Source organism: Cervus elaphus, chromosome 5 (assembly GCF_910594005.1).
Source record: "Cervus elaphus chromosome 5, mCerEla1.1, whole genome shotgun sequence".
In the NCBI taxonomy this organism is placed as follows: domain Eukaryota; kingdom Metazoa; phylum Chordata; class Mammalia; order Artiodactyla; family Cervidae; genus Cervus; species Cervus elaphus.
Window position 1 is genome coordinate 48,724,617 of NC_057819.1, and position 72,089 is coordinate 48,796,705.

Sequence of the window (72,089 nt, forward strand, 5' to 3'; positions counted from 1 at the left end):
AGATTTTGACTAGTGTCTCCTAAATAGGCTGTGAACTACAGTGAAGTGCAGAAGAAACTACAAAGACCCTAGGAATCATGTGGATTAATTTAGGTTTCTCCTCTTCCTCTTACTTACTTCTCTTCTACTTGGAATATGTCACCTATCTACAAAAATAATTTACCTGAATTTATGGTTGTATTCTGGGCAGATTAATTAGGATAGTCTTTTTAATGTTTGGAAGTAATGCAACTTCACACACACAAATGCCTATGCACACAGATACACTTGTGTATTGTTGTCATCAATAATCTCAGTTAGGAGCCAGATTTCAAATCCAGTTCCCTTTTTCCTTTATCCATAATGTGATCCACTCAGCAACACTGAGAACTGCTGTAACACCACGTTTCAGCCACCACCTAGATAAGAGGAACCTGGCAATGCTTACTAAAATGCGATACTCAAGTCTTATTTCCAGTTAATTTAACTTAAAATTCTGGAATAGACTTCTGAGTTGGTATGGTTAAAGGATAACCTTAAATGATGCTGCTGTTCCCTGTTGTTTTTGAATCATTGACTTTCTAATCATTTTCAGATATTTCTAAAATAACTTCTGTGACTTAGTGTTATACTTCTTCACCTCATTATTTTCCCAAGCATCTTTTATTTGCCAAAAAATCTTATTGATATACAATCTTGACTGTCACTCCACTGCTAAATTTCTTTAATGAGCCTTCTCCTCTGAAGTATAAAGTGCAAACACTCTGTCATGAAACAATATTCTTATATGTGAATGCTCCTTTTTCTACCTATAAATCCCATCGCCTATATTTTTTTTCTTCTTTATGTCCCTCCCCCTTCCTGATGTCATTCTGCCTGTCATAAATCACCCTTCCTGAAATGCATACCCCAGAACTCAAACTTCAGGCTTTATTTATTTATTTATTTTACTTCAGGCTTTAAGTAATAAATTTTCTGGAACTCCCAAACGTAGGTGATTCTCACAAATTGTGTGCTTTACAAGTGATTGTCCTCTACTGTCCACAACAGAAAATCCAATCCATCTTTCAAATCTCATATGAAGATCTCTATAACTAGATATCCTTATTTGACTTCCAGAATGATCTCTGCACACATTCCCCAACACTTTTGCTCTTTTTAAGTCCATTAAGTATTGTTAGTATTGTTGTATAGTGAGTGAGTGTGTGTGTGTGTGTGTGTGTGTGTGTGTGTGTGTACATGGCCTGTAAGATCAGAGTGTTCAGTGATGTTGGAAATGGTGCATCTCCATTTGATTACTTTGTGTATAGTCCCATAATTGACACAGTGAAAATGTAATAAATATTCGTTGGAAGAATGAATGGTGCAATTAGTACAAGTAAAACTGAAATAAAGTCAGAGCTCAGAAAACTTACAAAGTAGTGAATGAGATGATTATATCTATGAGATGATATATCTATTATACATAGATAAATATGAAATAGAATGTAATGAACTTCATCATCTTAATGGTATGTACAAAATATTATGGGAGCACGGAAACAGGTCAGATAACCTTTTTTCATCTCTGTTTTCAACTGGATTCAAAGATTTCTTTTGTAAAGTGATTAATTGTAATATCTCTTTATTCCATGGATAGCTTCTTTCTGAGTAGAACATGGTACAAATCAGCTGTCATTAAAATGTATTTTTAAAATACTGACATCAGGGTTATCTCAGTCACAGAACTGGCTATTTCCAAAAAAGAATTATCTTTTCCTTCTTCTCTCACCAATATTTACTTTGTATTGTAATAATATGTTTCCTTGATCTAATGGTCTGCATTACTCTTATTCCAAATGTTAGCCTCTCCTGCCTGACTACCACATAATCACACCAGAACTAATCTCACATTTCCCCTAAAGGAGAAGCACTGTATAAATCTGATTTTCTTCTGAGGCCCATGTAGCTTTTAATTAACAAGATTTACCTACCATCTACTCTCTGTTGAACAAGAAGTGGATATAAAAGTAATTAAAGAGACAACTTTTGAACAATTTGAGTATATACCCGTACATGCATTTCAAAAGGAATAAAAGTACTTCCAGACTGATGTGGTTAATTCACTAATTCTTTCCAATTTGGATATGTCTTTGATTCATATAGAAATTTCCTTTTTCTTTTCTTTACTCAACCAAACTACCAGTTTCCAGTGCAATCCTTATGTCATCTCTTAATCTCATATCAAATAAATGTCATGTTCCAACATCAGGTTGAATGCTACAGAAATAACTGTGTGTTCATATTTACTCAGCATAAATAAATGGGAAACATTAATTTATTTAAATAAGCTATATTATAATTTCATTTTATATATTCACCTAGCAGACTTTTATTTTTCTTAATTGGGTGATATGCTTTGTTAAAGATGAATCATTCAAAGAATAAATCATTCATTTATCAGAAAGTTACACATGACTCTTTTTAAGTATTCCCAAGCAAGATAAATCTATCAAAAATCTAAAGTAGGAACATAGTAGACATTTTTCTATTGGTTAATATATAAAAAGAAAAATCATCATATTAAATTTAATGTACTTATTGAGAAGCAACAAGAAACATTTGACTTTACAGAAAGTATCTTCAAGTATTTGCTTAGAACTTTCTCTTTTTTTATCAAAGATACTGGTCAATACTTTATAGCTTTCTGAGCTTATGCATTCTGATCAAACTTTGGAATATAAAAGATTAAACTTCTCAGCTAATTACATGCCTGAAGGCACATTAACAATGCAAGTGTCAATGCTCTGTTAAAAATTCATTTTGCATTTTTAACACAGGCCTGATAGCAAAACTTTGAAGGCAACAAAGTGGAAAGAGTTACATTCTTTTTTTAAAAGATAGTCTAGGAACCTTGAAAAATTGGAACTTCATTATTTCATATTATAGAGGTAGTACGAAATCAAAATGAATTTTTACATACTTAAAAATTTCACGGATCATTGAACTTTAGTGAGTGGACCATAAGAATCTTTTGGACACACCTTTTCATTTTTCTGTTGAGATTATTAAAGAATAGGAAGATTTTGCCTTGTAGGGGAGTAGACAGAAATATAGGTCTAATCCCCAGAAATATTAACTCTTAAACCAGCATACTTTCTGTAGTATTGTCGCCTCTTAACACAGAAGAACCTATTTTATAAGATGTTTAAAATATGTGCTGCCTATTATGGGCTGAATTGGGTCCCCTCCAAAAGTATGTTGAAGCCCTAACCCCCTGTAGCACAAAATGTGACTGGATTTGGAGACAAAGCATTTAAATGGGTGATTACATTAAAAGGAGGCCTTCAGGATGGGTATGTGCATGCCAAGTTGCTTCAGTTGTTTCCAACTGTTTGCAGTCCTACAAACTGTAGCCTGCCAGGCTCCTCTGTCCATGGGGATTCTCCAGGCAGGAATACTGGAATGGGTTGCCATGACCTCCAAGGAATCTTCCCAACCCAGGGATAGGACCCACTTCTCTAATGTCTCCTGCATTGGCAGATGGCTTCTTTACTACTAGGGCTGCCTGGGAAGCCCCTTAGGAAAGGATCTAATCCCAACTCACTGGTGTCCTTATTAAAAAAAGAGGAAATTTGGACACACAAAGAGATACTTGAGGTGCATGCATACAGGGCAGAGACCTTGTGAAGGCACAGAAGGTGGCCATCTGCAAGCCGAGGAAGCAGCCTCAGAAGAAACCAAACCTACTGACACCTTGATCTTGTACTTCCAGCCTCTAGAACTGTGAGGAAATACATTTCTGCTGTTTAAACTGCTGAGCCTGTAGTACTTTTCTGGGGCAGCCTTAGCAAACTAATTCACTGCTTAACGTGTATAAAATATAATGTGCATTTTGTGACAGAATTCTAGATGCTAATTTTTTTAAGTTTAATCTCTCAACAGAACCCTGAATATGCCTCAAAACATTCAATCTGATGTAAAAAGACTTTAATGTCTTAGATAAGGAGAAGTAATTTCCAGTTTACACTGAATAATGCTTTACATGAAACCAGCAAATTAAAACCAAGTTGGGTATGTGGGGCAGATCAGATAAAACTTGAAAATTACGAGGAGAGTTGAGTATACATCATAATTGACTGCATTAAAAAAAAGGATACTTTATTATAAAGATTAAAATGATAAACTGAATTCTACCTATTTTATAGATTTTAGAATATCAAAAATATGTTGTTTATCCAACTTTTTAAGTTAGAAACAGTAATCTGTATTTCTAATTTTCATATTGACATGGTATGGACACAATATTAACTAATCTTAATTTTTTTTCAAATAAAAATTCTTAAGGAATGTGGAATTTTTGTTTTTAAAAAATTATGGAAGGAGCTAATATTGTCTTAAAGGCAGAAACCTAGAATTATATTAGCTTTTAATTAGTAGTATGATTATAAGTACATGGCTTCCTTTTTCTGAGACTCAATTGCCATATATCTAAAAAAAAAGATTATTCTAAATGACCTCAATATTTTTTTGTCCCAAAGTTCATTCTGTGCTGAATGAATTATTTCTTTATTAGAAAAGCTGATATTTCTGGCTAGTTGAACATAAATATATCCATTAGTCTACCTTAGGGGGGAAAAAAAGAGTCTTAAGAGAAAAAAAGAAACTCTTTAAATCCTATACTCTAATCTTCTTATGACTCAGAAAGAGAAAAAGTAAGAAAAATTGGCAGATGATTAATTCTTCAAGACCTTTGCACCAATAATTCTCTCAAGGCATTTCCCAGGTTTTGCTGTGATGGCCAAAGTGCACCTCAATGCTGTCTAATCAGACTGCAGTGCACGAAACTCAGAAACGGATTTTGCACCTTTCCCCCGTACAGTTTCCTACAGATGGGACAGAGCAAGTGAGGGCAGACTTATAAACAGTTGTTGTAGAAAATCACTAAGAGATAAACAAAAAGCAAATGCTTTCTTAACAGTTGTTCCTTATGCACTTAACTTCTCTCAGCTGAAGTCTTGGGTCAAAATACTCCTAGTCATAAAGAGCTGTTGGTACAGCAGAAAGAGGGTGAAGGAGAACATAACTGATTCTGAGTGGACATGATTTGAAATGACAAGAAACTTGACCTAAAATGTAGGAGCTATGTCTTGACTTTGCAAGTAATTTAATAACGATGAGCTCTTAAATCAATAGGAGCAACAATTTAATATGTGTAAGATAAGTAGTTCATTCAATTACTCAATAAACATTTGTTGAGGACACAGAGGTGCCACATACTTGTGCTATTTTTCTGAGATTAGAAAAGTGAAAGAAAGCTGCAACTCAATAATGGAGACTGAGAAGTAAATTGATAATTGCAACCCTGGGAAGGACTGTTATGACAGAGGTAGGCATGTTATTCTGTGGGGGTAAGTGAGGAGCATCTAATCCACCCTGGAGGAAAATTATATTAGAAGATTCCAGTGTCATTGGCTTTTGTGCTGAGTCTAGAAGTATCTGCATGGCCTATCTATGCAGAAGTATTAAGAGAAAGCAGATTAGTGTGCACAAAAGGATTGCAATAACAATAACTGCCAGGAAAGATTGAATATGATGCTGCTGTTAATATCTGGTCCTCTAAGTTTCCATTTAAATCTTAAAACAAAGAAACAAAAAATGCAGAGATGTGTAATCCAAACACACCTGGGCAAAAGAAAGGAGTGAAGGTATTATAGAAAGGTCTTCCTCACTCACTTGTCTAGAAAAAATTCATTTTCTAGTACTGGGCACTTCTGAGGGAGAGTGCCTAGACTGTGTCAAATCTTATTTTATGTTCTCTGTTTCCTTCAAACACCATACACTGTATTTTAAATGTTGTGGTGAGATAAACTCTATAAATAAATAAGTCATTATACAATTCTCCCAGTTTTCACTGATGTTCTAGCAACCCTCCAGCTGCCCTATGCAATAGATGCCAGTTCAGTTCAGTTCAGTCACTCAGTCGTGTCTGACTCTTTGCAACCCCATGAATCGCAGCACGCCAGGCCTCCCTGTCTACCACAAACTCCTGGAGTTTACTCAAAACTCATGCCCATCGAGTCAGTGATGCCTTCCATCCATCTCATCCTCTGTTGTCCCCTTCTCCTCCTGCCCCCAATCCCTCCCAGCATCAGGGTCTTTTCAAATGAGTCAACTCTTTGAATGAGGTGGCCAAAGTAATGGAGTTTCAGCTTCAGCATCAATCCTTCTAATGAACACCGAGGACTGATCTTCAGGATGGACTGGTTGGATCTCCTTGCAGTCCAAGGCACTCTCAAGAGTCTTCTCCAACACCACAGTTCAAAAGCATCAATTTTTCGGCGCTCAGCTTTCTTCACAGGCCAACTCTCACATCCATGCATGACCACTGGAAAAACCATAACCTTGACCAGACAGACCTTTGTTGGCAAAGTAATGTCTTTGCTTTTTAACATGCTATCTAGGTTGGTCATAGCTTTCCTTCCAAGGAGTAAGCGTCTTTTAATTTCATGGCTTCAGTCACCATCTGCAGTGATTTTGGAGCCCAGAAAAATAAAGTCTGACACTGTTTCCATTGTCTCCCCATCTTTTTCCCATGATGTTCTCAAATTTTCTTGCTTCAATTTTCCCATTTTAGTACCAGATGTGACCAGTCCACCCTCTGGGTAAGGGCACAAAGACAATACAGTTCTCTAGGCTGCACAGGGTAGTATTTTGGCTGTGAAGTGAGTGACGCATTCAATTTAAGTCACTATATTTACTTTAAAGAATAAATAACAACAGCTCAAGGAAAAAAGTTCTTTGAAAGCAATGGAAATTCCAACAGAGCACATGTAGGAAGGGCTTCCCTGGTGGCTCAGATGACAAAGAATCTTCCTGCAATGCAGGAGACCTGGACTCAATTTGAGGGTCAGAAAGATCCTCTGGAGAAGGGAATGGCTACCCTCTCCAGTTTTCTTGCCTGGAGAATTCCATGGACAAAGGAGCCTGGCAGGCCACGGTCCACGGGGTCTCACAGGGTCAGACACAACTGAACTAACACTTTCACACGTGGGAAATGAAACTAGTGCTGCTCCAACCCTATTAGTTTTGGCCATCACTTATGACTTTAGAAGATTCTGGACTTGGAGAATATACCTACCCTGACTACAGGAAACACTGTTTGTTTAAAAATGAAGAAAAGCATTACTGGACAGTTTTCCAGCTGAGGCAACATATTTTAACAAGGAATCTAAATTGGGATAACTAGAGAGCAGTTGTTTTGTTCAGATTCTCAGCAGGGGGACTGAACAGATAGATGAGGGAGATTTTTCTTGCCTGCCTTTGTGCATTAGGTCATCTAAACAAATGCTTATTTCACATGAAAGAGAAAGATCAATGGCAAATCTAATAGATGTGGGAGAAGAGTACCCTCTCTTTCTCTGTGTGTGTGTGTGTGTGTGTGTGTATGTGTGTGTGTGTAGGAAGGAGGGACAGTTGGACACATTATTAGCCAACTGTCTTCTTCCACAATGTGTTATATATCCAAGTAATCTTATAAAAGATTTCTCTGATCCAAGCCCTAAGTTAGAGTTCAATTCAAATTCCTCTAAAAGTATTCATGCTTAATTTTATCATAAGCATTTTAAACAGTTTCCATGTAATGCTATTATTTTTTCCTTTATATAGTATAAAATACTAAAATTATCTTTTATCCTTAATTCCGTTCACATATTTGACCACATTGATTATTATATGGTGATCATCTAGTAAGTATCTAATTTTGATGTCACAAGTAAACTAATACTATTTTTCCTTAAAAATCAAAGTTTTACTGACTCAATATTAATATATACACATGTAATAAGAAATAAGGGTTATTTTAAGCAAGTAAAAATATATTTGATGGGTTTGAATATATATAATGGCCCCACTGTGACTATAGCAAGTATGTTATCTTAAGCTCAGAATTATGTTCCTCTTCTGAGGTTAATTTTGTCTCCTTAAACAGATGGTGATTGCAGCCATGAAATTAAAAGACGTTTACTCCTTGGAAAAAGAGTTATGACCAACCTAGACAGCATATTAAAAAGCAGAGACATTACTTTGCCAACAAACATCCATCTAGTCAAGGCTATGGTTTTTCCAGTGGTCATGTATGGATATGAGAGTTGGACTGTGAAGAAAGCTGAGCACCGAAAAATTGATGCTTTTGAACTGTGGTGTTGGAGAAGACTCTTGAGTCCCTTGGACTGCAAGGAGATCCAACCAGTCCATCCTAAAGGAGATCAGTCCTGGGTGTTCACTGGAAGGATTGATGCTGAAGCTGAAACTCCAATACTCCAGTCACCTCATGCGAAGAGTTGACTCAAGGGAAAAGACCCTGATGCTGGGAGGGATTAAGGGCAGGAGAAGAAGGGGATGACAGAGGATGAGATGGCTTGATGGCATCACTGACTCGATGGACATGAGTTTGAGTAAACTCTGGGAATTTGTGATGGACAGGGAGGCCTGGCACGCTGTGTTTCATGGGGTCGCAAAACGTCAGACACAACTGAGTGACTGAACTGAACTGAAACAGAAAAATAATGTATGTATCATAGTAAGCTTTTGATGTCTTTGGAACAAGCCTGTTTTCTCAAATACTAACTCCCTTGCTTTACAAGAAATTACTCAATATGTACATTTGAGAGTAACACTGACCTTTTTCACAGCAGCACTATACTACCACATCTTATTTAAATCATTACAACCCTTTGCCTTTCTCTGATTCTTATATCTTAAAAGAACTCCATCCTCTAATTTGAAGCTATGTCTTTTTGTTTAAGAAATTGTCTGAAGCAGTCATCTACATGAACTTTTCAGTAGGTTTGCAACTTCCAGTCTTTCAACTGTCTGTGTTTCTGCTACTTGGGGGAAAAAAAAGAGTAATAAATTTGACTAGAAATAATTTCCAATGTAAGCATAATTTCCTGAATTTTCAAGAGATTAGAACAAATTGTTTCACATATTATCCAGAAATGTAATTTAGTGTTTATATAGTTCATTATTTAGTGAGTTACCATTTTGTTGTCACAAAAATATCATATAAGAAATGGCATAAATGCAGCAGAATTTTATTGGTCTCTTATGGAAAACATCATGGTGGCATTTGGTATCATGGTAGATGCTTCTATATCACCAGTCACACAAGAACCCTGTTTCCTTCCAACTTGTTGCTCTCCTATCCCTGGAGATACTGTTTTCCTCAGGTAAACAGGTGATGCTGCTGTCACTATGATGTTCACATCCCAAGCTATAGGAAAGGGAGAAGTAGAAGGCAAACAATATCCTTATAAATATACACTCAAGGAATATGTATATCATGGTCGTTTTCATTCTGTTTGCAATTAGTAGCATGCTCACACCTAACTACAAAGAGACTCAGAAATATACTCTCTAATGTCATAGCCCTTTGTGACCTCATTTTAACTCAATAACATGCAAGACCATATTTCCAAATAAGGTCACATTCATAGGGACTAAGGTTTAGAGCTTGATCTTATCTTTTCAGGAGACATTATTCTATCCACTACAAAGAATAAATTTATTTACAATGAACGTCCTCAATTTTTTTCCTCCGTTTTTTTCTCCCATCCTTATAAACCTATCTGCAGCACATCTATCCTTAATATTTTTATTAATTTAATAAAACTCAGTATATATTTGCCCCACTAAGTTTCATTAAAAAACCTAGATCTAAGTTGACATGCATCTAAAACCAGATTTAGCCATCCTCATCCTCTCTCTTCCCCCATTGACCATCTCTATGTACTCAGGCTTTGCCTTTAATTCCATCTCATCTTGAACATAAACAAATAAATGAAAACCCTGGTCTCAAAATACACTTTAGCTAAGAATTGTTTTTCTTTCTCCTTTCATTCTTATCCTTCCAAGGATTCCACATGTCATTTCCATTTTCCCAAATTCCCATTTATCACTTGGTCTAATCCACTGGGACTTTTACCTTGCCATTTCACTGAAGCTACACCACCTTTATGGCAGAAAGTGAAGAGGAATTGAAAAGCCTCTTGATGAAAGTGAAAGAGGAGAGCGAAAAGTTGGCCTAAAGCTTAACATTCAGAAAACTAAGATCATGGCATCTGGTCCCATTACCTCATGGGAAATAGATGGGGAGACAGTGGAAACAGTGTCAGACTTTATTTTTCTGGGCTCCAAAATCACTGCAGATGCTGACTGCAGCCATGAAATTAAAAGACACTTACTCCCTGGAAGGAAAGTTATGACCAACCTAGATAGCATATTAAAAAGCAGAGACATTACTTTGCCAGCAAAGGTCCATCTAGTCAAGGCTATGGTTTTTCCAGTGGTCATGTATGGATGTGAGAGTTGGCCTGTGAAGAAAGCTGAGCGCCGAAAAATTGATGCTTTTGAACTGTGGTGTTGGAGAAGACCCTTGAGAGTCCCCTGAACTGCAAGGATATCCAACCAGTCCACCCTAAAGGAAATCAGTCCTGGGTGTTCATTGGAAGGACTGATGCTGAAGCTGAAACTCTAATATTTTGGCCACCTCATGTGAAGAGTTGACTCATTGGAAAAGACTCTGATGCTGGGAGGGCTTGGGGGCAGGAGGAGAAGGGGATGACAGAGGATGAGATGGCTGGATGGCATCACCGACTCAATGGGCATGAGTTTTGAGTAAACTCCGGGAGTTTGTGATGGACAGGGCGGCCTGGTGTGCTGCAATTCATGGGGTCGCAAAGAGCCAGACACGACTGAGCAACTTTACTTATTTACATAAGTTTTATCTATAATTTATTATAAGGATTTTTCCTTACATAATAATGGAAACATACAGTCTATGTGAGACTGCTGGTTTTGTATCTGATGCCGGAGGCTGACATCTGAAAGACAAGCAATAAGAAGGGGGGAGGTAAAATGAAGAAGAAAACAAAGACAAGCAGGAACCTGAGCCTTAACTGGAAACCATGTTTCCAGGTTTCCAGGAACCTGAGTCTGAACTGCACCATGGTTCTGGTGCACCATGAGGATGCAGCAGAACCCAGTATCCTCTCTAATGATCTCTGAATCTCCAACTGGGAGATGGGTGGCCTTGCAGGAGAAGCTATCACCCTTCATCATGTGGCTAAATTCACACCTGGCATAGAGAAGGTAACATAGGAGCTTCAGCAGGAGTTGGAATTATTCCATTTCCACCTACTAACCCAGGCCCACCAGGTGAGCCAACAGATGTCAACATGCATGATCTGCCACAACTCACTCACTGCAAAGTTTTTGAGCACAAGAAGAAGCTCAGGGCTGGTGCACTGGGATGACCCTGAGGGAAGTGATGGGGAGAGAGATAGGAGCGGGGTTCAGGATGGGGAACACATGTACACCCATGACTGATTCATGTCAATGTATGGCAAAAACCACTACAATATTGTAAGGTAATTAGCCTCCAATTAAAATAAATAAATAAACATTTTTTTTAAAGTTTAAACAGCAGGAAAAAAAAGAAGAAGAAGGCAGCTACTGCTTCATGTATTCCTTCAAAACTTTATGCAAAATACCTCTTATGCCAACCAAGAAGGAGCCAGGGAAGGAAGCTCTGAGAAATACGAATCCATCTTAGCTCAGCTGACTTACTACAAATCCACCACAAATTCATCAGTGTATTAATAACATAGAAAACTGGAAGCTTTTCAACTTAACTTACACTCTTCTTCCACATTCAAGCTCTCAATAAATCCTACCCTTTCATCTTACCAAATACATATCATTCAGCACTGTGAATGGATTCTTAACTATTCTTTTACCTCAGTTCATATACTAATTACATGTTACTGATATAAAAGAAAAACATTCCTTGATCTTTTTAATGAAGACTTTATTATCTTGCAAATACATCCTCCACAGATTTATCTTTCATAAAAATTTCCAACTCTACATAATATACAGTGTCACAAAGGATAAACTCTAAAGCGGATGATACCAGTTCTCCCATATTATAATCTTTGCCCACCCACCCAATACTCTGCCCTCCAGCCATACCAAACATCATGAGATTTAAATATATGGTCATTATTTTATGGTCAGTATATTTTTACTGTACTTGTCATTTCAGATATGGATTGAGTAGTTAGTTGTTAACACTGAAAATCAGTGTTAAAGGCTGATCACACATTAAAAGGATGGGATAAAATGTAAAGAAGTTCTTTAAATCTGATCACTCATTTTGATTATGCTTGAAGTCAAACTACTGAAGTCATACTTCTTAAAAAGTTATATAAAATTGACAGTTTAAAGAGAAGATCTGCAATATTGCTTGGGAGACAACTCTGAAGCCTTTGAAAATTATTATTGACTGAAATATTTAGTCTCAACATGATCAAGGGAAGTACCATGCTGCAAAGGAGAGAAGATGGTTTGAAAGAGAGCAAATTAGGAGAAATATGGAGTTAGCATTCCCTCTAGAATCCAGACTCAACAAATAATATTAATACCTTAGTCTACTGTGTTTTGTTTGATTTATATCTCCATTAATGTTTGTTTGCTTTCTTTTAATTATTATTATTTTCAATTTTGTGTAATATGTTTAATATATGTTAATTACATATACATGTAATGTACCTAGTAAATGTATATATAATTTATATAATATTAAATGTATATAATTATTAAACATACATTAAATATATGTTATGTCTATATAAAACAAGTTTAGCTCGCAAGAGAAGATGGCCTGGGATTAATTTTTTCTCGCTTATCTATTATCAAATTGTTATAGCCAGACTATCAGGTCCTTTATTTTCCAGGAGTCTTTGACAGCTGTGATTTGTAATCAAAATCCTAGAGAAAAAAAAAAGGTACATATAGTCACTGTGGGAAATAGTTTATATTAATGAGCTCTATCCTGGTAGCTATGCACTTAAGAAGTTTTTCCCATAATGACTGAGCTTGACTTTAGCCAATGGAATCAATCCATAGGATAGTCACAGAGAATTTTAAAATATTTATATATTGAGGTTTCTCTTCTTGGAGACTAAGAAACTAAGGAAGCCCAAGCTAGCCTATAGGAAAGCCTTGTGTAGGAAAATTGAGGCAATGTGACTGACAGATTCCGGTAACTGACAATCATCCAGGACCAACTAGTCCCCAACCAAAGTGTCAACAGACAGCAAAAGCGTGAGGGAGAATGACTGACACCACATAAAGTAGAACAGTTTCAGTGCCTAAGTTGGTAACTTATATAGAGTAAAGTGAAAGTGAAGTCGCTCAGTCATGTCTGACTCTTTGCGACCCCATAGACTGTAGCCTACCGGGCTCCTCCTTCTATGGGACTTTCCAGGCAAGAATACTGGAGTGGGGTGCCATTTCCTTCTCCAGGAGATCTTCCCAACCCAGGGACTGAACCCAGGTCTCCTGCATTGTAGGCAGATGCTTACCATCTCAGCCACCGGTGAAGGCAAAATGGATGGATGGATTAAATAATCTACAAACAGAAACTGATTACAGATGTATGCAAACCCCATATTTTAATTCATGTACTGACTGAAAGTCACTCAGTTGTGTCTGAGTCTTTTCCACCCCATAGACTACACAGCCCATGGAATTCTCTAGGCCAGAATACTGGAGTGGGTAGCCTAACCCTCTCCAGAGGATCTTCCCAATCCTGGAATTGAAACAGGGTCTCCTGAGTTGCAGGAGGATTCTTTACCAACTGAGCTATAGACAGGGCAACAAGCATATAAATGGTTGCTTTTTCAAGCCACAGAATTCTTTTTGGCAGCAGTATATGATAAACACAGAAACTGGCTCTGGACTTGGGGTCCTACTGAAACAAAAATATAAAACATGAGATAATCTCTTCAATATTAGGGGCAAGTACTAACCAAAAATGTTTTAGAAGGCAGTTTGTAATTTCTAGGTAAAACCAGAAAGAAGGTATGAGACTAATTTTAGAGGCTGATATAAAGAAGACTCATATAGAGGCAAAAAATTGGTAAGCAGTATCACCTGACAGCAACCAGGAAGATTAAAATAATAATAATAATAACCCAAATATTGTGGATTGGCTAAGTAAATTTCTAGGAAAAATGTTGAATATTTTAGTTATGAATTTCTGGCTGCGCACAATATAGTAACTGATTTAAGAATTCTTTTTAAAAAGTAAGTATTCACTGCATAAAGAAAATTTAAAGGAAATCTAACTCAGTACATAGTGGGTTGGAGTATAAAATTGTGTGAATCCCTTCCCCAGCTTCTCCACTAGGCAGGGTGTTCTTTAATAAGAAACAACCTGAGGAACACACACAGGACTGTGAAATAGACCCTTGGAGGACACAAACAGAACCTTGTGCACCAGGACGCAGGAGAAAGGAGCAGTGCCGCCACAAGAGACTGACCCAGACTGGCCTGTGAGTGTGCAGGAGTCTCCAGCAGAGGCGTGGGTCGGTGGTGGCCTGCTGCAGGGCTGGGCACTAAGTGTATCAGCACACGCATGGGATCATTTGAAGGAGGTCACTGTTATCTTCATTACCTCCACCATAATTTGGCCCCAGGTAGATAATAGGGAGGGAACACAGCTCCACCCGTCGACAAAAAATTGAATTAAAGATTTGCTGAACACGGCCCCGCCCATCAGAACAAGACCCAGTTTCCCCCTCAGTCAGTCTCTCCCCTCAGGAAGCTTCCATAAGCCTCTTATCCTTCTCCATCAGAGGGCAGACAGACTGAAAACCACAATCACAGAAAATGAACCAAGCTAACCACATAGACCACAGCAGCCTTGTCTAACTCAATGAAACTGTGAGCCATGCTCTGTAGGGCCACCCAAGATGAATGGGTCATGCTGGAGAGTTCTGAAAAAATGTGGTCCACTGGAGAAGGGACTGGCAAACCACTTCAGTATTCTTGCCCTGAGAACCCCATGAACAGTATGAAAAGGCAAAAAGTTAGGACACTGAAAGATGAACTCCCCAGGTCGAATATGCTACTGGAAATCAGTGGAGAAATAACTCCAGAGAGAATGAAGAGACAGAACCAAAGAAAAAACAGCACCCAGCTGTGGATATGACTGGTGATAGAAGCAAGGTCCGATTCAATAAAGATCAATACTGCATAGAAACCTGGAATGTTAGGTCCGTGAATCAAGGCAAATTGGAAGTGGTCAAACAGAAGATAGCAAGAGTGAACATCGACATTTTAGGAACCAGCAAACAAATGGACTGGAATGGGTGAATTTAACTCAGATGACCATTATGTCTACTACTGGGGGCAAGAATCCCCAGAAGAAATGGAGTAGCCATCACAGTCAACAAAAGAGTCCGAAATGCAATACTTGGACGCAATCTCAAAAACGACAGAATGATCTCTATTCTTTTTAAAGGAAAACCATTCAATATGGTACTCCAAGTCTACGCCCCAACCAGTAATGCTGGAGAAGGTGAATTTGAATGGTTCTATGAAGGCCTACAAGACCTTCTAGTACTAACACTAATAAAACATGTCCTTTTCATTATAGGGGACTGGAATGCAAAAGTAGGAAGTCAAGAAACACCTGGAGTAACAGGCAAATTTGGCCTTGGGGTACAGAATGAAGCAGGGCAAAGGCTAATAGAATTTTGCCAAGAGAACGCACTGGTCATAACAAACACCCTCTTCCAACAACATGAGAGAAGACTCTTCACATGGGCGTCACCAGATGGCCAACACGGAAATCAGATTGATTATATTCTTTGCAGCCAAAGATGGAGAAGCTCTATACAGTCAGCAAAAACAAGATTGGGAGCTGACTATGGCTCAGATCATGAACTCCTTATTGCCAAATTCAGGCTTAAATTGAAGAAAGTAGGGAAAACTACTAGACCATTCAGATATGACCTAAATAAAATCCCTTACAATTATACAGTGGAAGTGACAAACAGATTTAAGGGACTAAATCTGATAGACAGGAGTGTCTGAAGAACTGTGGATGTAGGTTCATGACATTGTATAGGAGACAGGGATCAAAACCATCCCCAAGAAAAAGAAATGCAAAAAAACAAAATGGCTGTCTGAGGAGGCCTTACAAATAGCTGTGAAAAGAAGAGAAGTGAAAAGCAAAGGAGAAAAGGAAAGATATACTCATTTGTATGTAAAGTTCCAACGCATAGCAGGGAGATAAGAAAGCCTTCTTCAGCAACCAATGCAAAGAAATAGAGGAAAACAATAGAATGGGAAAGACTAGAGATCTCTTCAAGAAAATTAGAGATACCAGGGGAACATTTCAGGCAAAGATGAGCACAATAAAGGACAGAAATAGTATGGACCTAGCAGAAGCAGAAGATATTAAGAAGCAATGTCAAGAATACACAGAACTGTACAAAAAAGATCTTAATGACCCAGATAATTACGATGGTGTGATCACTAATCTAGAGCCAGAAATCCTGGAATGTGAAGTCAAGTGAGCCTTAGGAAGCATCACTATGAACAAAGCTAGTGGAGGTGATGTAATTCTAGTTGAGCTATATCGAATCCTAAAAGATGATGCTGGGAGTTGGTGATGGACAGGGAGGCCTGGCATGCTGTATTCCATGGGGTCACAAAGAGTCGGACACGACTGAGCGACTGAAGTGAATTGAACTTGTCACTGTAAATGCTTTCATAGGAAGAGGGAAATTTTGGGGTTAGTGTTTGAAGATCCTTTTGTTTATACAAAAGTGTTTATAAGAATCTAAATATCAGCCCCTCAGCAGCCTGACAAACCCAAACTAGATAAATAATTGCCTTAAAAATAATCACGACCTTGGCTTTGAATCATGGAGTAAATACCAATGAAATCCATGGGTAATAGCACAAAGTTTAACATAACTTCATTTTAAAAGAGTACATAAAGACTGAACTGTGAAAAACTGAGATGATGCAAAGTGAAAAAGTCCTCTGCTTTTACAACATTCTATGATTAGGAAACATTGTAAAAGTTGTTCACAGGCAAACACAAGCCATTACTTATGGAAAAAGGGATAATCTCTCAAAGGGCAGAACCAACAGCTCAGATGACAGATCCAAGCACCATGGAGTATAAATGAATAGGGAGTTTCACCAAAGAACTGGAGTTGGGCCCTAATCAAAAAATTTTTTCTGTTCCTAGAGTTGTTGTTTGGTTGCTAAGTTGTGTCTGACTCTTTGGAAGCTCAGGAACTGCAGCATGCGAGGCTTCCCTGTCCTTCCCTATCTCCCAGAGTTTGCTGAAACACATGTCCATTGAGTCAGCGATGCCATTCAGCCATCATACCCTTTGTTGCTCCCTTCTCCTCTTCCCTCAATCTTTTCCAGCATCAGGGTCTTTTCCACTGAGTCAACCCTTCTCATCAGGTAGCCAAAGGATTGGAGCTTCAGCTTCATCATCAGTCCTTCTATTGAATATTCAGGGTTGATTTCCTTTAGGATTGATTGGTTTGATCCCCTTGCTATTCAAGGGACTCTCAAGAATTTTTTTCCAACATCACAGTTCAAAAGCATCATGTCTTTGGCACCCAGCCTTCCTAGAATGGGAGGCTAAAATATGTGTCCAACTGAATTTTTTTCCTTTAAATTCATTACTTTATTGAAGAATAATTGCTTTACAGAATTCTGTTATTTTCTGTCAAATCTCAACATGAATCAGCCATAGTTTTATATATATATACCTCCCGTTTTGAACTTCCCTCCCATCTCCCTCCCCATTCCACCCCTCCAGGTTGATACAGAGCCCCTGTTTGAGTTCCCTGAGCCATACAGCAAATTCCCGTTGGCTATCTATTTTACACATGGTAATGTAAGTTTCCATGTTACTCTTTCCATACATCTCACCCTCTCCTCCCCTCTCCACATGTCCGTAAGTCTATTCTCTATGTCTGCTTCTCCACTGCTGCCCTGTAAATAAATTCTTCAGTACCATTTTTTTAGATTCTGTGTATGTGCATTAGAATATGATATTTATCTTTCTCTTTCTGACTCACTTCACTGTGTATAATAGAACTGACTCAAATGTGTTCCTTTTTATGGCTGAGTAATATTCCATTGTGTATGTGTATCAAAACTTCTTTATCCATTCATCTGTCAATGAACATCTAGGTTGCTTCCATGTTCTAGCTATTGTAAATAGTGCTGCAGTGAAAAATGGGATACATGTGTCTCTTTCAATTTTGGTTTCCTGAGGGCATATCTCTAGGAGTGGGATTGCTGGGTTATATGGTGGTTTTATTCCTAGTTTTTTTTAGGAATCTCCATACCGTCTTCCATAGTGACTGTATCAATTTACATTCCCGCCAACAGTGCAAGAGTGTTCCCTTTTCTCTACACCCTCTCCATTATTTATTATCTGTAGACTTTTTGATGGCCATTCTTACCAGTGTGAGGTGATATCTCATTGTGGTTTTGATTTGCCTTTCTCTAATGAGTGATGTTGAGTACCTTTTCATGTGTTCATTAGCCATCTGTATGTCTTCTTTGGAGAAAGTCTGTTTACTTCTTTTTCCCACTTTTTGATTGGGTTGTTTGTTTTTCTGGTATTGAGTTGTATGAACTGCTTGTATATTTTGGAAATTAATCCTTTGTCAGTTGTTTAATTTGCTATTATTTTCTCCCATTCTGATGGCTGTCTTTTCACTTTGTTTGTAGTTTCCTTTGCTCTACAAAAGCTTTTAAGTTTATTCAGATCCCACTTGTTTACTTTTGTCTTTATCCATTACTCTAGGAGGTGGGTCATAGAAGATCTTGCTTTGATCTAAGTCGTTGAGTGGTCTGCCTATGTTTTCCTCTATGAGTTTTATAGTTTCTGGCCTTACATTTAGGTCTTTAATGTATTTTGAGTTTATCTTTGTGTATGGTGTTAGGAAATGTTCTAATTTCATTCTTTTACACATAGCTATCCAGTTTTCCCCAGCATCATTTATTGAAGAGGATGTCTTTGCCCCATTGTATATTCTTGCCTCCTTTGTCAAAAAGATACCCATAGGTGCATGGGTTTATTTCTGGGCTTTCTATCTTGCTCCATTGACCTATATTTCTGGTTTTTTGCCAGTATCATACTGTCTTGATGACTGTAGCTTTGTAGTAAAATCTGAAGTCAGGAAGGTTGATTCCTCCAGCTCCATTCTTCTTTCTCAAGACTGCTTTGACCATTCAGTGTCTTTTGTGTTTCCATATGAATTGTGAAAATTTTTGTTCTAGTTCTGTGAAAAATGCCATTGGTAATATGATAGGGATCATATTGACTCTGTAGATTTGCATTTGGGAGTATAGTTTCATTTACACAATGTTGATTCTTCCTACCCAGGAGCATGGAATATCTCTCCATCTGTTCATGTCATCTTTAATTTCTTTCATCAGTGTCTTATAATTTTCTTTGTACAGTTCTTTTGTCTCCTTAGGTAAGTTTATTCCTAGATATTTAATTCTTTTTGTTGCAATGGTGAATGGTAATTTCTCTTTTTGAGTTTTCATTGTTAGTATATGGAAATGTAAGTGATTTCTGTGTATTGATTTTGTTTCCTGCAACTTTGCTAAATTCACTGATTAGCTCTCATAACTTTATGATACTATCTTTAGAGTTTTCCATGTACAGTGTTATGTCATCTGCAAACAGTGAGAGCTTTACTCCTTCTTTTCCAATCTTGATTCCTTTTCTTTTTCTTCTCTGATTGCTGAAGATAAGACTTTCAGAACTATGTTGAATAATAGTGGTGAAAGTGGACACCCTTGTCTTGTTCCTGGTCTCGGGGAATACTTTCAGTTTTTCACCATTGACAATAATGTTTGCTGTAGGCTTATCATATATGTCCTTTACTATGTTGAGGTAGGTTCCTTCTATGCCCATATTTTGAAGAATTTTAATCATAAATGGGTGGTGAATTTTGTCAAAGTCTTTTTCAGCATCTATTGAGATTATCATATTGTTTTTATCTTTCAATTTGTTAACACGGTATATCACATTGATTGATTTTTGTATATTGAAGAATCCTTGCATTCCTGGAGTAAACCCAACTTGACTATGGTGTATGAGCTTTTTGATGTGTTGCTGAATTCTGTTTGCTAAAATTGTGTTGAGGATTTTTGCATCTATGTTCATCAGTGATACTGGGCTGTAGTTTTCTTTCTTTGTGTTGTCTTTGTCTGGTTTTGACATCAGGGTCATGGTGGCCTTGTAGAATGAGTTTAGAAGTGTTCTTTCCTTTGCAATTTTTTGAAAGAGTTTTAGAAGGCTAGGCACTAACTCTTCTCTAAATCTTTGATAGAATTCTCCTGTGAAGCTATCTGGTCTTGGGCTTTTGTTTTTTGGGAGATTTTTGATCACAGCTTCAATTTCAGTGCTTGTAATTGGGTTCATAATTTCTATTTCCTCCTGGTTCAGTCTCGGAAGATTGAACTTTTCTAAGAATCTATGCATTTCTTCCAGGTTATCCATTTTTTTGCCATATAGTTGTTCATTGTAGTCTCACAATGCTTTGTATTTCTGCAATGTCTGTTGTAACCTCCTTTGTCATTTGTAATTTTGTTGATTTGATTCTTCTTTTTTTTCTTGATGAGTCTGGCTAAAGGTTTGTCAATTTTGCTTGTCTTCTCAAAGAACCAGTTTTCAATTTTATTAATCTCCACTATTGTTTTTTTTTTTTTTTTTTTTTCATTTCTTTTTCATTTCTTTCTGCTCAGATCTTTATGATTTCTTTCCTTCTACTAATTTTTGGGGGGGTTTGTTCCCCTTTTTCCAGTTGTTTTAGGTGTAAAATTAGGTTGTCTCTTTGATGTTTTTCTTGTTTCTTGAAGTAGGATTGTATTGCTATAAATTTCCCTCTTAGAACTTCTTTTGCTGCATCCCATAGGTTTTGAGTTGTCATGTTTTCATTGTCTTTTGTTTCTAGAAATTTTTTGAATTTTTCTTTTGATTTCTTCAGTAACCTGTTGGTTATTTTAAAACATGTTGCTTATTCTCCATGTGATTGTGTTTCTTACAGTTTTTTTGCTGTAGTTGATATCTAGTCTCTAGCATTGTGGTCAGAGAAGATGCTTGTACAATTTCAATTTTCTTAAATTGTTTTCAAGGTTTTTGATCATCTTTACTATCATTATTCTGAATTCTTTTTCAGATAGATTGCCTATTTCCACTTCTTTTATGTGGACTTCTGTGTTTCTAGTTTGTTCTTTCATTTGTGCAGCATTTCCCTGCCTTTTCATTATTTTTCTTTAACTTATTGTGTTTGAAGTCTCTTTTTCCCAAGCTTCAAGCAAAGTTGAATTCTTTCTTTGAAGAAGGTTGAATTCTTTCTTCCCTTTGGTTTCTGCCCTCATAAGTTGGTCCAGTGGTTTGGGTGAGCTTCATAAAGGGTGAGATTTGTGCTGAGTTTTTGTTTGCTTGTTTTTCCTCTGATGGGCAAGGCTGAGTGATGTGGTAATCCTGTCTGTTGATAATTGGGTCTGTATTTTTGTTTTGTTTGTTGTTTAGATGAGGTGTCCTGCACAGGGTGCTACTGGTGGTTGGGTGATGCTGGGTCTTGTATTCAAGTGGTTTCCTTTGTGTGAGTTCTCACTATTTCACACTCCCTAGGGTTAGTTCTCTGGTAGTCTAGGCTCTTGGAGTCAGTGCTCCAACTCCATAGCCTCAGGGCTTGATCTTGAGTTTTGCATGGGTCTATATATTCTTTTCCACTGGTCATGTACTCCTGTCCACTCTCAGCTGTTGTTCTGCATGCACTTCTGTGTCTGAAGGTGTATTCCTGATGTATCCATGGAGAGAGATGTACTCCACATCCACCTACTCTTTTGCCATATTGTTCTCTCCTGGCTGAATTTTTAAATTGCTATGATCATGTTCCTATGTGTTTTCCATAACTTTCAGTTTTAAAATAGAAAAATAAAAAGCAATTATCTTGTCCTCATCTTAACTTTGCCTGAAACAAGCATCTTTTTGTTTTAATTCTAAAGATTGTGTATAAAGAGGAGAAATACTCAAGGAGTTATATTAAGAAATTTCATCTGCATCCTAATATAGTCCAAATCCCAAGATCATGGAATTTAGACTATATGCCTTACTATTTGAGGTTTAGGATATCTTGGAAGGGGCTAAGTGAAGTAAGGATATGAATTGTTAGAGTCACATTGTATTGTAGGTTATTACACTACTATCCAGCCATGAAAATGGCTTCTCTCATAGCTCAGTGGGTAAAGAATATGTCTGAAAAGCAGGAGACCCAGGTTCAATTCCTGGGTTGGGAAGATCACTTGGAGAAGGAAATGGCAACTCACTCCAGTATTCTTGCCTGGAGAATACCATGGACAGAGGAGCCTGGCAGGCTGCAGTCCATGGGGTCAACAAGAGTCAGACATGACTTAGTGACTAAACCACCACCATTAAAATTATCTCTCATGGTTATCCTGACCATTATGCAGACTCTTCCCATAGTGAATCGAAGCTTGGTCATTTAGCTTGTTTTGACCAAAGGGACACTGGAAAATGTGACAGAGGTAGAGAGACTTGATTACCTCATGCACTGACACTTGTCCTTTTGTAACTCAGTGACCACATAAGGAATCCTAACTTAGTTGCTGGAGAGGCCATGTGCAGACTATATTGATACTTCAGTTGGCAATCTTAGTCAAATAACACACACAAATATAAGAAATTCTAGACCAGACAGCATTCAAACAACCTGCCATCTGACTGCAAATGTTTGTGCACATTACTTGGAGCAAAGATAAGCCATCTCTATTGACCTCCGCCCAAATTCTCAACCCACAGAATTATGATAAAGAAAAAAAAAACAAGTTTTCTTTTTAGGTCACTAAGTGTGGGAATGGTTCATTAGGCAATAATATATAAATGATACAACTAATAAAGAAACCTTATTAGTGTCCTAATATAAAGTATTGGCTTACTGTAATGGTCAAACAAATGAAAATTTTATGCACTTTTTTATAATATATTTTATGAGCATTTTAACATATTTACTTTAAAAACATAGTGAAATATGCCTAATATCCATACATTAGCAAGAAGATATTCCATATATATTTATACCTACACAACAGAGTAAAATGAATTATATGAGAACAATTCATTTCCATAATGTATATCTAGTATGTTTGTTAAAATGATGATCAGTACATTAGAATAAGTGTATGTTTATCATCCTAAGAAATTTAAGTGTTTTCATAAGGAAAAAATGAGGCTATCTATCATCTATCTCCAAAATGTACAGTGTTGGTGTGTATTATTAGTGAAAAAAGACACAAATAGATTTTAAGTAAATTTTAAAAAGCTAAGCAAATTCAGATCTATTTTGTCTTATCACAGTGCCTATAACATTCAGTAGGCTTTCAATATTTTAGTTATCATTATTATTAAGGATATTATTATACTAGCAAAATCTCCACAAGCACTATGAACTATATGTCAATTTTGTCTATATTTAACTGCAATTCTATTCCAAAGATAACTGACTGTACTATTTGTTTTACTTATTCTTGGGCAATCAGAATACCTGTCTGGTGATGAAATTTTTACATAAAAATTTCTGTAAAAACCACTCTGCAAAGCATATAAAATTCATTGAAAATAACAACTTCATATGGGTGCTTTCATTATAATTAATTTGCAACTCAGAAATGCTTTAAAGACGGCTTTCTAGAGATAAATCTTGAAGCATGGCAAGCTTACAATACAGTTTTCTATGCTCATCAAATATGAATTGAGCAGATTATTATGATGGTAGTTTTAAAATATAGCACACCTGTGTGAAGCACTATTATACTTGTCTAGATCTAATTTGCATAATGTCAATCATTTAGCATTCAATAGAATGCCTTTATTTTAAATTAAAATAATGTTTTTTAACTTCAAAATAAGTAAGATTATGATTAAACTTGTATTTCCTGATCTGTAAAGTATTTTTTATTCTTTATAAAAGTCACTTATGTGCATAATTGTTTCACACATTTAAGGTTAGGGATGTGATTATAAAAGGAGACTTACTTGAAATGTAGGTAACACAATGCTGTGTTTTGTATAAAGAGGTCAAATTCTGACAGGGTAAAAACGAATACAATAGCAGTTTCTCCTCCCAATTTAATATGCACAAACTTTAAAATATCAAGCTTATGCTGTCATGCAATCATTGTCTCTTAGTGGAGAGCCCCCATGTCCCTTTATATTGATTTTGTTTCCATTCAAATTATGTTAAACTTTTGCCATATTGTCCATGAGTCATGCCAATCGTGGGCACAGGATAGCAAGATAAGTTAATAGTCACAGAAGATAATATGAGTGAAATATAGCTCATATCATAAAAGCATTGTTGCTAAATTCAAAGAAAGGCTTGGATATTCACATAATATATGTCCTATTTGAAGATATTGGTCACAAAGCAAATTCATGAAGTAGGCCCTAATTTTTTAAAAGCTGATAACCCAAACTACTAAGAAGCATTTGGATTATTAGCAAATTTTAGGAAAGACAAGAAAAAGAAAGTATATGGTCGCATTTACAGAATTTCCTCTCTTGGTGATGCCTAACAAACTGTTTCCACTGGTTCATTCCTTCAGTCCTCAATTGTGTTTTCATCTCCCAATGGTTTGCCTCATGCTGAGAATGAATGAATAAGACATAGTGCCCATCTCTATTGCAGGCAACTCTATTATAATAACAGTCCAAAATAAGTAGAGCTCATGAATGGGTGCTATGGATACACAGAGGAAGGGATTCTCTCTCTGATTTTGAGATCAGGTGAGCTTTCCAGAGAAGGCGGTGCTTGGACTTAGGTTTTGAATAATTAGTAAAACATTTGTGAATGAAAGTAAAGTAGCCTAGGTAGGCGTGAGAGTAATGTGTGTGTATTCATGAAGTTATCCAGTTGACAGTGATGAGGGCTTCCTCTATGTGAAGCTAAAGGTGTTCAAAGAGATGAAAGAAAGTTTTTAATAGTGATGCTACTCTTGCATATCTTTTGCAGTTTTGACTTTGATATAGAAAATATTCATATTATTTTGTTAACTGATCTCATAAAATGAATAAACAATGTCAGCAAAAGAAAGAAATTATGAAAATTGGTATGAGATAGAGCAAAGGATTTGATAATGGAGTGTATGAATGAATCTAAAGGTTAAGTGGAAAATGAAGATATCATGGGGGTTGCACTTTGTCTGAAAGTGTGATTCTGCTCTTGCTCATGTGTATTACCACAGAGATTTTAATGGCTTTAATACTCTATGTTTCTTGATCAAATCAAAATCCAGATAAAAGCATTCATACTGCCTACTATTTTATAGTCTTTCACTTTTCACTCAAGGGCCCTTTTGCCATTTAGTTGGTATTCATGATTATTTCCCATAAGCTGTAGTATCTTTCCATAAAGTAGGCTGCCATACCTAAGGAGTTACATTTATCTTCCTTGCTATACAAACATATTCTGTCTCAATCTTCTCTTTCTGACTGATTCAGGCACTTTACTGGCATTCAGGGAGTGACAAATCCAGCTAAGGAGCATCACTTACAGAGAGCTTCTTTAATAAACTTTTTTCTCTATGTATTTCATATTCTATATAATAAGGGTAACATATCTGGGCTCATGTAAATATATTGAGTAGTTTGATAAATTTTATAAGGTTCAAAAGCGTGCAAAACTAAACAATAAGTAGATGAATCATTTATACATGATAAATGCTCTTTAAGACAGAGAGTTGGGAAAATTCAGAATAATGATGACCTTTTTCATGGAAGGAGGTGATAATTTCAATATTATTGAACATATTCTTTTTCTAAAATTTGGTAATGAGTTATTGGTATTCATTTTCATTTTAATTATGATGATTCAAAAACTACATTTATGTTAAATACTTTCTCCTGATTCTTTCCATTTAACATCATTTTAAAGCTTTGGCTTGGGGATAAAGAGGACTAACTCTAGTCTCAAGTGGACCATTGACAAATCCTGTGATGTATAGTCTCTGACTATAGCATTATGTATAAACTAGGCATCTAAGCTGTATACATTCAACTGTCTTTTCCACATACTATGGCTTTTAATATATAATAGAAAAATCACTGTATTAATAAAGAGAACTACAAAAAAAAAGCACAATATTTCACAATAAGGATTCTGAAGTCAGAGAGACAAGATTTAAGCCATTTTATCTTTTATCTTTGTGACAATAAACAAGTAACATAATTATGCAAGACCTAGCTTCCTATCTGACACTAATGAATAATGAACATTTATTATTATGCATATCTGGTATATGCTGAGGTCTCAATAAATATATATTATGCTATATGTATATATTCTTTTTCCATTTAAATATCATAAGGCAATGAAATATGTGCTGCTACAGTCTCCCTGTGAAAATAAAAGCTTAGAATGTTAAGCTTCCATAGGAGGAGCATTCAAACACAAGTCTTTCTTTCTGCAGAGATCTTAATTAATATAAAAATTTCTCCCCAATAATAATAAAGTGTTTAGAAACATGGTGTGAAATACAGCTCTCAATAAATAGTAGATATTATATTTGCCAGTTATCTTGATTATAATTGACATCAGAGTAGCATTGTCAGCAGTGCAGCCCCAGTACAGATGTTCATCAAAGGAGTAATCATAGGAGTATGATATCATCCTGTTTGTTTCACCCACTCACATAATACTGTGATTTTGGCCAAATAAACAATAATACTCTGAGATAAGAAATTAGAAACAAGGTGAGCAGAAAAGAAACTACGAATTAAAGTTGCTGTATATGTTAATTGTTTTGTCTTCCCAGAATGAACTTTCCCCATTTTGGAGGTAAGATTGTTCCTATGTTTTGATGGAGTTTTACCTACTGACCCCTGGTTTTGGCTCTGTGTGCTCCTGACAGGCGGGGCTCTTCAGACAGGGTAGCAGGTTTTCAAAGTCACTGGACAGTTGAATCAATCTGTATTATCATCAGAGTCATAAGTTTCACTTTGGAAGATAAGTAGGTGCAGGTATCCATCATTTTATTGTGCTTCACTTTATTGCACTTTGCAGATATTCTGTTTTTCAAAAATTGAAGATTTGTGGCAACTCTATGTAAAGCAAATCTATTGGCTATTTTTACAGCAGCATTTTCTCATTTTGTCTCTTTATCATAGTTTGGTAATTCCCCCAATATTTTAAACCCTTTTATTATGTTATGGTGATCTGTGATCAGTGATATCTGACATTACTATTGAAATTGGTTTGAGACAAGCCACACCCATATGAGATGGTGAACTTAATAAATGTTGTGCATATTCTGAGTGTTTCACTGACTAGCTGTCCCCCACTTTCTCTCCCTCTCCTCAGGCCTCCCTATTTCCTAAGACACAACAATATTGAAATTAGGTCGGTTAATAACCCTGCAATGGACTCTAAGTGTTCAAGTAAGAATAGTTACATGTCTATCACTTTAAATGAAATACTAGAAATGATTAAGCATAGAAAGTCTTGTTGAAAGCTGAGATAGGCTGAAAGCTTGGCCTTTTGTACCAGTTAGCCAAGCTGTGAATCCAGAGGAAAAAATCTTAAAGGAAACTTGAAATGCTATTCCTGTAAACATACAAATGGTAAGAAAGCTAAATTGTGGACTTGGAGAAAGTTTTAGTGACCTGGATAGAAGATAAAACCAATTACAATATTCCCTTAAATCAAACTTAATCCAGAGTCAATGCTGTGAAGGCTGAGAGAGGTCAAGAACCTACAAAAGAAAAGTTTAAAGCTAGCAGAGTTTGATTCACAAGATTTAAGGACAGAAGACATCTTTATAAAAGTGCAACGGGAAGCAGCAAGTGGATATGGTGAAGCTTCAGCAAGTTATCCAAAAGATTTAACTGAGATAAGTAATTTCATTAAACAACAGATTTTTCAATGTAGACAAAACAACCTTCTATTGGAAGAAGGCACCACTAGAAATTTCATAGGTAGAAAGGAGAGGTCAATGACTGACTTCAAAGCTTCAAAGGACAGGCTGACTCTCTTGTTAGAGGCTAATGCAGCTGATGAAGCCAGCTTGCCTCGAAGTTCACTTGCCTCAAAATTCTAGGACTCTTAAGAATTAGGCTAAATCTCTGCTGGTGCCCTATCGCTTGAACAACAAAGCCTGGATGACGGCACATCTGTTTATAACATGGTTTAATGAATATTTTCAGCCCATGTTTAGGCCTGCTGCTCAGGAAAGAAATTTACTCCTTTCAAAATATAACTGCTGGTTGACAGTGCACCTGGTCACCGAAGAATCCTGATGGAGATGTTCAAAGGGATTAATGCTGCTTTTGTCACTGCTACTAATACAACATCCATACTGCAGCCCATAAATCAAGGAGGCATTTCAATTTTCAACTCTTAGTACTTAACAAATATATTTCATAAAGCTATACCTCCCATAGACAGTGGTTTCTCTCACGGATCTGGGCAGTCAATTGAAAATCTTCCAAAAAGGATTAAGCATTCTAGATGCCATTAAGAACATTTGTGATTCATGGAAAGAGGTCTAAATATCAACATTAACAAGAGTGTGGAAGAAGATGATTCCAGTCCTTCTGGATAATGTTTAGGGCTTCAAGATATAGTGGAGGAAGTAACTGCAGATAGGGTGGAAATAGCAAAAGAATTTAAATTTTAACTGGAGCCTGAAGATGTGACTGAATTGCTTCACTCTCATGATCAAACTTTAAAGGATGAGGAGTTGCTTCCTACTGATGAGCAAAGAAAATAATTTCTTGAGATGGAATCTAATGAAGATGCTGTAAAGATTGTTGAAATGACACAAAAAGATTTAATATATTACATAAAGTTAGTTGGTAAAGTAGCAGGAGAGTTTGAGAATCTTGTAAAACATTCTACTGTGGGTAAAATGCTACCAAACAGCATTGCATGATACAGAGGAATCATTTGTGAAAGGAAAAGTCAATCAATGTGGCAAATTTCATTATTATGTTTTTTTTTAAGGAACCGCCAAAGCCATCCCTACTTTCAACAACAACCACCCTGATCAGTCAGCAGCTATACATGAGGCAAGATCCTCCACTAGAAAAAAAATGCAAATGATGGTTAGCATTTTGTAACAATAAAGTATTTTTAAAATTAAGGTATGTATATTGGTTTTTTAGACATAAAGCTATTGTACACTTAACAGATTTCAGTGTAGTATAAACATAAATTTTACATGTATTGGGAAACCAAAAAATCTGTGTGACACACTTTATTGCAATATTTGCTTTATTCTGTTCCCGGTTCTGGGACAGAGCCTGCAATATCTCTGAGGTATGCCTGTATAGATAATTGATAGATGAGAGAGAGATAGATTATAGATAGACAGTACTTAGGAATTGCTGAGTCTTTTGATTTATGTTAGTGTCTCTAAGATTGTCCATACAGGCAGAAGACCTAGATAAATATTTCTCCAAAGAAGGCATACAGGTGACCAATATGAAAAAATACTCAGCATCACTAATTATTAGAGAAATTCAAATCAAAGCTACAATGAAGTATCACCTCACACCAGTCAGAATGGCCTTCATCAAAAACTCACAAACAATGAATCCTGGAGAGGTTGTGGAGAAAAGAGAATCCTCTACACTGTTGGTGGGAATGTACATTGATACAGCCAATTCTTAGGAGAAGGGAATGGCTACCCACTCCAGTATTCTGGCCTGGACAATTCCATGGACTATATAGTACATGGGGTTGCAAGACTCAGACACAATTGAGTGACTTTCACACACACATAGCCAATAATATGGAGAACAGTTTGGAGGTTCCTCAAAAAAAAATAAAACTACCATATAATCCAGCAACCCTACCCCTGGGCATATACTCAGAGAAAACCATTTCCAAAAGATACATGTACACCAGTGTTTATTGCAGCACTATTTACAATTGCCAGGATATGGAAGCAACCTAAATGTCCATCAGTAGAAGATTGGACAAAGAAGATGTGGAATATGTGGTATAATATTAGTCATAAAAAGGAATGAAATTGGATCATTTGCAGAGACGTGAATAGACCTAGAGACTCATACAAGTGAAGAAAGTCAAAAAGAGAAAAACAATTATCATATAATATTGCTTATATGTGGAATCTAGAAAACACTACAGATGAACTTACTTGCAAAGCAGAAATAAAGACACAGAGGCAGAGAACAGATGTATGGATACTGGTGGGTAATGGGGGTGAGATGAGTTGGGAGAATAGGATTGATGTATATACAGTACTGTGTATGAAATAGATAACTAGTGAGAGCCTACTGTTAGCACAAGGAACTCTACTCAATGCTCTGTGCTGACCTAAACGGGACAGAAATTTAAAAAAATAGGGGATGGAGATACACATGCTTTAAGAATACATATATATATTATTATTATTATTATATGTATTAAATAGGCCTCCCTGGTGGCTCAGCAGTAAAGATCCACCTGCAATGCAGCAGACATGGGTTCAATCCCTGGGTCAGGACGACCCCCTGAAGGAGGGCAAGACGACCCACTCCAGTATTCTTGCCTGGAGAATCCCATGGACCAAAGAGCCTGGCAGGCTGTAGTCCATAGGGTCACAAACAGTCAGACATGACCGAAGTGACAGAGGACACACATACACACACACACACAGATCTATACACCTATATAGCTGGTTCACTTTGCTATACAGCAGAAACTAACACAATATTGTAAGACAACTGTATTTCAATAAAAAATTAATAAAAGTCCATACAATTAAAAGACTGAATCAAAGAACTGGGCTTTAAGAATAATTATATTTAACTACAAATTATGATAATAAGGATAAATAGCCATCAAATGGACCACACCTCTCAGGAATACTACAGAACTAAACTCCTACCACCAAGACTGATCAATTTTATTTAATAATCAGAGTTTAGGGTTTACAATACCAGCTTTAGAAGTGTGAACTCACAAAGTTGCTCATATTTATGAAGAATGAAAATTGCAATTAGAAATAACATATACTATCTCATATATGAAACATAATAAATTTGTTGTTTTGCCAACCTTAAATGATCTTGTGGAAATCACCTATCTTTACTTGCTTTCTTTTATCCATATATACATTCAAAAATAAAAGGTAGCTTTAAAATACAACTACAATAAATAAGCTGGATAAAACTACTTTTTATACAGTTATTTGGGGGCCAATCTCTATCTTTTCTTTAATTCAGTAGTGATATATGGAAATTTCGGAAATGAAATGTTAATTTTTTCACTAATTGATTCTGTTCAGGAGAGATTTCTCGGAGACATAAAATATCAAACTCTGTTATTTGAAATACAAAAATACAATAAAAATAAACAGTAAGTGTCATGTTTTGCTGAGAGGTAGAGATGGTGTGCTGAGCAGTGTGGGCACAGGCCTGTATTTACTTTTTAATTGTGTGAACCTTGGCTGTAAGTGCCCACAGTGAAGGGCACCCTTGACTCCTGCTAGCTTTCCTTCATTCATGGTTGGCTTATTATATTTCTTTTATACATGGCTATTGGCAGCAGCAGACATAATATTTTAACATGCATTGAGCCTGCTTCAAGCATTTTAATTGGTTTAAAACTGTTGGTAGCATCTTTTACTGTATTAATTTATTGCTTTAGCTTCAGTCAACTGAAACCTTTGCCAGATGGTAGTGCAACCACTGCATACAGAACAGGAGACTGAAGGTATTTATAGGATGCAAATGCCTCTTTTTCATTAAGTATTCATGAACTTTCTCTTAATGATTATATTGAAAAAGTACCATGAAGGTTGAGATTCATCCCTTGTGAAAATTAATAATCTAATTTTGCAAAATGACAGTTTTGTTTGAATATGATGGAAGACATAGCTTTTGAGCAGATACTAACAATTGTGAAGAAAGAGTATCTGTTCAATGGTTTTGTTTTGTTAAGATTCAGTGAAATTCAAAAGTAGCAGACTTAAGAGTAAATGCCCCTCATGGCATGAAATAAGAGAGCATAGTGTTTGTTTATGCCATAAGTTTAAAGCATTACATGTTTATTCATTCAGTTACAGAAAACACACTCTATAGGAGTTGTGTAATAGCCACTGTTTCTCACAATAGCATTAACTTCAAATTGTTTCAATAAAAACAGTAAGTTATTATAAACAGTGCTGCGATGAACATTGGGGTGCACGTGTCTCTTTCAGATCTGGTTTCCTCAGTGTGTATGCCCAGAAGTGGGATTGCTGGGTCATATGGCAGTTCTATTTCCAGTTTTTTAAGAAATCTCCACACTGTTTTCCATAGCGGCTGTACTAGTTTGCATTCCCACCAACAGTGTAAGAGGGTTCCCTTTTCTCCACACCCTCTCCAGCATTTATTGCTTGTAGACTTTTGGATAGCAGCCATCCTGACTGGCGTGTAATGGTACCTCATTGTGGTTTTGATTTGCATTTCTCTGATAATGAGTGATGTTGAGCATGTTTTCATGTGTTTGTTAGCCATCTGTATGTCTTCTTTGGAGAAATGTCTGTTTAGTTCTTTGGCCCATTTTTTGATAAGTGCTCGGGCCTGGTGCACTGGGAAGACCCAGAGGAATCGGGTGGAGAGGGAGGTGGGAGGGGGGATCGGGATGGGGAATACGTGTAAATCTATGGCTGATTCATATCAATGTATGACAAAAAAAATAAATTAAAAAAAAAAAAAAAACCAGTAAGTTATTCTCAGGTAAAATATGACACTCTAAAGTGTCACACACACAAATACACACAGCACCAAAATAATGTTAAAAATTATTTTTAATTTCAAAAAAAAATTATTTTTGATTTCAATCAGTCAAAATGTTGTAGCGTTTAGAATCTGTTGCTCAGGACTACATGTAAGGTAGCGCTTAAGGGAAACAGACTGTGTACATTTGAATACCTTTCCTCTGAAAACAAATCTAGCTATCAAAAAGGCAAAATAAGTTTACAAAAGTGGTCTATATACATATTTCTAAGTTGTACCCAGATGACCAGAATCTAAATACTCATGGCTAAAATTCTACATAAATATTGCAAACATTTGTGCACCCATTAGTTTTTACTGTCTAACCATATGGGTCCTTGTGATATGGCCCACTTATTGTATACAGGGCAGTGCTGCTGAGATCTTTGCCCAGAGGCAGATCTTATCTCAATATACGTGCTTTTAGGTCCTTGCACCTATAGGACCTGCCACGTCAGGGGGGAAATTAAGACAAAATCTTTACAACAAAATTAATTTTCAAGGGCCATTCTTTGCAGCCTAAGCTGGAGAAGCTCTTTACAGTCAGCAAAAACAAGACCAGGAGCTGATTGTGGCTCTGATCATGAGCTCCTTATTGCCAAATTCAGACTTAAATTGAAGAAAGTAGGGAAAACCACTAGGCCATTCAGGTATTACATAAATCAAATCCATTACAATTACATAGTGGAGGAGACAAATAGATTCAAGGGGTTAGATTTGATAGAGTGCCTGAAGAACTATGGACAGAAGTTCATAACTTTGTACAGGAGGCGGTAATCAAAATCATCCCTAAGAAAAAGAAATGCAAAAAGGCAAAACGGTTGTTGGAGGAAGCTTTACAAATAGCTAAGGAAGGAAGAGAAAGGAAAGGCAAAGAAGAGAAGGAAAGATATATCCATCTAAATGCAGTTCCAAAGAAGAGCACTGAGAGATAAGAAAGCCTCCCTAAGTGAGCAATGCAAAGAAATAGAGGAAAACAAAAAATGGAAAAGACTAGATATCTCATCAAGATAACTCGAGATATCAAGGGGACATTTCATGCAAAGATGGGCACAATAAAGGACAGAAATAGTATAAATTTAACACAAGCAGAAGATATTAAAGAGATGGCAAGGATACACAGAAGAAGTATACAAAAAAGATTTTAACAACCCAGATAACCACGATGATGTGATCACTCACTTAGAGCCAGACATCTTGGAGTGCAAAATCAAGTGGGCTTTAGGAAATATTACTACTAACAAAGCTAGTGGAGATGATGGAATTCCAGCTGAACTATTTCAAATTCTAAAAGATGATACTGTTAAATTGCTGCACTCAATGTGCCAACAAATTTGGAAAACACAGCAGTGGCCACAGGAATGGGAAAAGTCAGTTTTCATTCCAATCTCAAAGAAGGGCAATACAAAAGAATGTTTAAAGTACTGCTCAACTGCATTCATTTCACATGCCAGCAAAGTAGTGCACAAAATTCTCCAAGCTAGGCTTCAACTCTATGTGAACTGAGAACTTCCAGATGTTCAAGCTGGATATTGAAAAGGCAGAGGAACCAGAGGTCAAATTTCCAACACTTGTTGGATCATAGTAAAAAACAAGAGCATTCCAGAAAAATATCTACTTCTGCTTCATTGACTACACTAAAGTCTTTGACTGTGTGGATCACAAACAACTGTGGAAAATTTTTCAAGAGATGGTAATATCAGACCACCATACCTGCTTCTTGAGGGACCTGTTCGCAGGTCAAGAAGCAACAGTTAGAATTGGACATGGAACAACAGACTGGTTCCAAATAGGAAAAGGAGTACGTCAAGGCTGTATATTGTCACCCTGCTTATTTAACTTACATGTAGAGTACATCATGAGAAACGCTGGGCTGGAAGAAGCACAAGCTGGAATCAAGATTGCCAGGAGAAATATCAATAACTTCAGATAGGCAGATGACACCATCTTTATGGCAGAGATTGAAGAGGAACTAAAGAGCCTCTTGATGAAAGTGAAAGAAGAGAGTGAAAAAGCCGGCTTAACACTCAATATTCAAAAAACGAAGATCAGGGCATTCAGTCTCATCAGTTCATGGCAAATAGATGGGGAAACAAGGGAAACAGTGAAAGACTTTACTTTCTCAGGTTCCAAAATCACTGCATATGGTGACTGCAGCCATTAAATTAAAAGAGGCTTGCTCCTTGGAAGAAAATCTATGACAAATCTACATAGCATATTGAAAAGCAGGAGAAGGGGACGACAGAGGATGAGATGATTGGATGGCATTACTGACTCAATGGACATGAATTTGAGCAAGCTCCAGGAGATGATGAAGGACAGGGAAGCCTGGCATGCTGCACTCCATGGGGTCACAAATAGGTGGACACGATTGAATGACTGAACAACAGAAGAAACAAGAAAATGTATACTCTATAACCATGGATGGTATTTCACTTAAAAAAGAATAGCAAGTATTATACATAAATTGCATTAAAACTGGAATACAGATTTATGGATTAGAATTTATGTTATTTAAAAAAAGAGGAAGAGGGAAAGAGAGAGAGTATAAGATGGACAAAGAAGGATCTATCTGACAGAAGATGTTTTACAGAATTTTTAATTGTTACAGGGTTATAATTTCAAGCTAAACTTGATCTTTTACCTAGAGAGTTCACTTATCATTGGTCAAGCATGACATGTTTTAAAGAAAAAAAATTTGTCTGGCTTTATCTTAATACTCAACAGACCTAGTCATTGTTCTTATCAGTGTTACTTGTATGTCTTCAAATCCCAAATTATTTACAAAGCAAAGAAAAAAATACAGCTATTTATTCATGCATTTTCCTTTTATCTTCTGTTTCTACTTATCTGCCAACAATGACATCTGATAAGCTTCTGAAACTCTTTCATTAAATAAAACATTTGAAATATTTTTAAAGTTCTTATAAACTATAAAGTATGTAAAATCTTTTGCTTTCCTTCTAACTCTCATTGTTTTAAAGCTTCCCAATTTGTTTCATTTTTGTAAGATCCTGTTGGGCTACTTTAGAATTACAATCCTATAATTCACAAAGTCTAAGTTTCACAAAATCATTTTGTCTTGTAATCAACTCATTGAGTCATGGTTTTCATAAAATAAAGTTCATAGATTTTAAGTGTACAGATCCATGTGTATTGACAAATATAAGCCTTTATTTAGCTACCACCTCAATCAAGATATTAACAGTATCTTTTGAAAAACAAAGTTTTTAGTTTTGATGAGACCCAGTACCTTATACCTGTTTCTTTTAATGTTAGTGTTTCTTGTATCCTAAGATTGGTGAGTGTGCACTCAGTCATGTCTGACTTTTTTTGCAGTTCCATGGACTGTAGCCTGGTGGTCTCCTCTGTCCATGGAATTTCCCAGGCAAGAATGTTGGAGTTGTCTCCACTTCTCCTCCAAGGATCTTCCTGACCCAGGAATTAAATCCAAGTCTCTTGAGTCTGCTGCATTGGCAGGTGAATTCTGTACCACTGGCACTACCTGGGAAGACCTGTGTCCTAAGATATTGCCTTATTTTTTTTCTGAAATTTCCATACATAATATATATTCCCAACATAATAAATTTGAACTTAATTTTTTGAGTGATATGAGATACTGGTCCATCTTTCCTCTTTTTTTTTTTAAACTTATGTTGGATATTCAGGTTGCCTATTACCACTTGATGGAAAGTCTAATCTCTCCCCATTAAATTAGCTTAGCACATTTGTTTTAAAAAATTACCAACGTATGTGAGTTTATTCTGGATCCCCTTCTATTCCATTAGTTGATTTGTCAGTCCCTTCACCACTAGTGTGTGCTAAGTCACTTCAATCATGCCTAACTCTTTGCAAACCTATGGACTCTAGCCCTCTAGGCTCTGTCCATGGGATTCTTTAGGCAAAAATAGTACACTGTACCTTTTTAGAAAGTCTCGAAACCCAGTAGAAAAATTCTACTCTATTTTTCAAAAATTTTCAGCTATCCTGTTCCTACATTTTTTAGAAGAAATTTGTCAACTTCCAGAAAAGAAAAGCCTTGATGAGAACTTTGGGACATGGAAGGAAACAATCTGTTCCTGGGGCAGGCTAACTAAAAAAATTTAGAGAGGTTCAATTTCACAGGTTCGGGTCATTAAAAACAATATATATATATATATATATATATATATATATATATACACACACACACACACGTACATGTATATATATACATATATATATACCCACAAACACATATATATATGTGTGTGTGTGTGTGTAATCAAACAGATGTCACTACTCTCACTGTGCCTTTTCATTGAAACCTGTCAAAAATAAATTGTGTCTCTGAAATTTCTCTAAGTCAAATGTCTCTTTACCCTTATGGTTGCTCTGATCTCTTTTGTGCCTTCTGAATTTTCTTCCTCTTTGGATCCCACACATTCATTCTTGTTTCATCTTTATTACAAAAAATGAATACCTTATTTTTGGGTTTACCACCTAAGCCCCATTTTACATTAATGACCCCAATCCCTTATCTTTTTAAATGTTAAATTTGATTCTTAAACCCTACTCTAGCTCCATGATATTTTCTAATATGATTGATTATTTACATATTTTATAATAAGCATTACAAAGCAATTTCTGTTTCTGTATCTATCCAAAATATATGTCCTTATTTTTTATTGCAAACTGTTTTTACCTAAATATCTTAGTGAAAGAATATTTGGAGTCAGGAAGGAATATGATATCTTATTGAAATTCATGTGCTTATTTTTGAAACCCTGATGAGCTGAACATTTCTTTTTCACTTTATGTTAGGTTCACTCTTCATCTGTTCTAAGAGTCTCAGTGTACTATTTCATATGAAATATCAAATATTCATAAACAAAAGTAACATGCTCTTCACAAAATCCTGACAGCACCAGCAACTGAGATGCACAGTATTTTCAATCGTATCATTTTCTTTTCTCTTTTTCACCTATATCTTCCCAGTGTTCAGAGAGAAAACCCCATCATCCAAGCAAATGCTCAAGAATTAGTGATATAATACTGCAACCAAATTAGACCAATAATCAGTCCCAAGTTTATGCCTCACTTTGTCTCTGTTTGAGAAACGGATACAAAATATCCATCAAAGACCATTACAACATTCACTCCTAAACTCTGTCCTTATAAAAACAACATGCAGTTATTTAGGCATAATTAATTACACATTCATTTTTAGGAATGATATGGTGTTCTGATTACTCAGGATTTGAAACTTTCAGATTTTTAAAGCAACCAGAACCAATCTAATTGCTACATATCATTTCACATATAACAGCACTGAATGAATAGTGGCTCAATAAGCACAAGCTTTGGAATTTGCTCCATTGTATTAAGTGTAAACGCTCTCTTCAAACATCTTCAGCTATGAGGATCCAAACTGAACATGAAGGCAATATCCACATGGGGGCAGATACATGAGAAAAAGATTCCAGATCAAACTGTGTCTGTCTTCTGAACTACATCTAGCGCTTTCAGTTGAACAACTCAATAAATTCTCTTGTTTAAGATGATCTACTTGGATTTCCTGTTAGTTGTAACTAAAAGCAATCTAATTGATGATAAATAGTAAGTCAAAACACACATAGTATTGCTTAGTCATCTCTCTCTCCTATAGGACAAAACATAACCAGCTTACAAATAAGACTGAATTTAGCCTCAAGTAAAAGGAACATTTCATGTATGGAAAGGCAAGGAATAGCTGAAAGCACATTCAATAAGCTGGAGAAAGTTTTTGGAAAGTCAGTAGAAGATCTCAAATGTCTAATAATGATGAACCTAAGTACCTACATCTGCCATCTCATTCATCAATAAATACTAATTGTGTGCCAACCACATGCAGGATTTTTAGTAGGGCCTGGATATTGGGTTGCAAAGAGGCCCTACCTTTCAGAATTCAACATCTAATTTCATCTCTTTTAAGAAGCAACATCTTGAAACCTCCCTGGTAGTTCAGTTGTTAAGACTTCATGCTCCCAATGCAGGGAGTCTGGGTTTGATCCCTGGTCAGGAAACAGATCCCACATCCTGCAACTAAAGGTACAGTGTGCAGCAACTAAAATCCAGCACAACCAAAAATAAATAAAAATTTTTTAAAAAAGGAAGCAGAATCTTTGTGTAAAGAGTGACAAATGGAAGGTATAATTTAATTGCAAATTCACATTTTTAAAAGCTCATTTATGGGCATTCCCTTGATAATTCAAAAGTTTTTAATGATCATGTTGTAATGTCCATTTCCATGTTGAAATTCATATCAATTAAAATTCTGAATATTATTAGCAATATTATGTTAATTTAGAATATATCTTCAATTTTTTAAAGTTGCCAAGTTTGTTATTTTAATAGTTTCTTTTGAAAAAGGAAATGATACTGCAAACAGAAAAATGTTGCTATGCATAGGAACCTAATATTTTGATTCTTTATGTAATTTCCATATTGCCATGTTAAACTGTATCATTTAACATTGTGCAATGGAAATCATATCATGGTGTAATTATATAAACTAGTGGGAAACATGCTGGAGTATGTTTAGAATTCAAAAGAACAGTTGGAAAAATATGTGTCTTAGACTGAATTTTTTTTTTTTATTTTTAATGGGAGGATAACAACTTTATAACATTGTGATGGTTTTTGCTATACATCAACATGAATCAGCCATGGGTATACATAGGTGCCTCCCTCTTAAACCTCCCCCCACCTCCCTCACCATCCTACCCTTCTAGGTTTTCACAGAGAACTGGCTTTAGGTTCCCTGTGTCATATAGCAAATTCCCACTGGCTATCTACTTTACATATCGTAATGTATATGTTTCCATGCTACTTTCCCAAATCGTCCCACCTTCTCTCTCCTCTGCTGTGTCCAAATGTCTGCTCTCTGTGTCTGCATGTCCACTGCTGCCCTGTAGATGGGTTCATCAGTACCATCTTTCATATATACAGATTCCATATATATGTGTTAATACACAATATTTGTCTTTCTTCTTCTAACTCATTTACTTTGTATAATAGGCTCTAGGTTTGTCCAACTCATTAGAACAACTCAAATTCATTCCTCTTCATAGCTGAGTAATATTCCATTGTGGGTGTACATCTAGGTTACTTCCATGCCCTAGTTATTATAAATCATACTGCAATGAACATTGGGGTACATATGTCTTCTTCAATTATGGCTTCCTCAGGGTATATGCCCAGTAGTGGGATTTTTATCTAGCATTATCACTAAAATTTTTATCTAGCATTATCACTAGCATTATCATTGAAAAAAATAGCTTTTTTATTAAACATTTTTGTTAACCTTAAAACTGAAGGGAAATTACGTTAAAAACATTTTTTCAACATTTGAAAATATCAGACATATGATAATATATGTAGTAGGTACTCTGATTTTCACTTCTATAATTTTAATTTCCATGTATTTTTAGTTCTTTTTGCACGGAGTTGACATTAGATTCAAATGTAATTGTAGGAAAGTGTTATTGTTTAGTCACTAAGTCCAGCTCTTTGTGATCCTATGGACTGTAGTCCGCCAGTCTCCTCTGTCCTCCGATATCTCCTTGAGTTTGCTGAAATTCATGTCCATCGAGTTGGTGATGCTATCTAACCATCTCATCCTCTGACTCCACTTTCTCCTCCTGCCCTCAGTCTTTCCCAGCATCAGGGTATTTTCCAATGAGAACTGGCTCTTTGCACCAGGTGGCCAAAGTATTGAGCTTCAGCATCAGTCCTTCCAGTGAACATTCAGGGTTGATTTCCTTTAGGACTGACTGGTTTGATCTCCTTGCAGTCCAAGGGACTCTCAAGAGTCTTCTCCAATGCTATAATTTGAACCCATCAGTTCTTTGGTGCTCAGCCTTCTTTATGGACCAACTCTCACATTCGTACATGACTACTGGTAAAACCATAGCATTGACTCTACAGACCTTTGTCAGCAAAGTCATGTCTCTGCTTTGTGATATGCTGTCTAGGTTTGTCACAGCTTTCCTTCCAAGGAGCAAGCATCTTTTAATTTCGTGGCTGAAGTCACCATTCACAGTGATTTCCAAGCCCCCGCATATATAAAATCTGTCACTGCTGCCATGATGGGAGCAGATGCCATGATCTTAGTTTTTTTAATATTGAGGTTCAAGTCAACTTTTTCACTCTCCTCTTTCTCCCTCATCAAGAGGCACTTTAGTTCCTCTTCACTTTCTGCCATTAGAGTGGTATCATCTGCATATAGGAAATAACAGAGATCAAATATTCACTCCACTCAGTTTCCCCCAGTAATGGCCTGTTACATAATTATATTATAATTTTACAACTAATAAACTGACCTATAATTCATAGACCTCATTTGATTTCATTAATTTAAGCTGCACTCCCTTCTGTGTGTGTGTGAGGGTATTTACATGTGTGTGTTTAGTTTCATGTAGTCTCACCACATATGTCCATTCTCATGATTACCACCAAAGTCAGGATACAGAAGTGTTCCAACGCAAGAATTCTTTGTGCTATATTATAGTCAGAGCCAAAACCCTCCCCCTCTCCACCAGTCACTTTATTCTGTTCTCCAACTTATACTTGTGTCATTTCAAGAATGTTGTTAAATGAAATCATTTAGTATGCAATATTTTGAAACTTCCCTTCAAAATATTCCCTGGTGGCTCAGATGGTAAAGAATCCACCTGCATTGTGGGAGGCCCAGGTTCGATCCCTGGCTCAGGAAGATCCCCTGGAGAATTAAATGGCAACCCGCTCCAGTCTTCTTGCCTGGAGAATCCCACGGATAGAGGAGCCTGGTGGGCTACAATCTATGGGGTCACAAAGAGTCATACACGACTGAGCGACTACCACTTTCACTTACACTTTTTCATTTTGAAACTGACTTTTTTGACTTAAATTAATTCCGAGTCATCCAAGCTGTTGCATGTATAAATAGTTCTTTTTTAAAAATTTTACTGAGTAGCATTTCATGATTTGAATGTGTACTGCAACATTTACTAATTAAAGGACATTTAAGTCGTTTACAGGTATGGAGCGGATATATGTTTTTATTTCTCTGGGATAAAATGTACAAGGGTGCAATTTCTCAGTCGTTTTGGAGGCACATGGCTAGTTTTCTAAGAATCTGTCATACATGTCTCCATAGTGGCTGCACATCATTTAACACTCCCACCCACAATGTGTGACTTAATCTAGTTTTTCTGCATCCTCACCAACATTTTGTACTATCATCATTTTTTTTTCTTTGCCTTTGTGGCATGTAATTATGCCATTCACTGAGGTTCTAATTGGCATTTTTCAAATGGTTAATGATGTTGAACCTCTTTTCCTTTCCTTCTGCATATTTTCTACATTGAAATATATGTTCATGTCTTTTGCCATTTTTAATTGTATCTCTTTTTTTACTGTTGAGTTTTTAGAGCTCTTTATATATTCTATATATAAGACCATTGTCAGTTATGTGGCTTATGAATATTTTCTCCCAGTCTCTAGTTTTTTCCAATCTCTTTAGATGGTCTTTGGTAGGGTAAAAATTTCAATTTTGATAGGTCCAATTTACCTTTTTTTATTATTTATCATTTTCTTTACTGACATGCTAAATTCTAACATGGTTGTTCTTGATGTTTCCTGTTTGTTTTATCTTTTTTTCTTGTATGTGTCATGTTTTGATGCCAATTCTAAGAACTAGTCACCTAGCCCCAGGTAGAAGTTTTTCTATATTTTTTCCAAAAGATGTAGTGTTATAGTTTACATTTAAGTCAGTGATTCATTTTGAGTCAATATTTGTATAAGGTGTGATGTTTAGGTCAAAAGTTTTCATTTGTTTCATGTTTCTTTGTCTGTGAATATCTAATTTACTACAGCACTAATTACAGAGATAACTGTTTTTCTCTTTCACTGAATTGTGCTTTAGAACCTTTGTTAGGTGGTAGGATGAATTGAGAGAGTAGCATTGACATATATACACTACCAAGTGTAAAATAGATAGCTAGTGGGAAGCGTCTGTGTGACAGAGCGCTCAGCTCAGTGCTCTGTGATGACCACCGGGGTGGAATGGAGTGGGTGGGAGGGAGGCTCAGCAGGGAGGGGCTATATGTATACTTACGGCTGATTCATGTTGTTGTATGGCAGAAGTCAGCACAACATTGTAAAGCAATTATCCTCCAATTAAAAGTAAATTTTAAAAATACTTAGGCTTAAAATTTAGTTGGGCTTATTTGCGAGGTTTTACTTGTTGGCTCTTTTCCACTGATTTATAACAAAAGGGTATTAATAAGAGTATAGAATATTTATTCAAATATTTGTAAAATCTGTTATATAAAGTCTCTCCCATTCCCAAATGTTTAGTATTCCATGACCATTGGGTTCATTATCATATTTGTTTGGTTTTACTGAGAACTGAGCTATATCATGTTGCAGTTACTGTGCCTACAGTTCGCTGCTTCCTCAGAAGAAAGAATCAAAGAAGTTGGCAAATATATTTACAGAGTACTATAATTTTAACAACATTGTCATATAAATAGTTGTTACCAAACCATGTAAGTTATGTAATTACCAATTTCCATACCTATGTGCTGAACATTCTCAAAGTGCAGAAAATTCTATCATAGTCCCATCACTAAGATGGGTCTTCAGAGAATGAAAGCTGAAAATCAAGGGAGATAGCCAGAGAAGAAAACAAACTAATTTTATTTCTTACTATTATCTTTGTATTCACACATAAATTTTAGTCAGATTAATTTACTCATAACTTGTATTTTGTAAAATTAAATTCAAAAGAAGTTAAAAATCTATTTTAAATTTCTTCTTGGAAATGCATTATAGCTCTAATACATTGAATTCTTTTGGAATTTTCGTGATTACACTCTCTTGGATAAAATTCAAGATTTATATATAAGATACTAAATTTCAATTTGTACTGAGCAATATCACAATGGTGTTCTGGGGCACATATGGCTACATTGCCCACATTTCTTTAAATATGACTCATAATAGGAAAGTTTATATGGGTTTAGAGCTCTTTAATTTTTTTTCTGCATAAAATTTTTCTTGTATATTTGATAATTAGAAATAATTTTAAATTTTGGTACATATGCTTATTGTCATATTTTTAATATCAACTTTTTTTGCACTTTGCTACTGAAATATGTGAATGTGTCATTTAACCTCATCACAGAACTTGTAATGAGATGTTTTGGACAATTTGGCTAGATGAAATCAGAGACAGAAAATAGAAAAGAAAGTAAACTTGAAGTTTTTTGTATAGATTATGCTTGGGTAGATATAATAAATCTTCTTGAATATTTTAAGGTTTTCTGATCCCAGAATTAAAAGTTCTAACTATAGTTGAAGACCTATCACTACCTGATCTCAAGATATACTATAAATCTACAATAATCAAGGCAATGTAGTATTAGTGAGAGGATCCACACATAGACTAAAGGAATAGAATACATCAAAAATAGACAAATATAATGCGGTAACATTTTTTCCACTGATACTTTTTGTCTTGATTATACAGTGAAATAACATATTGGACTTTAGGTTAAATAAAATACTAATATTAATTACTTAAAATTTTTTAAGTTTTTATTTTGAAATAATTATAACTACATAGGAAGTTTCAGAGACCCTCCATGTATTCTTCACTTAGTTTCCTCCAATGTTTATATCTTACTGTAGTATGATATCAAAACCAGGAAATTGGCATTGGTACAGTGTATAAATAGCTCCAAGTCATTGTATAATTGTGTAGACTTATGTTACCACCACTGCCATCAAGATGGAGAATTATTTCATCATCACAAGGCTCTCTCTCAGACTATACTTCGTAGTCACATCTGTCCTCTTACTGCACCATCCCTAAATCCTTGTAATGACTGATTTGTTCATCTCTATAAACTGTCCTTTAGAAAATGTTACAAGAATGGAATTTCATGGTACTTAAACTTTTGAGTTTGGTTGCTTATACTCAACGTATTTCTCTTGAGATCCATTCAAGCGATTATGTGTATCAATACTTCAGTTTTCATTACTGCTAAGTAGTATTTCATGAAAGTGAAAGTCACTCAGGTTATTTAACAGTTTGCCTAGAGTAGGACATTTTTATTGTTTTCAGTTTTTGGCTGTTACAAATACAATTATATGAATAATCATTTGTAAGTTTTTGTGTGGATATAACTTCATTTTTCTAGGATAAATGTCCCAAAGAGAGATGGCCAGGGCATTGGTATATGTATGTGTTTTGTTTGTTTGTTTGTTTGTTTAAGAAACTGTGAAGTTTTTTTAGAATTTCTATATCACTTTACATTCCCAAAACCAATGTATGAGAGATTCAATTTCTCCATTTTTGCCATAATTTGGTATTGCCACTGTTTTCTGTCTGTTTACCTGTTGAAATAGGTATGTATGGTGTCTCCCTCTGGTTTTGCTTTACATTTCCAAAATGGATAGTAATGTCAAGCATCTTTTCATGTGCTTATTTGCCATCCTCCTCAATAAAATGTCTCTTTGTGTCCTTTGTTCATTTTTTGACATGGATTTTTTGTCTGTTTGATTTTTTACTTTTGACTTCTGAGAGTTCTTTATGTATTCGATATATGAGTCCCTCATCAGATACGTGCTTTATAAATAATTTCTCCAAATCTATAGCTTCTCTTATCAGGATATTTTTCAGAACAAAGTTTTGTTTGATTTTTAATAAGGCCCAATGTATTGAGTTATTTAAAGGATCTTCCTCTTGGTACCAAGTCTAAAAACTGTTCTCCAAGCTCCACGGAGACAGGACCCCTCCAAGCCTGGGCCCTTTAAGGGACAGTACAACCATTGATTCAATATGCCTTTTTTAGTATGGTGACCCTAATTAAGTGAACCATTGTTTTAAATTGTGTCTGGAAACTTAAGAAGGCATATTGATTTAATGGGAGTCAGGAAACCAAAGGTGTTAGGTTAGTTTAATGAACATCAGAGGTTTAAGAAGGACAATTGATTTAAACAGGTTAAGGATATTTAAGGGAGCTGACTTAATCAAAGGGCATCATGTAATTTATGGGGCTGATTTCTTTTTAAGGAACCAATAAACTGTTCTTCATTGTGCTGTATTAATTTACATTCCAACTGATATTGTAGGAAGGTTCCTTTTTCTCCATACCTTCTCATGCATTTATTATTTGTAGATTTTTTTATCAAGGTCATTCTGACCTATGTGAGGTGACGCTTTATTGTAGTTTTGTTTGTAACTGAATAATAAAAGTACTCTAGTGACGATTTCTATAGCAATTATGGCACACTTCATTACAGCTGCTTTACTAGACTATGATCTCCCCAATAACATTATCCATGTTTTATTTGTCATTTTGTATGCATGCGTGCTAAGTTGCTTCTGTCCTGTCTGACTGCGACCCTATGGACTGTAGCCCTCTAGGCTCCTCCATTCACGGGATTCTCCAGGCAAGAATACTGGAGTGAGTTGCCATTTCCTGCTCCAGGGGATCTTCCCAACCCTTATGTCTCCTGCACTGTCAGGTGGGTTCTTTTTTTTGTTTGTTTGTTTCTTAGTTTATTTTTAATTGAAGGATAATTACAATATTGTGTTGATTTCTGCCATACATCAACATGAATCAGCCGTAGGTGTACATATATCCCCTCCCACCTGAGGTTCCCTCCCACCTCCCACCCCTGCCATGGACTTATTTATTTTTAATTAATTAATTTGTTTTAATTGGAGGATAATTACTTTATAATATGGTGGTGGTTTTTGCCACACATTGACATGAAACAGCCATGGGTGCACATGTGTCCCCCCATCCACTAGCACCATCTGGGAAGCCCCTAGTGCCTATCTCTGAACAAATATATGATAACAGTTTATTAAATGACAGAAGAGAAAAAAAAGATCTGATTTATTAAGTACATCATTGACTCTTAAAATCACTTCTTCTTTGGATTTGTTAACTTTATTAGTTTTTCCCAGAGTCCTAGATAGTAAATTAATATTTATTAATTTACATACTATATGTGTATATAAGTTAACATCATAAGAAATGCTTCGAATAATGTTTTAAAGGTTCTAATGTCTGTGGAACTTATGAATAAGTTGCTTGATTTGGCGCTCCCAAGTCTAAACCATAATATATACTAGTCCTTGGTTGACCTCTTTTGAGTTCATGAATAACTCTTCTGGTTCTTACGTGTAATTACATGATGCTTTGCCAATTCTTCTAGGCATATGGATATACAAGGCTAATGGCTTTTGAAGGTGCCTTAATCATTACCATCTGCTAACAGTGTGAATACCAAGAGAATATTGTTACTAGCCCTAGGCCATTGGTCAATTGTGCTACAATCTCTGGCCTTATCAGTGCCCTGAAATATGATGGATTGCCTTTCTCACATTGGGTCATACTTAGGTACCTGGGCACTGACCAATCACAGTACATCATTTTGGTAACAAGTACATTTTCATACATCCCACCTTTAGTTCTATTTAGAAGAAAAAATAAGAATAAACATATAGTTTGGGGCCATATAAATATACTCTGAAACAGGTTTGCCACACACCTTTGCCTCTTTTCTGTTTTTGTTTTTTTTTTTTAATAAGCATTGTTGCCTTGGTATATTTGGCATAAAGGCTTTTTATGCCAAGGAAACTGAGTTACACTGCAGAAATAATGTGGTACTGCTGTACTTTATCTTAGGATCTTTGTCAGAGATGGATTAGGAACATCTAGCAGAAAGATTCATGTTTTAATATCAAGATGATTTGAGAAGTTAACTAAAACTTCTTTATTAGTAAATACTGCAGGCTTTCCTGCTTATACTCTATATTCTGATTCCAGCACCAGTACTTAAAATGGGATTTTATAACTAAAACCAAGAGTGTGCTTTAAATCATCCTTTTATTGCAGTACCTAATAATAATGCTCATTTTCTTGTTATGACAAAAAGCTTTTCTAGGTTGAAGCAAAATGCATGTTTTATTATATTAATAATACCTGTTTTTTTTTTTTAAAGGTTACCAGTGAGAAGCCAAACATTTTCAGGTGCTTTTACCAAGAATAAAACAGTTAAAAAAAAAAAAACAACAAGATATTTCAAAACTATTTTTAAAATGACTGCAATTGTAAAAACTGAGAAGCCTCTTCCATACAGACACCTCCCCCAACTCACTGTTATGAATTATAACCAGTATAGGTCTTTGAAAGAAGAAGGGGAAATGAAATCAATAATTTTTCTCCTAAATATTGTTAAAACAATGTTCAGAAGACCACTAGCCACCTACAGAAATGAAGTATATTTGTTTATTTGGGCTCATTCATGATATTTAACTTTGACAATTAATGCCTCAAGATATGAAAGAAATTCAGGTTTTTGAAGTGGTTTAATTTCACTGGAAGTTAAAAATTTTCCAGTGTAATGATGCTATGAGCTGCATTTTGCTTGGTGTTCTTTCTCTTGTGAAAATGCTCTTCCTTTTAAAGTTCTTTTTTTTTTTTTTTCATATAGTGGAGAGAGTACCTCCCACAGCAGAAATCACACATAACTGGCTCAGGGGAAATGATGTAGTTATATTTATTGAAGGAAACAAGCTCAATAGGGCTGAAGGCATGTTTCAATTTACTCAGAATCAAAGAAAAAAGACAAATAATTCCCTCATCTTGTTTTCTGAACACATTTCTTATCTATCACTTTTTGTTAACTGGAAGAAATAATTAGATTGGCATATTAGCAGTTCTTTGTTAACAAAATTATTTACTGATATATATATATCAGTATATATATATATATATATATATATATATATATATATAAGGGTTTATATTTTACATAACTTTAAGAAACCAATCCCATATTTAATCTGCATTTAGTTTAATTTTTACAATATTGCAATGATATGTCATTCTGACTTTCTAGATGATTGAAAACAATAAATGTAAATGATATAATGAATTTTTTGTATTCATGCAACTTAAATTTCCATTGCTCATGTTCATTCAGAGTATCAAGCAAATGAGTTTTCTGATCACAGTATATGATTGTTAAATTTTACTTGCTTATGCTTCCTGAGGTTATTAAATGGAAAGAAACAGAGATAGTTTCAAGTGGTCTTAAAGACTTAAAAACTGAGCATACTTGAAGACATAGCAAAGAAACTCTCCAAAATAAACACAGGGAGAAAAATGACACTTCCTCAAAAAAAGAATTTTAACAGAGCTTCAGTGAACCGTGAAATACTCAAGCAGCCATATATGTACATATACATGTATATATGTACACACACACACACACAAATATATATATATATACACACAATCTATATATATATATACATATATATACATGTGTTAGTCACTCAGTTGTGTCCTACTCTTTGTGACCCATGGACTATAGCCCAACAGGATCCTCTGTCCTGAGATTCTCCAGGCAAGAATACTAGAGTGGGTTGTCATTTCTTTCTACAAGGTATCTTCCCCACCCAGGGCCAGATCTGTTACCATCTGAGCCACCATGGAATCTCACATATATTCCAAACCCAGGGATCAAATCCATGTCTCCTGCATTGCAGGTGGATTCTTTACTGCTAGCAGCACCTGGGAAGCCCAAAATCAAGCCATATCATGTCATTATCAAATCTCCCCAAATTAGGGATAAATGGAAAGTCCTAAGAGCAGCTAGAGAATAAAAGAAGTCCTGTATTCAGGAACAAATGAAAAATAGCAGTGTATTTCTAATCGGAAACAATGAAAGTGAGAAAACAGATGTACAATATCTGTAAAATACTGGAAGAAAAATAATCAGACTTGAATTCTACACACAGCAAAAATAGCTTTCAAAAATGACATAATAAAAAATCCATTCATAAATTTATTTCTAACAAACAAACATTAAGCAAACATGCAAAATATTAAATATTTTACTCTGACACAATGTTACATGTATTGACTTATCTAAAGAGGCTGTGATTTTTCCCAGGCTATGTTCCAAAGAAGTTCAGTTTTGATTGACTTTATAAAAGTATATCTTATTTATAGTAAAATCCAAAAATCTTTAGTGTGTGAATTGTTGAACTTTCACATGCATACAGATTAATGTGACAGATCAAGATGTAGGATAATCCTTGGAGGGCTCCTTGGAGGGCTCCTTGACATATGTTAGCATTAGCTCTAAAGTAACCACTCTTCTGACTGCTAACCCCATAGATTAATGATTAGCAATGCCTAATTTTAGTTCTGCATGGATAGAATCATACAGAATATTTCCTTGTGTTGGATTTCTCCAAAGAAAATACTATGAATGCTATTTTCCTATTTACTTTTATGTGTGTGAGTATTGCTGTGTAGTATTCCTCTGTGAAAAAATAAAAGTACCCAGTCTAATGTTGAGGCATGTTGGTAGTTTCTAGGTTTTGCCCATTAAATTAATCATCTATGAACATTTTCTACAGTTTTTGTTAGACATTAGTTTCCTTATTTAAGTCACATTCATTTTATGTTATATATAGAAAAGCAGATCAGTTAACTAGTTCATTTAAAGTATCTTTAATTTTTGAAAGTATGTATTTCCAAAGGGTTGTTACAAAGTGGTTATTTCAAATTATGATATCACCAACAATGTAGCAAAGAGAGAAAAAGATGAAGAGAGAGAGAGAAAAAAAAAAGAACATGAGAGAGAGAGACAGAAAAATTATAACACCAAATTACAATGAAAAACACAATCACAGATTTCTGTAAAACCTGGACTGATATAAGAGAACATGGTTAGAGTTTACACATACTGTTTAAGGTATGGTGAAGAATACATATTTCTTACAAAGGAAAGCAAAAAAAATTCCACAAACCAACCTTTGTATTTCCTACATGTATAAATCCCTTTACCATCATTTTGACTTCAAGCCATCATTCTTGAACCCAGATTCTTGCATGTGTCTTTTTCTCACTTTTAGCTTGTCCCAAGTACAATTGGATGGGAAATTAACTTTAATATACTCCCCATATTTTTTACTACCTATGCAAATGCTTTCCTTAGAGTGAGTGACAAATAATTTTAGTAATGAAAGACAGTTTTAAGCTATTAAAACCATCAGGTTCCTTTGGCAGCATAACATTTTGCAAACCATAGAAAATAGAAGTCAGGGTGACAAAAGGAAATACACATAAGAAAAAACTTTTCAAGAAAAGTAATTTCTAAAATAATACTTTGAAGAAAATGGGACTGGAAAGGTACATACATTGATACAGATTATAGTTGAGTGTTGAAGAATCTGTATTAAAAAATTAAAGACTGAATAAATCATTTCTTTTCCTAAATCCTTTTAATGAAATATTTCAAGATAGTGTTGCTAAATTTCACTTAACCTACCCACTCTATGCTTAAACTACATAGCAAAAATAAATAAGCAATTACCACTAGTACTATAGGCAAAAAATTGAAACTGAAGTTAGAAAAACCTCATCAATTGTTTTCTTATCTAAACATCAATTCTTATCTAAACAGATGAATAATAACCGTATTCTATTTTTACTTCTATATTTGTACTACTAAAGTATTAAAAAGTATTTTATTCTTTATTTCAAAACAAATATATTTTCTTAACTACCAGGGATAATCAAGATTCAGTTCTCTCTACTTCTAATAATTTCAAGGTTTATAAATAGTAAATTGGAAAGAAGATAATAAAATGTAATTTTAAATAAATATATTTAATATGTAGCTTGATTATAAGGTATATTTAAGAAAGATAAACTGATGGCTAAAATATGCTACATTCAGGGGTTTACTTTTTAAGAAAATAAATTATATATTTACCATCATTCATAGTTTGTAATATAATGTCTTTACTATCTTTTCATTAAAATATGTACAATTTATTACCTAATAAAAATCCTAAATTATAAACTATATTACCATAAGTATGTGTACACTATTAAGTTAAAAATCAACAATGACAAAAGCCCACTTCTTGCTTTTTACCATCAAAATAAAGACAAAGCATCTGTTCCTAGCTGAAAATGGAATAATGGGCAATGAATGAAAATATTAGTCTTCTATATTGAGATTTATAATTTGTGATATGCATTGAAGTAACAGTTGCTGCCTATTGATACCACACAGTGTGCAGAACTTTGTTTATAGATAACTGTAGTGATGACTAGCACAATAATAAATTGTTTTTTATCAAATTTTTTTAAGGTTTAAATTATCAGTATTCTCTTTTATTTTTAAAACTATAAGATTTGCTTTGATTTACTACCCATCTAGTAAATAGTAAGATGATATTAAAAATCCTACTCAGAAACCTCATAAATGAAAAATTATTCCTAATTACATAAGTCAGCTGTGAATCTTCAATTTTATTATCACAGTCTTATTTTATTATCACAAAGAGCTACAACAAATATAAGACTGGTTACCAGAAAGAGTAAATTTCAAATAAAGTAGAATAAAATTATATAGATTTCTCTTCAGTATTTCTTGTTAAAGTGACAATGTATTAATTTCAATACTAAGCACAATGAGATATTCTAAGATAATGTTTCACGATATTTGTATATAAATTCATCTTCCTGTCATTATATATGTGTCTCAGGAGGGCAGGGGCTAAACCAGAACAATACTTTTAAAAAAATTTATACAAGCATTTTAATTTATGAATGTATTTTAATAAGTCACTAATTATTGCACTTTGAAAATTATACAGTTTTCCATTCATTTTTAAAATGTGCTTCCAACATTATCTGTTAAAGTTGACTACTCTATCATTTCACTGGATTTTCAGGACTCCATGCTTTAAGAACACCTAAGTAAATTCAGTCTTTGGCCCTCTGTTGATATTTCTTTATAATAAGGCCGTTAGAGAGTCTGTGCACTCTGACTGCATATCTATCAAGAGACAGTTCCAAAAGCTGCCTATAGCCCAGCTATCATCCTGTCACCATTTTATATTCAGTTCCATGACTTATCCAAAAACAAACTGGGTATTTTCACTCCAAAATATTTATTTCTTTCTCTTTTTTATCTACCACATAAACGCTTCAAATATGCCAAGTACTTTTGTCCTCTACAATTTCTTCTAGATTTACTTTCCATTTCTTAGGCATTATCCTTCACAGCCAGTAATCTTCTCATGTTTGGACAATAACATTAGAGTAGATTTTAGTATGTCTGCTGCTCATGTTTCTAATATGGTCCATACCAATCAGAATCCCTTAAATATGATTTATACAATTAAATGTTTTATTTTATAACACATAAAACATAATTTAGATTATACATTTAAGCTCTTCTTTAATTATCTTTCATTGTCTGGATTCTCCTCGCATAGTTTTTTCCACATTCATATTTTGATTTTGTTTAATAGACCAGTCATTTCATGCAACTAACTATATTTGATATTATTTCAAGAAATCTTGTTCATTGTTTTCCCATATAGAAATGTCTCCCAAATTTTGCACTTTTGCCTATTATTTCCTTTACAACCTGTGCTGTTATTTGCCCTTTAGATTCATTCTGTGACCATCTCTTCTAATAATACCATTCCCTCTGGTGGCACATAGAGCTGGGGAAATGATTCTCGCTACTAGTTCCTGGGACCTTCCTTATTTGTTGCCGTCTATTTCCTGAGGAATCATGATCTAAATCAAAAGTTACCTTCCTGTTGTACCTCTTTATTCCTTTTTATAATAATCATTTCCTTTTTCCCAATCTGTTTATGTCTTTTGTAACAACTAAGAGTTTTATCATTTAAAATGGACACAATTTCACAGCACACACTGAAATCAATGTCAGGGGAACAATAGAACTAAATGAAGTTAACATAGGAGAATGTGATATTCCCAGTGGTTTACAAATGTCTGTTATGTACTTTTCTAGTTTTTTTTATGCTTCAATTGAAGGAGAGTTTAAATATCTTTTTTTTTATATATAATTACTGACAGTCCTAATGAGATGGATGAAACTGGAGCCCATTATACAGAGTGAAGTAAGCCAGAAAGATAAAGAACATTACAGCATACTAACACATATATATGGAATTTAGAAAGATGGTAATGATAACCCTATATGCAAAACAGAAAAAGAGACACAGAAATACAGAACAGACTTTTGAACTCTGTGGGAGAATGTGAGGGTGGGATGTTTCAAAAGAACAGCATGTATACTATCTATGGTGAAACAGATCACCAGCCCAGGTGGGATGCATGAGACAAGTGCTCGGGCCTGGTGCACTGGGAAGACCCAGAGGAGTCGGGTGAAGAGGGAGGTGGGAGGGGGGATCGGGATGGGGAATAAGTGTAAATCTATGGCTGATTCATATCAATGTATGACAAAACCCACTGAAATGTTGTGAAGTAATTAGCCTCCAACTAATAAAAAAATTTAAAAAAATAAAAAAATAAAAAAAATAAAAAAAAATTACTGACAGGACAGAGGAGATAATCAAACCAGTTCTTTGAGAATGTGAAGCAGGATGCAATCAGAGCAAGGATAAGAGAGGAAAGGAAAAGCAACATTGGCCGTGAAGGCAGGTAGGTGTAATTTTGGAGGCAGAAGGAGCGAAATCTTTAAAGAGTTCCCATGTTATAACTTCATTTTTCTCTAAATCAGGCATAAGTTGAAAGTTGATAAAGGCTAGTGACATTTGAAAAAATGGAAACATTCTGATCACTATGGGGAATAGAAAACCAAGCAGATAGTGGCAAGCAATAGTAGTAGATGTGATGAGGAGTCTAATCTAGCAGTGACATTAAACTACTGACAGCTTTTAAACCACAACCTTCCCTCATGCTCTTCTGCCCTCATCTGCCAAGTTCACAAGGAATCCTGTGTACCTTCTCCTTTGACTTTGTGAGGAAGTTTAATCATATAAGCACCACCCAAAGTACAAGCTGAATCATCACCCTGTACCCACCCTCTAACCACTATAAAACCTCAAATCAGTTTTCTTTTCCTTTTTTTTTTTTTTTTTGGTGGTGTTGCACAGCTTGTGGGACCTTAGTTCCTGGACCAGAGATTGAACTTGTGCACCCAGTGGTGGAAACAGGGAGTCCTAACCACTGAACCACCAAGGAATTCCCTCAAATCAGTTTTCTTTCCTGATCTGTTGAGCAATTTTTGGACCAGCTTCAGAGGCCTGCTCTGCTATCTCCCAGAAAAGGCCATTTTTTTGAGTAATAAACCCTTTTGTTAGTCATGTAGTCTTATTAGGCTCAATATCCAAACCAAATTTTAGATGGGGTAGTGGAAGATTAATCCCTTCCCTATGGAGTGATTGTTACAGTATGATTGATGGGTAGCACTGAAGTCCTATATGAAAATGGTGAACACAAAATGCCCATACAATTGCAGTGGTCTCAATGGTCCCAATCCACTGTGGGGAATAAAGGGGTCATCTGTCTAGGTAGGTAGGAAGACAGTTGAATTCACCAGAAGTTAAGATTCTACAAGACAGATAGGCAAAAAGGACAAAGCAGTCAGAGGGTGGAAGGTTAACCCAAACTTCCATTTAATAACATTTAAACATTAAGTAAAGTGAGTATAGGAATTGACTGATGAATACAGAGAAAGTAAAGTGTAGTTGGCTAAAGAAAAAACTGGCAATCCAATCCAGTATTCTTGCCTGGGAAATCCCACAGACAGAGGATTCTGGTGGGCTACAGTCCATGGGATCACAAAGAATCAGACACAACTTAGGGCCAAAAACCAACAACAAAATGGTCATTGGAGTGAAGGCCTCATGAGGGAGAAGGTAGAGCATTGGAGTGTGTGTTAGAGCTAACAACTGCAAATGATGCCATCATCCTGAAATATTTGGCCTCTAAAATATTAAATGTAGATGTTTGAAGGTGTTCTAGGAAGACAGGATGATAAATATTTTACAGATGGAATATTTCTAGATAATGGGAGCTAAAGTGAAATAGATGTGGTCACAGGTGATAAGAAACCTAGAGTGACCAAATTTAAAAAGAAAAAGAAACTGAGAGGTGAGCGTCTTGGTGGATCATTTCTTTGTACTTTGACTCATGTGGTATTATAATATAACTAGGATAGAAAGTCTTTCGTTTTTGAAATGAATGTCAAAGGTTTGGTACACGAGAGTGGCCCAGGTGAAAAGCAAAGGTCCCAAAGCTGTAGGTTATATTAAAATGGTGAAGAGAAGAGGTATTAAGGTGGGGATGAGGGAGGAAGGGACTCTAAATTGAACTGATACATGTGGAGCATGGTAGATGAAGTTTTCCATTCTTTGTGTACATTAAAAAATGTACACATGCAGCAGAAATTTGGTGAACTAACTCTTCATTAACATAGGATGAGTTCAGTTGGAACAAATGGGACCACCCAGTTTATTCCACATGTTTTCATCTTTTGCAAAGGTAGTTCATATGTGTTACCATGGAAAAGACAGCATGAGTGAAAGCAAATCCAAGCACAGAAGTATCAATATTTTTTAAGTCTTGTTTATGTAAAAATTTGCTAGTGTCCTATTGTGTATTAGTCATGTCCCCATGGTCTATAGCCCACCAGGCTCTTCTGTCCATAGAATTCTCCAGGTAAGAATACTGGATTGGGTAGCCATTCTCTTCTCCTGGGGATCTTCCCAACCCAGGGATCGAACCCAGGTCTCATGCATTGCAGGCGAATTCTTTACCATCTGAGTCACCGGGGAATCCCAGTATCCTATTAACCAGAGGAAAACACATATCTAAAACTGGAGTTAGAATTGTAAAAATTACAAAATTACACTGCAGAGGATGTGAATAAGGTGAACTATCGGAGCCATTTCTGAACTCCATCACACCATATATGTTACATAGATGTATATTCTCAAGTATCTGTATTTTAAACTAACTGCATATGTATTTGGGCTTCACTATTTGTTCATTCACCCAATGAGCATTCATTGAGCTACTAGCAAGTACTAAACATCTTACTAGGAACTATATATATTTGTGTGTATATATATATATATATATATATATATATAGCAACAAAAAAGTAGTAAAAAGTATCATCATAGTACATAAATTTTATTAGCATTATCACAGACAATAAACAGGTAAAGTGTTAGCATATATAAAGGTAGAAAATGTGCTATGAGAAAAATAAATTAGAAGTCTGTGGAAGAGAATTGCAATTTAAGTAATGCCGGTGTTTTCTCTTTCCAGTTTTATTTAGATAAAGATATAATTGATATTCAGTACTACATAAGTCTAAAGGTGTACAGTATAATGATTTGAGTTACAAACCTCATGAAATGATTATTACAACAAATTTAGTGAATATCCATCATCTCATATTGGTACAAAATTTAATAAAAAAAATTTCCTTTGTGATAGAAACTCAGAATTTACTCTAACAATTTTCATATATAATTTACAGCCATGTTAATTATATCCTGTAAATTATACCCCTAGTACTTATTTATCTTATAAGTGGTGGATTATATCTTTTGACTACCTTCATCCAAGTCCCTCTCCTTTCATGCTTTCACCTAAAGTAATCAAGAATCTAATCTTTTTTAATGAGTTTGTTTGTTTGGTTGGTTGGTTTTGAAATGTAATTGACCTACAACACTGTGTTCTTTCCTGTTACAAAACTTAGTGATTCCATGTTTCTATACATTTTAAAATTATCACCATGGTAAGTCTAGTTACAACATTGTTGTTCAGTCACCAATCCATGTCTGACCCTTTGCAACCCCATGATCTGCAGTATGCCAGCATTCCCTGTCCCTCGCTATCTCCCAAAGTTTGCTCAAATTCATGGCCATTGAGTCAGTGACGGCATCCAACCATCTCATTCTCTCTCACCCACTTCTCCTCTTGCCCTCAATCTTTCCCAGCATCTGAGTCTTTTCCAATAAGTCAGCTGACATTAGGCGGTCAAGCTTTTTTCTGTTTTCTGTTTATTTACTATGTGTTTTTAGACTCTATATATAAGTGAAGTTATATAGTATTCATTTTTCTCTTTTTGACTTATCTCACTTAGCATAATACTCTCTAGATCCATCTATGTTGCTGCAAGTGGCAAGATTTCATTCATTCTATGACTTTTATATTAGTATATGTTCATTTGTATGTTTGGGGGCACTGAGTGTAGCAGTACACACATGGGATCTTTTGAAGGAGGTCACTGGTATCTTCATTACTTCCTCCATAGTTTGGCCCCAGGTAAATAACAGGGAGGGAACACAGCTTTACCCATTAACAAAACATTGGATTAAAGATTTAATGAGCATGGCCCTTGAACTTCCAGATGTTCAAGCTGGTTTTAGCAAAGGCAGAGGAACCAGAGATCAAATTGCCAATATCTGCTGAGTCACTGAAAAAGCAAGAGAGTTCCAGAAAAACATCTATTTCTACTTTATTGGCTATGCAAAGCCTTTGACTGTGTGGATCACAATAAACTGTGGAAAACTCTGAAAGAGATGGGAATACTAGACCACCTGACCTGCCTCTTCAGAAACCTGTATGCAGGTCAGGAAGCAACAGTTAGAACTGGACATGGAAAAACAGACTGGTTCCAAATAGGAAAAGGACTACGTCAAGGCTGTATATTGTCACCCTGCTTATTTAACTTATATGCAGAGTACATCAGGAGAAATGCTGGGATGGATGAAGCACAAGCTGGAATCAAGATTGCCAGGAGAAATATCAATAACCTCAGATATGCAGCTGACACCACCCTTATGGCAGAAAGTGAAGAAGAAATAAAGAGCCTCTTGATGAAATTGAAAGAGGAGAGTGAAAATGTTGGCTTAAAATTCAACATTCAGAAAACTAAGATCATGGTATCCCGTCCCATCACTTCATGGCAAATAGATGCGGAGACAGTGAAAACAGTGGCAGACTTTATTTTTTTGAGCTCCAAAATCCCTGCAGATGGTGACTGCAGCCATGAAATTAAAAGACACTTACTCCTTGGAAGGAAAGTTATGACCAACCTAGATAGCATATTAAAAAGCAGAGACATTACTTTGTCAACTAAGGTCCGTCTGGTCAAGGCTATAGTTTTTCAGTGGTCATGTATAGATGTAAGAGTTGGACTGTGAAGAAAGCTGAGTGATGAAAAATTAATGCTTTTGAACTGTGGTGTTGGAGAAGACTCTTGAGAGTCTCTTGGACTGCAAGGAGATCCAACCAGTCCATCCTAAAGGAGATCAGTCCTGTGTTCATTGGAAGGACTGATGCTAAGGCTGAAACTCCAATACTTTGGCCACCTCATGCGAAGAGTTGACTCATTGGAAAACACCGTGATGCTGGGAGGGATTGAGGGCAGGAGGAGAAAGGGACGACAGAGGATGAGATGGTTGGATGGCATGACCGACCTGATGGGCATGAGTTTGAGTAAACTCTGGGAGTTGGTGATGGACAAGGAGGCCTGGCGTGCTGTGATTCATGGGGTCACAAAGAGTCGGACACGACTGAGCAACTGAACTAATTGACTGACTGAGCATGGCCCTGCCCATTAGAACAAGACCCAGTTTCCCCCTCAGTCAGTCTCTCCCATCAGGAATCTTCCATAAGCCTTTTATGAAAGGCAGACAGACTGAAAACCACAATCACAGAAACTAACCAATCTAATCACATGGACCACAGCCTTGTCTAACTCAATGAAACTGTGAGCCATGCTGTGCAGGGCCACGCAAATGGATGGGTCATGCTAGAGAGTTCTGAAAAAATGTGGTCCACTGGAGAAGGGACTGGCAAACCACTTCAGTATTCTTGTCTTGAGAACCTATTTACAGTGTGAGAAGGCAAAAAGATAGAACACCGAAAGATGAACTCCCCAGGTGGGTAGGTGTCCAATATGCTACTGGAGATCAGTGGAGAAAGAATGACGAGATGGATCCAAAGCAAAAACAACACCCAGCTGTGGATGTGACTGGTGATGGAAGCAAGGTCCAATGTTGTAAAGAGCAATATTGCATAGGAACCTGGAATGTTAGGTCCATGAATCAAGGCAAATTGGAAGTGGTCAAACAGGAGATGACAAGAGTGAAAGTCGACATTCTAGGAATCAGCAAACTAAAATGGACTGGAATGGGTGAATTTAACTCAGATGACCATTATATCTACTACTGTGTGAAAGAATCCATTAGAAGAAATGGAGTAACCATCATAGTCAACAAGAGTCTGAAATGCAGTACTTGGATGCAATCTCAAAAACAACAGAATAATCTCTGTTCATTTCCAAGGCAAACCATTCAATATCACAGTAATCCAAGTCTATGCCCCAACCAGCAATGCTGAAGAAGCTGAAGTTGAATGGTTCAATGAAGACCTACAAGACATTTTAGAACTAACACCCAAAAAAGATATCCTTTTCATTATAGGGGACTGGAATGCAAAAGTAGGAAGTCAAGAAACACCTGGAGTAACAGGCAAATTTGGCCTTGGAGTACGGAATGAAGCAGGGCAAAGGCTAATAGAGTTTTGCCAAGAGAACACACTGGTCATAGCAAACACCCTCTTCCAACAACACAAGAGAAGACTCTACAAATGGACATCACCAGATGGTCAACACCAAAATCAGATTGATTATATCCTTCTCAGACAAAGATGGAGAAGCTCAAATCAGTCAGCAAAAACAAGACCAGGAGCTGACTGTGGCTCAGATCATGAACTCCTTATTGCAAAATTCAGACTTAAATTTTAAAAAGTAGGGAAAACCACTAGACCATTCAGGTATGACCTAAATCAAATCCCTTATGACTATACAGTGGAAGTGAGAAATATATATAAGGGACTAGATCTGATAGACACAGTGACTGATGAACTATGGACAGAGGTTTGTGACATTGTACAGGATACAGGAATCAAGATCATCCCCAAGAAAAAGAAATGCAAAAAAGCAAAATGATTTTCTGAGGAGGCCTTACAAATAGCTGTGAAGAGAAGAGAAGTGAAAAGCAAAGGAGAAAAGGAAAGATATACCCATTTGAATTCAGAGTTTCAAAGAATAGCAAGGAAAGATAAGAAAGCCTTCTTCAGCAATCAATGCAAAGAAATAGAGGAAAACAATAGAATGGGAAAGACTAGAGATCACTTCAAGAAAATTAGAGATACCAAGAGAACATTTCATGCAAAGATGGGCTCAATAAAGGACAGAAATGGTATGGATGTAACAGAAGCAGAAGATTTTAAGAAGACGTGGCAAGAATACACAGAAGAACTATACAAAAAAGATCTTCGTGACCCAGATAATCACAATGGTGTGATTACACACCTAGAGCCAGACATCCTGGAATGTGAAGTCAAGTGGGCCTTGGGACTTAGAAAGCATCACTACGAACAAAGCTAGTGGAGGTGATGTAATTCCAGTTGAGCTATTTCGAATCCTAAAAGATGATGCTTTGAAAGTGCTGCACTCAATATGCCAGCAAATTTGGAAAACTCAGCAGTGGCCACAGGACTGGAAAAGGTCAGTTTTCATTGCAATCCATATGAAAGGTAATGTCAAAAATACTCAAACTACCACACAACTGCACTCGTCTCACATGCTAATAAACTAACACTCAAAATTCTCCAAGCCAGACTTCAACAATACATGAACCATGAACTTCCAGATATTCAAGCTGGTTTTAGAAAAGGGAGATAAACTGGGCATCAAATTGCCAGCATCTGCAGGATCATCAAAAAAGCAAGAGAGATACAGAAAAACATCTATTTCTGCTTTATTGACTATGCCAAAACCTTTGACTATGTGGATCACAATAAACTGTGGAAAATCCTGAAAGAGATGAGAATACCAGACCACCTGACCTTCCTCTTGAGAAATCTGTATGCAGGTCAGGAAGCAACAGTTAGAACTGGACATAGAACAGACTGGTTCCGAATAGTAAAAAGAAGTATGTTGAGGATGTATATTGTCACCCTGCTTATTTAACTTATATGCAGAGTACATCATGAGAAACGCTGGGCTGGATGAAGCACAAGTTGGAATCAAGATTGCCAGGAGAAATATCAGTAACCTCAGATATGCAGATGACACCACCCTTATGGCAGAAAGTGAAGAATAACTAAAGAGCCTCATGATGAAAGTGAAAGAGGAGAGTGAAAAATTTGGCTTAAAGCTCAACATTCAGAAAACTAAGATCATGGCATCAGTCCAATCACTTCATGGCAAATAGATGGGGAAACAGTGACAGACTTTATTTTGGGGGCCTCCAAAATCCCTGCAGATGGTGACTGCAGCCATGAAATTAAAAGACACTTACTTCTTGGAAAGAAATTTATGACCAACCTAGACAGCATATTAAAAAGCAGAGATATTACTTTGCCAACTAATGTCCGTCTAGTCAAGGCTGTGGTTTTTCCAGTAGTCATGTATGGCTGTAAGAGTTGGACTATTAAGAAAGCTGAGAGCTGAAGAATTGATGCTTTTGAACTGTGGTGTTGGAGAAGACTCTTGAGAGTCCCTTGGACTGCAAGGAGATCCAACCAGTCTATCTCAAAGGAAATCAGTCCTGAGTGTTCACTGGAAGGACTGATGTTGAAGCTTAAACTCCTATACTTTGGCCACCTGATGTGAAGAGCTGACTCATTTGAAAAGACCCTGATGCTGGGAAAGATTGAAGGCTGAAGAAGAAATGGATGACAGAGGATGAGATGGTTGGTGGCATCACCGACTCAATGGGACATGCATTTGGGTAAACTACGGGAGTCGGTAATGGACAGGGAGGCCTGGTGTGCTGCCGTCCATGGGGTTGCAAAGATATGACTGAGCAACTGAGCTGAACTGAACTGATTCATATGTATACTAATAGACATATATACACCACTAATATATGTACCACATCTCTACCTATTCATCTAATAGTGGGCATTAAATTTGCTTCCACATCTTGGCTACTGTAAATAATGTTGCAATAAACATAGATGTGGTGCATATATATGTTTAATGGTTGTTTTTGTTTTCCTTCAATAAATACTCAAGTGGCAAATTGCTTGGTCTTATGGTAGTTCTATTTTTCATTTAAAGCCACCTCCACAATGTTTTCCATAGTGGCTGAATTTATTTAACTAAGGAAAACACTATTGGAAATGATACAGCAAAGATTGTAATTGGAAGGGTAAAAATATCATTTACAAAAATTAGAAAGACTTGAAAAGAAGCAGATCGACCATTCTTCTAGTTGGCCACACTTTTTTCTTTTTTTTTAACTTTGAAGATATTTACATTTATTTTTACTTCCCACATCACCAATCATGGATATGAGTGACTTGAATCACCATCAGGAAAACATAGCAATAGCAAGTGACTATTACATCTGATGGAGACCTCAATCTTTGGTCACAGCATTAAGAATTCCTAGATTTGGTCCCATCAGAAGGCTTTCTTATTTAAAACTCTAATAGTACAAAGGGTTAGCACAGAAAATCTTATATATTGCATTTGTTGTCATTGTTTAGTCACTAAATCATGTCCAATTCATTGTGACCTCCTAGACTGTAACCCACCAGACTCCTCTGACAATGAGATTCTCCAGGCAAGAATACTGGAGTGGGTTGCCATGCCCTTATCCAGGGGATCTTCCCAACCCCGGGACTGAACCTGTCTCTCTTATGTCTCCTGCATTGAAAGGCATGTTCTTTACCACTAACATCACCTGGGAAGCCCCATATATTGCATAGAGGCATGTGTATTTTTATTATCACTTTGAAAATATTTTGGCATTATCTGAGTCAGAGTTGTTCAACCATCTGTTTCATTTCTAGATTAATACAATGAAATGTTTTGCATAGCTGTCCCAGTAACAGGGCCAGCATCATGGGTGTACAACCCATGCAGACACATTGTGCTCTGTGCTTATAGGGGCTCAACATTTTGTTTTATTGTCAAAACAATCTGTCATCATTGTGTAATTCTTCATATTTTTTGGACAAGGGGCTCTGCACTTTCATTTTGCACTGGGCCCCCTAAATTTGGCAGATAGTCCTAGGAGATGTACACAGAATGCAAATATATTGTATGTTGTAGTAAAATTCTCTGAACAACCAAGACGTCTATCACTGTGAAGTGAATTTTTGTACTCTGTGTCTGTCGTTCTTATATATGAGAGAAAGACAGAAACTGAGACAGAGACACAACACCCCACACACACACATATATATGTATATGTATATGTGTATATATATATATATATATATATACATACATACATATATACACATGCAACTTGATTTTAGCCAGTGGATTGTGACATCACATAGAGATGTGATACTAGGCACTCATAATTCATTGAAAGGTATTTGTGTGGTAGAGTTTTCTTTCTTGCATTTCAGACCTCTCCATGGAGGCACATATATTTAAAAGCTTACTAGTATTAGAAAAAAAGAATCAGAGTTGCCTCAGCCAAACTTCAGTCCAGCTGACTGTGACATGGATATACAGATGACTTGCAGAGAAAAGGAAATAAGTGAAAAAAGGGGACCTTCAGCCAAAGCAGAAAAATAGAGTATCCCATAGAACCAAATTCTATGCACCTTTTATCCAATTTGCCTACCTGCCTCATTCTTGTCTACTGGCTCCTGCCTCACCTTTGGGGCAAACTCCATCACCACTTAACTAATCCTAACATTTTATATTGATATACTGGTATTCCAACAGTAAAATCAATAAAACACTTTCTCTCTTAAGTAATTTACAACATGATTTTGAAGGGCAAACTTTTGTGTCCAAAGGTTTTATGAGTAAGAGTGAACAATGGAAACTCCAGTATTGCTAGCTGATTTAGAAATCAGAGCTCTGCTATTTAACATGAACACTAATTCTGCAATTTTCATCTTCTGTAAAATAGTTTCCATATCTCTGAACTGAGTACAGTAAACTCTCTTCATAGGTTTGTTCTAAGAGGTAAACAAGATGAGAGTTTATTTCCTTAAACTCTAAAGAAATGCATATACAAATACAGTGAGGATGTGCATGGATTTTCTGGCTATGGACATACATGTAGATTATATGTGGGTAATTTAAGCACATGGAATACAAAAGTATGATGTGGGATGAGGATTTTATCACAGATTTACTTACTTAGATATTATAGGTTTGGGGTTGTATGAACATAAAGACTTTGTCTTAAGAAAATATCTCATGGAGATCAGATCCTCCACTTTTTAACCAGTTGTCAGTTCTAAAATCAATGAGGAGAATTCTTGCCATCCCCACCTACACCTTAGCAGAACAGCTGCTATTTAGTTCTTGTCTTTACTTTTCTTATAAACTAATACTTCAAGTACCTGAGGAAGAGTTCTGTTTTAGAGAATTGAGTGTTGTTTTGAGGGGAAAATCAGTAATGCAGCAGTCATTCAACACTAAAAATGTAACTAATACTCCTAAAGGCCAACGCCAGAACAAGGAAACAAGAATAAAGAAGCAAGTAAAAACCACTTCTCTAACTTTTTGTGCTAAGTACCAATACTATTAATTTGTACATAATATTGCTATTTTTCCCCTGATTATTCTAACTTAAACACAGTCTAGTCTATTTTACTGATACTGGCCTTCAGCAGAAAAATTTTGCCAACACATTCCCATCTGCAGGTACATATGCTTTAAGACTTCTTTCTTTCAGGTGACAGAAAGTTAATATATGCTACTTAAAAATGCCTTAATTCTCTTTCATTTTTACTGAAGACAGGCAGATAAACACCTATAGGCAAATCTCTACCTGCAGGCATGAGTATGCTTTAAGAGAAATTCTCTTAAGTTATGCAAGATGCTTTTAGGAGGAATTCTTTAGAGTGTTAGCTAATTACAACCCTGCCCTGAAAAAAATGTTTACTTTGAATATTCTTGGAGCTTTTCCAGTATTGCAGTCTGTATTGCAGTCTGTTTGCTCACACTTTCAGGAGATTAAAGAAATAAATACAACATTAAAAAAAAAAAAACCTTATTCTAAGATTTTTATTAAAAACAGTATCCTTACTCTTGGTCTAAAATCTCAGTTGATGGTTGTGTAAATATGAGGCATTAATTCTCAACACAATCTGTTCAAAGTAATAATTGAATAAAAAGTAACTACATGCTATGTATTTTAGAAACTAAAAAAAAAAAATAAAAACTTATTGCAGTTGTAAGTATTTATACTAAAAATAGAATAGCTTATTTTGATTCTTCTACGGAAAATCACAGAAATCACAAGAAGATGCTTTCTCATCATTAGATCAATATAATTGTTTTTATCAAAACTCTAATTATTAAATAATTCAAACTGATATAAAATAGTAGAAAGTCTAGAGGTAGGCCAAAACATGTATTTACATTTAAGATTGTAATTGTGTTTGATTCCTCAATTAGTTTAGAGGGAAATCTAAGAAATTTACTTTATAAGTATTTCATTGTCAATAAATATGATTCCATTCAGCATTAGAACATAACTCTGATTCACATTCTCTGAATCCTAATCTCAGACTCATTTACAATGGATAAAAATGTATGGATTTATTTATGATGGATTAAAATATATAAATATTTTACTTATTTTTTCACTCAACCATCACTCCCATTTTTGACAATTTCACTTGGCTCAATTTATCATTTGTAATGCAACATTCTTGATACAATAAAGCTATTTGCATCAAGAGTCAGAACATTCTAATACTCTCTAAATGCATTATTTTTGACTTAGAATGTTATTGCAATCTTCAAAAGCAATGCTTTCATATATTTTATAACTAATTAACATATTTAGTAGTGTTGTCAGCCTCAGTCAGGAAACTTAGCTAGCTCAGAAAGTACATCCCATCACTAGTGTATGCCCTCAGGAAAATTATTTCTTCTTCTTATTGAAGCAAGCCATTAATAGATGTTGAGTTTTTATTCATCTATAATACTCCAATAACATTAGAGGCATTTAACTATGGCTGAGAAACACAAAGTGTGATGTCTTACTACATTTGGGCTACTATAGCAAAATACTGTAGCTGGGTCCTTTGCAAACTAATAAAAATTTATTGCTCACAGTTCTGAAAGCTGGAAGTCTAAGATCAGGATACTAGCATTGTAGATGCAGGTCACAGACTTCTGAGTCACAGACTTCTCACTGTATCTTCACATGGCAGAAGAGGTTAGGAATCTCTCTGGAGCATCTTTTATAAGGCACTAATACCATTCATCAGTGACTTAAGTGTCTCCTGAAAGCCCCATATTCTAACAACCCCAACTTAGAAGATTAGGATTTCAACATATGACTTTTGGGGAGACATAAACATTCAGACCATAGCAATGATATAAATTTCAAGTGTAAGAGGTTACAAAAGCCTAATGGTTGAAAGAATCCCTAAAATCTCTAACCAATTTTCATTAAGTGATCTTAAAGTAAAATGCCCCTCAATAAGTCTCTCAGAATACTAATGCTAAATTCTAAGCATTTTTAAAGGGGAGATTATGTGAGATGTACTGGATAGAATCATAAGTACTCAGTTATTTATGAATGGAAATAGGAGACCCCAGATAAGGACACCCTGACCATCTGCTACCTGGATGGGGCAGTGAGGATATTCCCATTACCCCAGTGATGGAGATATTTGAAAGGAAGAAAATGACAATAGTTTGAGACTCATCCATTATCGATTCCACTTACATCCTCTGGTCAGAAGATTGTATGATCTGTTTTCCATTATGCTGGTTTTTCTGGATAAACATTCTTTCTTGTTCTACCTCAGGACTACTCCCACATTCACTGAACTCCAAAATACCAAGTTCCTAGATGTTTTACTCAGAGCAGACAATGGAACCCCACTCCAGTACTCTTGCCTGGAAAATCCCATGGACGGAGGAGCCTGGTCGGCTGCAGTCCATGGGGTTGCTAAGAGTCGGACACGACTAAGCGACTTCACTTTCACTTTTCACTTTCATGCATTGGAAAAGGAAATGGCAACCCATTCCAGTGTTCTTGCCTGGAGAATCCCAGGGATGGGGGAGCCTGATGGGCTGCCATCTATGGGGTCGCACAGAGTTGGACACGACTGAAGCGACTTAGCAGCAGCAGCAGCAGCAGCAGATGTTTACTGAACAAGACAGCAAAGGCTACTAATTACCATTCATGTTAACTTATAAATACTCTTAGAACTGATATGCAGAAAAATATAAAAATCTATGTGCTGAAGAAAGAGGGGTGATATTTTTAATATTTCCTAAGAACATACCATATATTAGGTAGGATGGGGAAAATAAACCTGCAAATAATGTTTTCAACACAGATGGTACAGGAAAAACTATACTCATTGGAAAGTTCCATTTAAATTATAGATACTGTATAACACACAAAGTCAAAAGGTTTGGGACCACATAATTCCCCCCCGCCTTTTTTAAGAAATTCCCCAGATGATTCTTTTCCAGTTAGCATCATCATAAACTTCCAAAGAACATTTAGGAATTAATGTTCTACATGGTTTGCAAAGTGATTTTCATAACAAGGGCATTTGAATTATTTTACTACACTCCTAAAGACTCTTCAGTGGTTCCCTATGGCCTTCAGAATAATATAAAATCTATATAGTGTGACGTTTTTGTGTTTAAATGAAGGTCCTGTATATGCACTTACTTTCCTGAGTTAACACACCATATTCTGACCACAGCTCTAGTCAACTGAGACAGTTTTCTTCTTTCTCAAATGTATTTTCTTCCCTCTATCTCCATAAATTTATGAACAGTTTCTGCTCAAAGAATTATCAAAATAGTGTTAAAGATTTCCAGTTTCCAGTGAGACATGTAAAGGGCTTGGGAGGCATCCCTCCAGTCCTCACAGCAAGAAAAAAGCTGAGCAAACTGAAAAATAACAACTCTTATATCCATCAGAGAACTTGGTCGCAGGGCAAATGCACTGCTTCCTAAACCAGAGACAGACAGGTAGTTATAGGAAAATCACAGCTTAAATGGAACAGAAGGCCAGAAGTGGAAGCCCACATTTGAAACCATACAGAATGAAGTATTCAAGGAAGTCAGTATTAAAGGAAGACTGTAAACTGTATTAATTGCTCTGAGTTCAGATTGGACTAATTTTAGAGTTTAAAACTCCAAAGGGACCCATTCTCTGGGGAGCTTGCATACTTTCATTAGTTCATCCTCCAGGATATCTATCTGGTTCTCATTTTGAAGAGTGGAAAAAAAATACTGTCACACTTCCAGCAGAAGGAAGGGAAAAGGAACCGTTTTAAAATACACCCTCAAAGGAACGAACAAACTGGGATTTTAACAAAACCTAACTTACATGGGAATACCCAACTCAAACTTACTGCAAGATTAAGGCCTGGGCCTTGGAGGCTCAGTGACAAATAATCCACCTGCCAATGCCGTTGGAAGATGCAGGTTGGATCCCTGGTCCAGGAAGACCCCATAAGCAGCAGAGCAACTAAGCCCATGTGCCACTACTATTAAGCCTGTGCTCTGGAGCCTGGGAGCCGCAACTGTTGAGCCCACGTGCTGCAACTGCTGCAGCCTGAGAGCCCTAAGGCCTGTGCTCCACAACAGAAGACACTACAGTGAGAAGCCCACACACAGCAGTAAAGAGTAGCCCTGGCTCATGACACCTAGAGGAAAGGTGCAATGAAGCCCCAACACAGCCAAAAAGAAAATAAATAAATAAATAGAATTATAAAGGGAAAAAAGACTAAGCCTTATTCAAAGGATTAGAGAGAATCCTGCCTATCTGCTCCCTCCTCACATTTTACTACCACAAGTTTTCCTGTATAATAAAAGGAACAAAACCTAAAAGAAATTCTAGCCTCAAATCTCATTTAAAGCATATTTAAGAACAATGGAGGACACTAGAGAAAATTTTAGCATTTGAAACCAGAGCTATAGCAAACAGTAACCACAGCCTAATTTCTATCCTGATAACCATACAACCTCACAATAAAGGCTTATCTACCTTGATTTTTTTTTTACCTGATATGTGTCTGGTTTTCAACAAAAAGTTATAAGTCATGATAAAAGGCAGTAATCAAAGTCTAAAGAGACAAACTAAGCATCCAAACCAGACTCAGACGCCAAAGTAATTTGGAATTATCAGTCGGAGAATTTAAAATAACTATTGATTCATATTCTAATAGCTCTAATGGATTAAGTGGATAATATGCAAGAATAAAAGGGAGGGCTAAGCAGAGGGATGGGAATATAAAAAGAAAAGTAGATACTAGAAATCAATAACACTGCAATAGGAATGAAGAATGCCTCTGTTGAGTAAACAGTAACACTGAACATGGCAGAAAAAAGAATCAGTGAGCTTTAAGATACGTTACTTGACACTTCCAAAACTGAAATGCAAAGAGCCAAAAAATGAAAGATATATAATTTAATATTGAAGAGCTGTGGGGAAATTACATAAAGGGTACAATATGGAAGATGAGAATACCTGAAAAAGAAGAGAGACAGGAATGTAATAGACATCAAACCACAGAATTAGGAATCTCAGAGAGCACTAAGAAGCATAGCTACCATAATACCTGCAGCTAGGAATATATTTAAACACAGCTAGGCAAAAAAATCAAAGACAAAGAGAATTTTTTTTTTTTTTTTTGTCATGTTAGCCAAAGTCTTTAATAGAAGCGCCACTAGGGAAACGCCTGTCCACCCGCCACCCCGGAACTAAACTGGGTGAGGAAGGTCCGTGGTCAGCAAAAGAGTCTGGGGATCGCTCCTACTGTCGGCCTTGGTTCTTGCTAAGAAGGCAAAGAAGAATCTGAGGTCTTACCCACTGTAGGAGAATTAATTGAAGATAAGAAGAGAACAGAGAGGATAGCTCAAGAGAGAAGTGAGCCAGGCCGAAGAAGGCAAGGACCCCAGAGGGCTGGGGTGTAGAGTTTTTAAGGCAAAGTTTTTGAGTAATCCAGAAGATCGTTGATTGACAGTCTTACTTGACAGCCGCAGGTTCTATAACAAGAGGCTCTACTGCGCATGTCCCTTCCAGAATTCCTTCTGCGACAATTAGATATATGCATTCGTAGAATATTTATGAATATTTAATAAGCCCAATGGACGACACAGGTCATATGAGTGCATGAGGTGTGCCTGGGGTGTGCACGGAATGTGCGCGTGGGCTGTGCGTGTGGTGTGCGCATGTGCCAGAGTAAGGTAAAGCCTGCCAGGGGGCCAGTGCGGGAGTTTTCCTCTCACCTGACCGTTTTGGAGTACAGATGGCGACTGTTTGGGGTGTGGTTAGTAAATAGCTTGGGGGTATGAGGCGGTTATTGGACTTTCAGTCTTCAAGGTGCTCTCTGTAGCTCAAGGCTAATTTCCTGACTAACAGATCAGATGTCGTCAGCCGCAGGTACGCCTCGGGCCGCTGCTGTTGGCTCCTAGCGAGGGAAACTCTTGAGGTACAGCTGGAAGAACTTGCTTTCCTGCGTGACATGCTCCAAGCATCGCTTTTCAAAGTCCTCGGGGTTAAAAATCCCGTCTTGAAATCGTTTTCACCTCAGGTGCCCCCGCTGTTCCCAGAAAGAGCTGCTTGACCATTTCGGAAGCGTCTGTGTCCTCAAGGGCGCAGCAGTTCTGAAGGACCTGAGCTTGACGCGGGCCAGCTCGGGTGCCACCAGTTCTGGAACCACTTACTAGACCTGCCCTGAACTTGCGATCACAACCATGGAAGCAGGTTCCCTTGGCGCCGGGGCCTTGCAGATGGTGCGCTGACCCCACTTCTGGTCCTCTTGCTCATCTGGTCGGTGCCGCCCCACTCAGGAAGCCCAAGCCAGGGCCTGCTCCTCAGGCACAGCCAGGCAACCCCGGCCCAGAGTGAAAATCCTAAGAGGATAAAATACCTTTCCTATAGAGGAAAATGATAAGAATTTCATCAGACTTCAGAAAACATGCAAGCAACAAATGAAAACAATGAAATATTTAAATAATTAATAAAAAAAAAAACTCTAGCAACTTAGGACTCTTTATCCAGCAACGTTATCTTTCAAAACTGAAGAAGTAAAGACTATTTTAGTCGAACAAAAATGGAGGGAATTTGTTACCAGGAGACCTGCTTTGCAAGAAATCTTTGGAGTTCTACAGAGAGAAGGGAAATGATAAAGGTCTGAAACTCAGGTCTGCATTAAGAAAGGAAAAGCTCTAGAGTGGAATAAATAAAGGTGAAATGAAGTATCTTATTTTTTCTGATAATTAATATGAGATAAAACTGATTAAAAATAATAATAGCAATTATATATGTAGTGATTATAACTTATTATGGATAAGGGAAATAAACGACAAGTTTGTTAGGGGTGGAAATGATGAATTTGAAATATTCTTATAAAGCACTTGACCTACTTGTGAAGTAGTACAATGTTATTTGAAAAGTGGATTTGGATTAATCAAAATGTTTACTGTAGATGTTAGAGCAATCATGAATTTTTTTTTTAAGTAGAAAAGATAAGAGGAAAGAATGGAACCGTATGAAATGCTCAGTTAAAACCAAAGAGGAAAACAACAGAATAGA